The sequence below is a fragment of the Hordeum vulgare genome, chromosome 3H (assembly GCF_904849725.1).
Source record: "Hordeum vulgare subsp. vulgare chromosome 3H, MorexV3_pseudomolecules_assembly, whole genome shotgun sequence".
Lineage (NCBI taxonomy): Eukaryota > Viridiplantae > Streptophyta > Magnoliopsida > Poales > Poaceae > Hordeum > Hordeum vulgare.
The window spans coordinates 91,342,464-91,414,552 of NC_058520.1; positions in this window are offsets into that span (position 1 = coordinate 91,342,464).

The window sequence follows — 72,089 nt, forward strand, 5'->3', positions numbered from 1 at the left end:
TTTGTTAGTTTGGGTACGATGACCTGCGTGTTGGGGAACGATGCATGTGAAACAAAAAAATCCCTACGCACATGAAGACCTATCATGGTGATGTCCATCTACGAGAGGAGATTAGATCTATGTACCCTTGTAGATCGCTAAGCGGGAAGCATTAAGAAACGCGGTTGATCTAGTGTGATACGTCTCCAATGTATCTATAATTTTTGATGGCTTCATGCTATTATCTTGTCAAACTTTGGATGTTTTGTATGCCTTTTATATATTTTTTGGGACTAACTTATTAACTTAGTGCCAAGTGCCAGTTCCTGTTTTTTCCGTGTTTTTGACCCTTTTTAGAGGAGGATTTTAAACGGAGTCCAAACAGAACGAAACTTCCAAAAAGATTTTTTTTCCCGAAACAGAAGACGATCGGGGAACTTGAGAACCAAGGCAGGGGGCACCAGGGACCCCACAAGCCCCCTAGCTGCGGCCAGGGAGGGCGCGCCTCCCAGGCTCCTGGGCTCCCTGGGCCTCCTCTTCCCTAGGTCTTTCGCCTATATATTCCCAAAAATTACATAAAAAATCAGGAGATCATCGAAAGTACTTTTCCGTCGCCGCAAGCTTCTGTCTCCCCAGGATCCCATCTGGGGCACGTTCTGGTGCCCTGTCGGAGGGAGGATTCGGATACGGAGGGCTTCTTCATTAACACCATGACCTCTCCGATGATGCGTGAGTAGTTCACTATAGACCTATGGGTCCGTAGCTAGTATCTATATGGCTTCTTCTCTCTCCTGGATCTTCAATACAAAGTTCTCCATGATCTTCATGGTGATCTATCCGATGTAATCTTCTTTTGCAGTGTGTTTGTCGAGATCCGATAAATTGTCGATTTATGATCAGATTATCTATGAATCTTATTTGGGTTTGTTCTGATCTCGTATATGCATGATTTCATATCCTTGTAATTCTCTCCGAGTTGTGGGTTTTGTTTCGCCAACTTGATCTATGATTCTTGCAATGGGAGAAGTGCTTGGTTTTGGGTTTATACCGTGCGGTGACCTCACCCAGTGACAGAAGAGGTAGCGAGGCACGCATCCTGTTGTTGTCATCAAGGGTAAAAAGATGGGGTTTTCATCATTGGTTTGAGTTTATCCCTCTACATCATGTGATCTTGCTTAAGGCGTTACTCTGTTCGTCATGAACTCAATACACTAGATGCATGCTAGATAGCGGTCGATGTGTGGAGTAATAGTAGTAGATGCAGAAAGTATCGATCTACTTGTCTCGGACGTGATGCCTAGATGTATGATCATTGCCTTAGATATCGTCATGACTTTGCGCGGTTCTATCCATTGCTCGACTGTAATTTGTTCACCCACCGTAATATTTGCTATTTTGAGAGAAGCCTCTAGTCAACACTATGGCCCCCGGGTCTACTTCACACCATATTTTCATCCTTACTCTTTTTGTTCGTTGCACTTGCCGCCTTCAGATCTCACTTTGCAATCAACATTGAAGGGATTGACAACCCCTTTATAGCGTTGGGTGCAAGCTCTTTTGCCCAGGTACTCTAGACTTGACGAGATTCTCCTACTAGATTGATCGCTTGGTTCTCAAACTGAGGGAAATACTTACTGCTCCTGTGCTGCATCACCCTTTCCTCTTCAAGGGAAAAACCAACGCAAGCAAGTCTCTGTCAACGTGTCAATTTCTGGCGCTGTTCTTTGAGAAGTAGCAGAAGGATTTCTGGCGCCGTTGCGGGGGATGATCAAGTCAAGAACTCATCCAAGTAAGTGTCGCAACTCATCTCTTGCATTTACTTTTTTGCCTCTCGTTTTCCTCTCCCCCACTTCTGAAAAACAAAAATTTACAAAAATATTTGCCTTTTTCTTTTGCCTTTTCTTCGTTTGCCTTTTTCGTTTTCCCTTTTCTCTCGCTTGCTCTTTGTTTGCTTGTGTGCTGGCTTGCTTGCTGAAGTCACCATGACTGAAAACACCAAACTTTGTGACTTCTCGAATACTATTAATAATGATTTTATTAGTACTCTGATTGCTCCCGCCACTAGTGCGGAGTCATACGAAATCAATGCCGCTTTGCTGAATCTTGTTATGAAAGAGCAATTCTCCGGCCTTCCTAGTGAAGATGCCGCATCCCATCTTAATACATTCATTGAGCTTTGCGATATGCAAAATAAGAAAGATGTGGATAATGATGTGATTAAATTGAAGCTTTTTCCTTTCTCATTGCGAGATCGAGCAAAAACTTGGTTTTCGTCTTTGCCCAACAATAGTATTGATTCTTGGAACAAGTGCAAAGATGCTTATATATCCAAGTGTTTTTCCGCCGGATAAGATTACCTCTCTCCGTAATGATATCATGAATTTTAAGCAACTTGATCATGAACATGTTGCACAATCTTGGGAGAGAATGAAATTGATGATTAAAAATTGTCCCGCTCATGGCTTGAGTCTTTGGATTATTATACAAATCTTCTACGTTGGCTTGAATTTTGCTTCTAGAAATATCTTGGACTCCGCCTCAGGTGGAACGTTCATGGAAATCATGTTAGGAGAAGCCACAAAACTCCTAGACAATATCATGACGAACTATTCTCAGTGGCACATTGAAAGGTCACCTACTAATAAGAAGGTACACGCTATAGAAGAAATTAACTCGTTAAGTATTAAGATGGATGAGTTAGTGAATTTGTTTCCTAGTACAAGTGCTCCTTTAGACCCTAATGATATGCCCTTGTCGTCCTTGATTGAGACTAGCAACGCTAGCTTGGACGTTAATTTTGTTGGTAGGAATAATTTTGGCAACAACAATGCTTTTAGAGGAAACTATGTTCCTAGGCCTTTTCCTAGTAACTCCTCTAATAACTTTGGCAACTCCTACAACAATACTCATGGAAATTACAATAGATTACCCTCTGATCTAGAGAGTAATATCAAAGAGTTTATCAACTCGCAAAAGATTTTCCATGCATCCATAGAGGAAAAACTGCTCAAAATTGTCGATTTGGCTAGGAACGTTGATAGAATGTCTAGTGATATTGATGCTTTTAAAGTTAGATGTGCTCCTCCCAAGATCAATATGGATGAAACTTTGAAAGATATGCGTGTTTCCATGAGTGAGACCAAAGAAAGAACCGCCCAAATTCATGCTAGACATGAATGGCTTAAAAAGACGTGTTCTCGTGATAAAAATCACGAAGATCTTAAAGTGCTTGGTGTGACTCCCATTGAATCTTTGTTTTCTTGTGTCAAACCCAATGATGATGGGGCTGGATATGAATCCACTTTGGTTGGAAAACGCCCCAATGATTCGGAGTCCATCTATCTTGATGCTAAAAGCATTGAAATTGGAGTAGAAGATATTAAAATCTTGACTAGTAATGAAACTACTACTTTGGATTTCAAGGAATTCAATTATGATAGTTGCTCCTTGATTGAATGCGTTTCCTTGATGCAATCCATGCTAAACTCTCCACACGCTTATAGCCAAAACAAGGCCTTTACCGATCATATCGTCGAAGCTATGATAAAATCTCTTGAAGAGAAACTTGAATTGGAAGTCTCTATCCCTAGAAAGCTTCATGATCAGTGGGAACCTACTATCAAAATTGAAATTGAAAACTATGAATGCAATGCTTTGCGTGATTTGGGTGCTAGTGTTTCTGCGATTCCAAAGTCTTTATGTGATGTTCTGGGTTTTAATGAGATTGAGGAGTGTTCTCTTAATTTGCATCTTGCGGATTCTACTATCAAGAAACCCATGGGAAGGATCAATGATGTTCTTATTATTGCAAATAGGAACTATGTACCCGTGGATTTCATTGTGCTTGACATTGATTGCAATCCTACATGCCCTATCATTCTTGGTAGACCTTTCCTAAGGACTATCGGTGCTATCATCGATATGAAGGAAGGGAATATTAGATTTAAATTTCCTTTAAAGAAGGGCATGGAGCACTTTCCTAGAAAGAAAATAAGTTTTCCTTATGAATCCATGATGAGGGCTACTTATGGTTTGAGCACCAAAGACAACGATACGTGATTCTATCGCTCTATGCCTAGCTAAGGGCGTTAAACAATAGCGCTTGTTGGGAGGCAACCCAATGAATTTATCTTTTTATTTCTGTTTTGTTGCGTCCACACCATCATAATTCTGTTATGGTAGTGTCTTTTGCGTTTCTTTTTGTGTTTGAGCCAAGTACAACCTTTATGACTAGTCTTAGTGATGGTTATTTGATCCTGCTGGAAAAAGAAAGAAAATTTTCGCTCACGAGATTATTTTTCGTTTTTATTCAAAAAGATCTTTTGAGTTGATTCTTTTTGTTTATGGTTGATATGCCTTTTACCTAGGCAGTCGTAATTGTTCAGAATTTTTGAGGTACCATAAGTATACGAAGTATACAGATTGCTACGGACTGGTCTGTTTTTGAGATATTCTATTTTTGTTGAGTTGGTTGCTTGTTTTGATGAAACTATGGATAGTATCGGGGGGTACTAGCCATGGAAAAGTGAGAATACAGTAATATAACACCAATATAAATAGAAATCAAGATTGCTACCGTACCTAAAGAGGTGGTAGTTTGTTTTCTTGTGCTCATGTTATCATGAGTTTCTGTTTAAGTTTTGTGTTGTAAAGTTTTCGAGTTTTGGGTGATGTTCTCATGGACAATGAGATAAGGAGTGGAAAGAGCTCAAGCTTGGGGATGCCCAAGGAATCCCTAGCCAAATTCAAGGACACCAAAAAGCCTAAGCTTGTGGATGCCCCGGGAAGGCATCCCCTCTTTCGTCTTCAATCCATCGGTAACATTACTTGGAGCTATATTTTTATTCACCACATGATATGTGTTTTGCTTGGAGTGTCTTGTATCGTAGGAGTCTTTTCTTTCTGTTGTATCACAATTATCCTTGCTGCACACCTTTTGAGAGAGACATGCACTCATCGTGATTTTGCTAGAATGCTCATCGTGCTTCACTTATATCTTTTGAGCTAGATAATTTTGCTCTATGTGCTTCACTTAGATCTTTTAGAGCACGGCGGTGTATGACTTGGTAGTTGGATTGTGCTATGAAAGTAGTCCCAAAGGTGATAGGTACCCAAAGAGGATACAAAAACCTCCATCTTCATGTGCATTGAGTACAAAGAGAAGTTTTGATTCCTCTCAATTAGTTTTGGGACGTGGATTTGGTAATATTAAGAGTTATGTTAGTAGGGTGTTGTGAACCTAGAAATACTTGTGTTGAAGTTAGTGATTCCCGTAGCATGCACGTATGGTGAACCGCTATGTTAGGAAGTCGGAGCATATTGATCTATTGATTGTCATCCTTTGTGTTGAGGTCGGGATCGCGCGATGGTTAACACCTACCAACCCTTCCCCTAGGAGTATGCGTTTAGCACTTTGTTTCGATTACTAATAAAAACTTTTGCGACAAGTATGTGAGTTCTTCATGACTAATGTGAGTACATGGTATAGATGCACTTTCACCTTCCACCATTGCTAGCCTCTTGATTACCGCGCAACTTTTGCCAGTACACAAACCCACCATATGCCTTCCTCAAAATAGCCACCATACCTACCTACTATGGCGTTTTCATAGCCATTCCGAGATATATTGCCATGCAACTCCCATCGTTCCGTCTCATGACTTGTGCCGTCACTCTCATATTGCCATTGCATGATCGTAAGATAGCTAGCGAGATGTTTCAACGTCATACGCCATGCTAGATCGTTGCACATCCCGGTACACTGCCGGAGGCATTTCCTATAGAGTCATCATCATTCTGAGCTTTGAGTTGTGAGTAAATAAAAGTGTGATGATCATCATTATTAGAGCATTGTCCCATGTTAGGAAATAAAAAAAGGCCAAATAACCCAAATAAAAAAAGAAAAAAAAGAGGCCCAAGATCCCAAATAAAAAAGAGAGAAAAAGAGAGAAGGGAGAATACTACTATGATTTTCCACACTTGTGCATCATAATAGCACCATGTTCTTCATGATCCTCTCGTTTCGTCGCCACCATATGCTAGTGGGAATCTTTATTATATAACTTGGCTTGTATATTCCAATGATGGGCTTCCTCAAATTGCTCTAGGTCTTCGTGAGCAACCAAGTTGGATGCACACCCACTAGTTCTCCTTTTGAGCTTTCACATACTTATAGCTCTAGTGCATCCTTTGTCTGGCAACCCCTACTCATTCACAATGATATCTATTAATGGGCATCTCCATAGCCCTTTGATACGCCGAGTCAATGTGACCATCTCCTCCTTTTTTGTCTCACAACCACCACCACACTTTATTCCACCTACAGTGCTATATCCATGGCTCACGCTCATGTATTGCGTGATAGTTATAAAAAGTTTGAGAAAGTAAGAGTAAGAAAACAATTACTTGGCTAATACCGGGGTTGTGCATGATTTAAATTAGTTGTGTGAGGATGCTGGAGCATAGCCAAACTATATGATTTTGTAGGGATAACTTTCCTTGGCCTTGTTATTTAGAAAGTTCATGATTACCTTGCTAGTTTGCTTGAAGTATTATTGTTTTGAATCTTAACGATCTGAACATTCATGTCACATGAAAGAAGTTACAAAGGACAACTTTGCTAGGTAGCATTCCACATCAACAATTCAGTCTTTATCACTTCCCTACTCGAGGACGAGCAAGAGTTAAGCTTGGGGATGCTTGATACGTCTCCAACGTATCTATAATTTTTGATGGTTTCATGATATTATCTTGTCAAACTTTGGATGTTTTGTATGCCTCTTATATATTTTTTGGGACTAACTTATTTACTCAATGCCAAGTGTCAGTTCCTATTTTTTCCGTGTTTTTGACCCTTTTCACACGAGGATTTTAAACGGAGTCCAAACGGAACGAAACTTCCAAAAAGATTTTTTCTGAAATAGAGGACGATCAGGGAACTTGAGAACCAAGGCAGGGGCCACCAGGGACCCCACAGACCGCCTAGCCGCGGCGAGGGGGGCTGTGCCTCCTAGGCTTGTGGGCTCCCTGGGCCTCCTCTGTCCTAGGTCTTTTGCCTATATATTCCCAAAAATTCTAGAAAAAATCAGGAGATCATCGAATGTACTTTTCCGCCGCTCCAAGCTTTTGACTCCGCAAGATCCCATCTGGGGCACGTTCTGGTGCCCTGCCAGAGGGGGGGTTCGGATACGGAGGGCTTCTTCATCAACACCATGACCTCTCCGATGATGTGTGAGTAGTTCACCATAGACCTACGGGTCCATAGCTAGTAGCTAGATGGCTTCTTCTCTCTCTTGGATCTTCAATACAAAGTTCTCCATGATCTTCATGGAGATCTATCCGATGTAATCTTCTTTTGCGGTGTGTTTGTCGAGATCCTATGAATTGTGGATTTATGATCAGATTATCTATGAATCTTATTTGGATTTCTTCTGATCTCTTATATGCATGATTTCATATCCTTGTAATTCTCTTCGAGTTGTGGGTTTTGTTTGGTCGAATTGATGTATGATTCTTGCAATGGGGGAAGTGCTTGGTTTTGGGTTCATACCGTGCGGTGACCTCACCCAGTGACAGAAGGGGTAGCGAGGCACGCATCGTGTTGTTGCCATCAAGGGTAAAAAGATGGGGTTTTCATCATTAGTTTGAGTTTATCCCTCTACATCATGTCATCTTGCTTAAGGCGTTACTCTGTTCATCATGAACTCAATACACAAGATGCATGCTGGATAGCGGTCGATGTGTGGAGTAATAGTAGTAGATGCAGAAACTATCGGTCTACTTGTCTCGGACGTGATGCCTATATGTATGATCATTGCCTTAGATATCTTCATGACTTTGCGCGGTTCTATCAATTGCTCGACAGTAGTTTGTTCACCCACCGTAATATTTTCTATTTTGAGAGAAGCCTCTAGTGAACACTATGCCCCCCGGGTCTACTTCATACCATATTTTCAGCCTTACTCTTTTTCTTCGTTGCACTTTCCGCCTTCAGATCTCACTTTGCAATCAATCTTGAAGGGATTGGCAACCCCTTTATAGCGTTGGGTGCAAGCTCTTTTGTGTTTGCGGAGGTACTCTGGACTTGACGAGATTCTCCTACTCGATTGATACATTGGTTCTCAAACGGAGGGAAATACTTACTGCTCCTGTGCTGCATCGCCCTTTCCTCTTCAAGGGAAAAACCAACGCAAGCAAGTCTCCGCCAACGTGTCAATTTCTGGCGTTGTTGTTTGACAAGTAGCATAGTGGGATAGCTTCACGATTCAAATCACCGTCGTCCCACGACCCGTGCCGATCTAGCGCTGAACGGACGGCACCTCCGTGTTCGGCACACGTACAGCTCAATGATGATCTCGGCCTTCTTGATCCAGCAAGAGGGATGGAGAAGTAGATGAGTTCTCCGGCAGCATGACGGCGTGCCGGTGTTGGTGATGATCTATTCCTGCACGGATCCGCCCGAGCTCCGCAGAAATCTAATCTAGGGGAAGAACTACAAGGTGTAGGTTTGAGTTGAACGTGGCAAAAGTTGTGTCTCAACAGTCCTAAACCTCTAGTATATATAGGAGGAGGGGAGAGGCCTCCTTGGGCAGCCTTGGTGCACCAAGGAAACCCTCCTTGGGTCGGCCGAAGTGGGAGGGAGGAGTCCTTCTCCAATCCCACTTGGATTAGGACTCCTTCCTTATTTTGCCACCTCTTTTGGATTTTCCACTTTTTCCTCATGGGCTTTACTTGGATGTCTTTGTCAGCGCATTATACCTTATTGTACATCCAATAAACCCATGGGAACCCCTTGGGGCGTGGTGGGCCCACCCAGTGGGCCCCCGGAACCCATTCGTCACTCCCGGTACACTGTCAGTAATGCCCGAAAACTTTCCGGGATCCAAACACCAACTTCCTATATATCAATCTTTGTTTCTCGATGATTCCGGAAACCCTCGTAACGTATGTGATCTCATCCGGGACTCCAAACAACCTTCGGTCACCAACACATATAACTCAACCAAACTAAAACGTCACCGAACCATAAGTGTGCAGACCCTGCGGGTTCGAGAACTATGTAGACATGACCCGAGACACTCCTGGGTCAATATCCAATAGCGGGACCTGGATGCCCATATTGGATCCTACATATTCTACGAAAATCTTATCGGTTGAACCTCTGTGCCAAGAATTCATATATTCCCGTATATCATTCCCTTTGTCCTTCGGTATGTTACTTGCCTGAGATTTGATCGTCGGTATCCCTATACCTATTTCAATCTTGTTACCGGCAAGTCTCTTTACTCGTTCTGTAATACAAGATCCCGTGACTCACACTTGAGTCACTTTGCTTGCAAGGCTTGTGTGTGATGTTGTATTAACAAGTGGGCCCCGAGATACCTCTCGGTCACACGGAGTGACAAATCCCAGTCTTGATCCATGCTAACTCAACGGACACCTTCGGAGATACCCGTAGAGCACCTTTGTAGTCACCCAGTAACGTTGTGACATTTGGTGCACACAAGGTATTCCTCCGGTATGAGTGAGTTACATGACCTCATCATCATAGGAATAAATACTTGACACGCAGAAAAGAATAGCAACAAAATGACACGATCACATGCTATGTTCTTAGTTTGGGTCTAGTCCATCACATGATTCTCCTAATGATGTGATCCCGTTATCAAGCGACAACACTTGTCTATGGTCAGGAAACCTTGACCATCTTTGATCAACGAGCTACTCAACTAGAGGCTTACTAGGGAAACTGTTTTGTCTATGTATCCACACATGTATTTAAGTTTCCAATCAATACAATTATAGCATGTATAGTAAACGATTATCACGAACAAATAAATATAATAATAACTAATTTATTATTGCCTCTAGGGCATATTTCCAACAGTCTCCCACTTGCACTAGAGTCAATAATCTAGTTCACATCACCATGTGATTTTAACGAATCCAACACCCATACAATTCTGGGGTTTGATCACGTCTTGCTCATGAGAGATGTTTTAGTCAACGTTCTAAATCTTTCATATCCGTGTGTGCTTTACAAATCTTTATGTCATCTTTATAGATGCTGCTACTACGTGCTATTCGGAAATACTCCAAATATCTACTCTACTATACGAATCCGTTTTACTACTCAGAGTTATTCGTACTAGTGTCAAAGCTTGCATCGACGTAACCCTTTATGATGAACTCTTTAATCACCTCCATAATCGAGAAAAATTCCTTAGTCCACTAGTTACGAAGGATAACTTTGACCGTTGTTTTAGTGATTCAATCCTGGATCACCTTTTGTACCCCTTGACAGACTCATGGCAAGGCACACATCAGGTGTGGTACACAGCTTGGCATACTTTAGAGCCTACGGCTAAGGCAAAGGGGACGACCTTCGTCCTTTCTCTTTCTTCTGTCGTGGTCGGGCTTTGAGTCTTACTCAAATTCACACCTTACAACATAACCAAGAACTCCTTCTTTGCTGATCTATTTTGAACTCCTTCAAAAACTTGTCAAGGCATGCATTTCAGTGAAAGTTCTATTAAGCGTTTCGATCTATCTCTATAGATCTTGATGCTCAACGTTCAAGTAGCTCTATCCAGGTTTTCCTTTGAAAAAGTCCTTTCAAACAACACTTTATGCTTCATAGAAATTCTACATTAGTGCCGATCTACAATATGTCAACCACATATACTTATCAGAAATTCTATAGTGCTCCCACTCACTTCTTTGGAAATACAAGTTTCCCATAAACCTTGTACAAACCAAAAAGCTTTGATCATCAAAGCGTATATTCCAACTCTGAGATGCTTGCACCAGTCCATAGAAGGATCGCTGGAGCTTGCATACTTGTTAGTATCCTTAGGATCGACAAAGCCTTCTGGTTGTATCACATGCAACCTTTCCTCAAGGAAATCGTCGAGGAAACAATGTTTTGACATCCTATGTGAAATATTTCATAAATAATGCAGCAACTCCTAACATAATTCCAACAGACTTTTAGCAACGCTACGAGTGAGAAAGTTTCATCATAGTCAACTCTTTGATCTTGTCGGAAACATCTTTGCGACAAGTCAATCTTTTCTTAATGGTGACTTTTCACCATCATCGTCTTTCTTCCTTTTAAAGAGCCATCTTTACTTAATAGTCCTACGACCATCAAGTAGTTCTTCCAAAGTCTACACTTTGTTTTCATTCATGGATCCTCTCTCGGATTTCATGGCCTCCAGCCATTTTGTCGGAATCCGGGCCCACCATCACTTCTCCATAGCTCGTAGGTTCATCGTTGTTCAACAACATGACCTCCAAGATAGGGTTACCGTACCACCCTGTAGTAGTACGCGACCTTGTCGACCTACGAGGTTTGTAGTAACTTGATCTGAAGCTCAATGATCACCATCATCAGTTTCCACTTCAATTGGTGTAGGCGCCACAGGAACAACTTCCTGCGCCCTGCTACACACTGGTTGAAGTGATGGTTCACTAACCTCCTCAGGTTCCACCACCCTCCCACTGAATTCTTTTGAGAGAAACCTTTCCTCGAGAAAGACCCGTTTCTAGAAACAAACACTTTGCTTCCGGATCTGAGATAGGAGATGTACCCAACTGTTTTGGATATCCTATGAACATGCATTTATCCACTTTGGGTTTGAGCTTATCAAACTGAAAGTTTTTCACATAAGCGTCGTAGCCCCAAACTTTCAAGAAATGACAACTCAGGTTTCTCCAAACCATATTTCATACTGTGTCATCTCAACGGAAATACGCGGTGCCCTATTTTAAAGTGAATGTGGTTGTCTCTAATGCATAATCCATAAACGATAGTGGTAATACGATAAGAGACATCATAGTATGCACCATATCAAATAGGGTGCGGCTATGACATTCGGACACACCATCACACTATGATGTTCTAGGTGGCATGAATTGCGAAACAATTTCCACATTGTCTTAATTGTGTACCAAAACTCGCAACTCAGATATTCATCTGTGTGATCATATCGTAGACAGATTATCGTGTTGGTGATGATCTATTCCTGCAGGGCTCCGCCCGAGCTCCGCAGAAATCTAATCTAGATGAAGAACTATGAGGTGTAGGTTTGAGTTGCACCTGGCAAAAGTTGTGTCTCAAAAGCCCTAAACCTCTAGTATATATAGGAGGAGGGGAGAGGCAGCCTTGGGCAGCCTTGGCGCACCAAGGAAACCCTCCTTGGGTCGGCCGAAGTGGGAGGGAGGAGTCCTTCTCCAATCCCACTTGGATTAGGACTCCTTCCTTATTTTCCCACCTCTTTTGGATTTTCCACTTTTTCCTCATGGGCTTTCCTTGGATGACTTTTTCAGCCCATTATACCTTATTGTACATCCAATAACCCATGTGGATCCCTTGGGGCGTGGTGGGCCGACCCAGTGGGCCCCCGGAACCCATTCGTCACTCCCGGTACACTGTCGGTAATGCCCGAAAACTTTCTGGAATCCAAGCACCAACTTCCTATATATCAATCTTCGTTTGCGTACCATTCCGGAAACCCTCATGACGTCCGTGATCTCATCCGGGACTCCGAACAACCTTTGATCACCCAGACATATAACTCAATTAAACTAAAACGTCACCGAACCTTAAGTGTGCAGACCCTGCGGGTTCGAGAACTATGTAGACATGACCCGAGACACTCCTCGGTCAATATCCAATAGCGGGACCTGGATGCCCATATTGGATCCTACATATTCTACGAAGATCTTATTGGTTGAACCTCTGTGCCAAGGATGCATATAATCCCGTATATCATTCCCTTTGTCCTTCGGTATGTTACTTTCCCGAGATTTGACCGTCGTTATCCCCATACCTATTTCAATCTCATTACCGGCAAGTCTCTTTACTCGTTCTGTAATACAAGATCCCGTGACTCACACTTGAGTCACATTGCTTGCAAGGATTGTGTGTGATGTTGTATTACCGAGTGGGCCCCGAGATACCTCTCCGTCACATGGAGTGACAAATCCCAGTCTTGATCCATGCTAACTCAACGGACACCTTCGGAGATACCTGTAGAGCACCTTTATAGTAACCCAGTAACGTTGTGACGTTTGGTACACACAAGGTATTCCTCCGGTGTCACTGAGTTACATGATCTCATGGTCATAGGAATAAATACTTGACACGCAGAAAACAATAGCAACAAAATGACACGATCACATGCTACGTTCATAGTTTGGGTCTAGTCCATCACATGATTCTCCTAATGATGTGATCCCGTTATCAAGCGACAACACTTGTCTATGGTCAGGAAACCTTGACCATTTTTTATCAACGAGCTAGTCAATTAGAGGCTTACTAGGGACAGTGTTTTGTCTATGTATCCACACATGTATTTGAGTTTCCAATCAATGCAATTATAGCATGGATAATAAACGATTATCACGAACAAAGAAATATAATAATAACTAATTTATTATTGCCTCTAAGGCATATTTCCAATACTGCGTCCCACTAGTTAATTAGTTTGCGTACGATGAAACTATGTTGATTATTTATATGTTTACTATATGTTGCATCTAGTTGCTAATCATTTCTTTTCCGTGTTGCTCAAGTATATTTTGCTGCATATGATTGTACATTCTCTTGATGAAGATGCATCTCTAACAGGTACCTAGATTCTTGATGGCGAAGAAGTGTTATGTTGTGTACAAAGGGAAGGTTCCGGGAGGGTACGACGAGTGGCCTGAGTGTCAGGCGCAAGTGGAGGGGGTCTCGGGCGCCAGCCATAAAGTCTTAAAAAGCACACAAGAAGCAGAAACTAATTACTTGAGGTTCACGATAGCGCGAGAGAGGACTCATACCGCCGCCTCATGTACTGCATAGTTCCGCTCTCACTCATAGTGATAGCTCTTCTCGCGTATATCATTGTTTAGATGGATGACGATGTAGTTGCAAGTATTCAAGACTTGTATCACTATTTTCGAGATGATGACGAGAGATCACTTTGTGTTGGATGATGATTATGATGATGACATGATTTGATGAGGCTTTTGTACGTATATGCTATGATTACATTTGTATGTGTATGATGATGACATTTGTATGTGCTAAATATTATTGCATAAAGCATGTTCAAATACAAAACAAATATGCAGAAAAAAAATCAGAAACTAATAAAACCAGCAGTAGCGATGGGAGAAAAGTTACCAGCAACGCGCCCTTACCAGTAGCGCGGCTTAATTCAAAGCGCTGCAGCTATTAGCAGTAGCGTGTTGATGTATAGCAGTAGCACGGGCTAACACGCGCTACTGTTAAAGGTTAGCTATAGCGCCGTATCAGTAGCGCGGCTGCCCGCGCTACTGATACACCTAAAAACCGCGCTACTGCTAGGCTTTTCCCTAATATTGGAAGGCCGAGGTCATGAGGCGTGTCATGGAGGACTCCACGAATACCCACAACGAGCGCCAATGGATGGGCCTAGAGACGGCGTTGGCCCTCTCTGCGGCCAGCGTCGTGACCATCTCGGAGCTGGAGATGGCCACAGTCGTCAAGGAGGATGTGCATGAGTAGGTGGTGGAGGAGTCGCCCCTTTGTTGCATGGAACCCACAGTTGTTGGGCCAGCAATGGAGTTGGTCGTCGACGGCGTCGGAGATGGCCGACTTGCTTGCTTTCACCCCCATGATCGCTCACGCCACCGCAGTCACCGGTGCAAGACAGGAGCCACGGGAGGAGGTGGTGCATGCACCGCAAGCGCCTCCGGTCTGGCAGAGGCCTTCATCCCACCTTTGGCAGCCACCTTCATACGTTGACCTGAGCGCGTCGACGATGACTCGGATGATGGATCGTGAAGACGGCCACGACCTCACCGGTAACGGGCTATTCTAATTTATGTCTTTTAAGTTCTATGTTTAATTAAAAACTGTGTTGAACTTGGCTAGTGTGAACGTGTGAAAGTGTGAACATTTTAATGTTTATATTTATGTTTTTATTGTTTTCAATGTTTAGTTAGATTATTTTGAGGCCAAAATCGAAGTTCAAAAATCAAACATTTTAGGGTAAGCCAGACTGATGACTGATTGAACGCACTACGACCACACAACTTTAAACGGACGGATGAGTATGTTTATAATTTTGAACGGATCAAAAACGAAATGATTGTTTGGGTCGTGTATTGGAGTTTGGCCTTACTTACGGACTACCACCGGAGCGCATGTGGAGCTGAGTGGCTTGGAGTTTCTGGGCGTGGAGTAAAGTTTTTGGCGCCTTTTGGTCGATCGATTGGATCAAGTTCACGCCGTGATGGAGTAGCGGAGATAATTATATATTTTCCTCTAGCTCAGAGATCGATATGCTGACAGATAAGCGAAATTAACGGACGTATATTGACGTGCCAAACGTTAGCACGCGTGTAACTTTTGTCGGCAATGGCCTGTCACAGACGCTAGCTCTATGTTCTTATCTGAACTTAGTGTGTGTGGTCAAGGTCAGGACTCGGGACTGTGTGGTCAAACAAACTTTTCTTGGTAGTATTTTTTGACATTAACTTTTGTTGATAGCTTAGCAAGGTGACCGTTTGGTGACTGTGTGGTCAATCAAAACAACGAAGACTATAGGCTAGGTGACGATGCGGTGCGACGCGAGCGGAACGTACAATCTAGTCATGGATAGGGTTTCATGGGTCATGTCCAAAGGTCGCCAATCTACTCATGGGCTACAAAATGTAGCCCAGTTGCTTCAAATTCTGGCAAGCTAATCTGCATCGAAATTACTAATTGAAAATATTCCTTTCAAAATCACTCACACCCCCTCAGATTACGGAAAATGACGCACTGTATCATTTATCGTAACATGTGAGTTTTTCCTTTGTTTTCATAGATTCGTATTTTAAAATATTTTATCTCTTAAACTGTGGATCTAAATTTGAACCATATTTATCATTGAATTTCATACGTCGAGATCTTTAAACTAGATCCCATATAGATAGGTATTATTTAAAGAACGGATGAAAAAACCGTGCCTCTTATAGGAAAAAAGATAATGTGTTTTTTTCAAAAGGCACGGTCGTTCCTCTCGCGGAAGTAAACATGTGCCTCTTGCAGAAGAAAAACCGTGCCTCTCATGAAAGAAAACAAAAAACATTTTTTTGTGTTTCGAGACACAATCGTGCCTCCCGTGAAAGAAAATATGTGCCTCTCGCACATCATGCCCCTCTCGAAATAATAAAAAACATCAAACACTTTTTTCCGTTTTCGAGAGGCATGATGTGGCCTCTCAAGAATGCAAATTCGTGCCTTTCGCGGAAGAAAAAACCGTGCCTCTCTCAGAAAAAATGCACTTACTTCAGTTTTCGAGAGGCGTCTTTCGCAAAAGCAAAATTGTGTCTCTTGACAAGCAAAAACCATGCCTCTCGAGGAAAAACAATTTTTTTCTTTTTGAGAGGCACGGCTCGCGGAAGAAAATCTATGCCTTTTGTGTAAGAAAAACTATGCATTTTACATAAGAAAAAACATGTTTTTCACGTATTGTTTTTGAATTTTGTTTCATGAAAAAACTAAGAAAGTCCAGTGAAAAACCGGAACACTAAAAACCACTGGAAAATCCATTAAAATACCGAACACTACTAGAAAAACGGCTATATCTAATGTGAACATTAATGGCGCACCATGTATGTGGTGCGTCACTGCTATATGGCGCACCAGATACAGGTGCGCCATTATTGGCCATATGGCGCACCTGGTGTGCGATGCGCCATCACTAGTTTTTGTCCTGGCCCCACACCCTTTCCAGACTTAGAAGTGGCGCACCAGGGAAAAGTGCGCCATTACTAGTTTTAACTACTAATGACGCACCACACCTACAGTGCGCCAGTATTAACAAATTTTTTTTAAAACTAGTAATGGCGCACCACACACCAGGTACGCCATTAGTAACCCTGGTTACCAATGGCGCATTCTTAGGTGGTGCGTCATTGCTAACCCTCCCCCCACTATAACCCCTTCCCTTCCCTGTCTCCTTCCCCGAAGGCCGGCCCTAACCACCTCCCGCCGCCGCCCGGTCCTCCCCCGCCGATTGACCGAGCGCGCTAGGGTTCCTCCCCCGCCGCCCGGTCCTCCACTCCTCCCTTCGACCCGCGCCGGCCACCGCGCGCGGGCCGACCCCCGATGATGGGCGACGACAAGGCCGCCTCGTCCCCATCCGCCTCCGCCGCGCTCTCCTCCTCCGGCCGCGAGGTTCGCCCCTCTCGCTCCCCCTACCTCCCTTCACGCCTCCTTCGTTCCCTTCACAAAAATGAAATTGGTACGCTGTTGAAGAGGCAACGCATACCACACATCTAACTTCATATCAATCCAGTACATACTACACTTATAAATGTGTATGAATCATGGAAATGTAAATGCTAGCACAAATTGCAGTACTCAATGGAGTTCCCAACAGAAATGGTGCTAGCATTTTTCTGTTCTGTTTCACGCCGTACAAAAAATATATTCATTGATTGTTGGTCTGTAAAAAGTTTTCATGTGATGGATGGGATGTTTTTCATGTCTGTGTCTTGGTTCTTGAGATAGAGACTAAGCATGATTGATCCGCTGGTGTGTATGTAGTATTAACGGTTTCTTTCTAGTCAGTGCACAGATTGACCGACACGAATTGATTAATTTCGTTCTGAGACTGCTGCTGTTGGACTATGTATGTATTCATTTTGGGGAAGTAGACAGCAAACAAAGACATGGCCCTGATGATAATAAACAATAAAAAGAAAGAGTTTGCTCTGGCAGCAGTATGCATTTGTTTCTTTTTTGTTCAGCTGAGGAAAGGATTAAGCAACACACTTTTTTGTTGACTTGGTTTTTGCCTCTAACCTTGATATTACTCCTGTCTCACAATATAAGAACGTTTTTTACACTAGAGTTTATCTTTATGTGTTTTTGATACACATGGATGGTAGTTACGTTGAATATAGAAGGACATCATTTACGATGAATTATCTTGCTAAAAGGGACTATCTATCAACATGTTGCTTTTGTAAAGAGGAGGCGACCATCTAGGCATTCTTTAGAACTCATGATCATGTTATAGTGATCTAGTGACAAGCTAAACCGTAACTCCCTGGACGCGGGGGTCTGGAACCATCGGATATATGACCACAAATGCGCCCTGGTTCCTTGTGGACACAACGTTAGTGGTTTGGTCGCCGATTAACCTTTGTTGGTGGTGGCCTGGAATCATCGTTAAACCTTTTTGGTTGTTGAAAAGGTCTAGGACCTCATTGCTCCAATTGAAACACCTTGTAATAGACCTTGTGAAAGTAGAGTTGTTTCATTTGCCGCCATGCTAAAATTCTACATCTTCACCTTAAAAAGACTGGAGCATAGTGACAATGGTGGACTATCAACTTTCCACCATTCAGGAGATGATGATACCCTTATGGCAATTCATCAAAGAGAATCAATACGGAGAGGGGAAAAGGAACAAACTCGCATCTCGCCATGCGTCTCGTCCCGTGACTTCATCCGTTTGGTAACGTATTGACCAGTCTCGCGACCGTCTCGATGTGCCCTTCTCACATGCCCCATCTTTACCTTCACTGTTGATTGTTCGGTTTTGACCGTTGCATCCCTCCCGCTGGACCTTCATAATTTATTTTGTATTAAGTGATTTTAAAACTTGTGTGTTTTTGTATCGTTGACTCTAATTACCAATTTACCATGGTTCCTTGATATTAACTCTAGCTAAAAAGCCCAATGACAAGGTGGAGCACTTCTTCCGAGCGTTGGACATGACGAGCGAGAGATGGCGACGATGTGGAATCAGGGAGGCAATTATGAAGAATACTTGAAAACGAGACGAGTAGATTGGGAAAAGAATGAGCATGAGTTTAAGCAAAAATATAGAATACACTAGTGGGGACGGGGCCTTTAGCCCCGGCCCGTAAGGGGCTTTAGTCCCGGTTCACCAACCGGGACTAAAGGCCTAACCTTTCGTCCCGGCCCTCTTACAAGCCGGGACTAAAGGTGCTCCACGTGGGCGCCTCGTAGCGCCCTAGGGGCAGGCCCTTTAGTCCTGGTTCGTTACACGGACCGGGACTAAAGATTTTCAGCTTTTGCTGGTTTTTGGGTTTTTTTGAATGAAATTATTTTTGGGATTTAGGGTTTTAGGTTTTAGGTGTTTGGGAGATTAACGTGATGCCTCGTTTGGTGTTCGGGAATTAGTTTTCATATAATTCAAATAGAAATAATTATGCATATATATATATAAGATTAACTTATCTTACAAGCGATCATATATATACAATTATATGGAGATATGAATTATCGGGACTAGAGCCCGTCTATTCGATTACATGGACGAACATCAGTAATGGCCCTTAGCTACAGTAAATCGTCCTTTGTCTTCTATAGCTTCCGTCCTCAGAAATCCCGCAAGCTCCTCTACAACAGCAATCGCGCGTTGCTCTGGTAGGACCTTCGTCCTCATGGCGTGTGCTATATAAGAAGAGGAGATGAATATGAATATCAATCATGATAACAAAGAATGACAGGTAAAAATAGAGGTGTGAATGTCCATTGCTTATGTCGAATCTGTGATCCTTGAACTCAGAGGTAAACGTGCGAATGGTCTCGCAAACATAGTATCCGCATAGATGTGTTCCCCGTGGCTGTTGGTCGCACTTTACGAGAATAGAATATATATAATCAAAATAATAATTTAGCATCATAAATGTATTGAAAATTAATAGAAGTATATCATACTACTACTTACCTGAGCCGCTATAAAGGTCAGCTTCTCAGGAAAGTTCCGGGAGTCACGCACTTGAACCGCTTACAAACCCTGCCCGACAAGGATAACGATTTGCTAAGTTTTTCATTAATTGATATATCAGAAAATCATCGAAAGAGACCGATAGAGCGCAAGAATGATTAAAATTACCCTTGGAGCATGTCCTGCAGGCTTTGGAACTGTTCCAAGGGTCTCGATAATGGGTCGAAGGCATCAACTCTTCCCTTATCAATTTGAATGTCCAACAGAATCCAATGGAAGCTGCACATATATATATATATATATATATATATATATATATATATATATATATATATATATATATATATATGTGTGTGTGTGTGTGTGTGTGTGTGTGTGTGTGTGTGTGTGTGTGAGTAACTTATCAATTACACTTATAAGTGAATGGACACAACAGATAAAGACCCTCACCTGAAGTTGTATGGAAACAGTATGTGGTCACAGAAATTTTGATCTATTAGAAACCTTAGAAGGTTTTCCTCCGTCTACTTGGGTTTGTCAGTTTGCGTCGCTATATGTATTTTATCTGGGTAAATAAACCCAATATTTAGGATGCTCTTACTTTTATAATCCAGAATTTTCATTCTGCATAATAGAGTACAAGTTATATATAGACAATGAATTGAAATAACTAAACAAGTTATATGTAGACAAAGAATGGAAAAACTTACAGACAATAGCAATTCATAAGCGATTTGTCGAGGGCGTCGCCATTGTACATCTGGAAGAGTTCATCAAAGTCGATATGGATTTCTTCGGAGCGGCTGTAGTACTCCCGTGGGACACTCAGCACGATCATCGTTCTCCCATTCTTTGATTCACTTAAGTACCATTTATGCAAGTAACGCATATTTGTTGGGAGATCATCTTTGCTGACCAAAGTCTCTCCCATGACAAACTGTGGCTTAGGGGCTACCACAGCCTTGGGTATCCTGTCGTCTTGGGAAACCAGCAAATCTTCAACCGAGATACCACATTCAGCCGCCAACTCCTTTGCTCTTTCAAAAGCTTGCCCCTGCACCGGAGGGGGAACATTCTCGGTTAACACCTTGAGGGGTGGGATCGACTGTTTGGCCTGTTGTCCAAGCTGAGGAACGTCTGATTTTTTTCTTGCTTGTAGTTGAACTTGATTTGCTCCCACTTGCACTTGCACGTGAGCTACTCTTTTTCACTTCCTTCCGCAATGTGCGTGTATAGTCATCAGGCTTATAGTGTAAGTCATACTGTGATGGAAGGGTTATGAAGTCTTTCGCCCATGCTATTTGCTTCTCGGTGTATTCCGGGCGGGGCTCGGGTTCCTTCTTTTTCATCTGCGCATCATGTTGTTCCTTTGCTATCCTGGCGTTTTCCTCGGGAGTACGATCATAAGGTCTGATAGGAAGATTAGCATGAGGTACCTTTGGGAGGGGCGACAGTTTGCGCTTTGGGGAGCTCTGTCGCTTAGAAATCATCGACGGAGCGTTCTTGCTGGCACGCTTCCGCTTAGTATCATGTGCGGGCGGCGGCGGAGACGAACGAACCAAGTCCGGCGGTGGTGATCGAGATGGACTCGTGTTGTGCTGGCCGACGTCATGTGGAGGGCTTGGAGCTAATTGTGACAGCCCGATGTCGACGTTCCAGAAGATTCCCCCTTCTTTCCGTTTTCGTCGTGTGGGTATTTTCATTTGTCGCATCATCATCGCATTATGCGCATCATCAGCATTGCATCGGCATCCCGTTGCCGCCCGTTTTTAGAACTTGCATCCGTTGTTAGTTGCCGGTTCGCGTCGTCGTCCGTTCTAAGCCCGACCGCACACGCACGAGCCCGCGGTATCGTCAAAACCCTGTTTTAAAAGTGTGTTGAAAACTTTCTCTGATCGAGGTGAAACTTGGCATGCGGTCGTGATTAGTTATAGCTAGGCAGCGTGTCGAATTTCGTCGCGATCGGAGTCCGTCTGGTACCCGAACGGTCGACCGTAGCGGCACCGTATTCGGTCTATCGTCGGATGTTTTCCGGTATTTTTAAATCTCATTGCCGGGCTGCCCGTTTTCCCTCTCATCTCCGCCTAGCCCCTCTGCACAGTGCACCGACCCTACACGCAACCTAGTCCGAAAACCTCCCGGCACCCGAAACACACGGTCGTAACCATTGGGTCCGGATCAACCCCGTTTTACCGCGAATCGTCATCGGTTTGTCCTTTGGACTCTCTAACCTATATTTCTCGACAGTCCGATCGAATCGGAGGGTCCAGATCAGCCCTATCCAAACCCACCTATCTATTTAAGCAGTCAACCCTAGATCCTAGGCCGGATGTCCCATCCATCCGTTGTCCGCCGCCACTGTCTTCATCGGGATCCACTCCCGATCCAATCCCCCAACCATTGAGCCCCTCCTGATCCACTTGCAGCAGCCCTATGCCGACCTCCCGCGCATGAGCACGAGCTCTTCCCCGAGCTCCTCCCTGACTCCCTCCCCTAGCTGCTGGAGCTAGCCGCCGTGGATGCCCGTGCAAGCGCCGGACCGTCGCCGGCGAGCATCGCTGCCGAGCCTCGTCCGTCCAGCACGGGCGCGTCATGCCCTACCATCTCTCTATCTTTCTTCTTCCCTACCCTCTCTTTCCTTCTTATCTGAAACCTTCTCTGTGTCTTGTTTCCTTTTGGCAACAGCAACAGTCAGGGACGTCAACTCCGGCAGCCTCCCGTCCGCTCCGCCTCATGCCGAACCACGCCGGTGAGATCGAGTTCCCGCGCCTGCTCCTCCCTTGCGACCTCTCCTTCCCTCTCCTTCCTCCTCTAATCCCTCTCCCTCTTGCTCGTTTCTTTTTCTGTCACAAGCAGAACGGAAACCCTCCGTCGCCTCCCATGGAGCTCGCCGTCCGCGCCACCCAGAAGACCGTCGTCGTCGGGAATGGAACCCCCGGTGTCGGACCTATGGAACCCAGCAAGTTCCCAGCGCCACCCTCCTACCCGGTCTCCCTCGCTCGCCTCTGAATCCGATGGCCGCTGGACTCTAAACCTAGATGTGAGCAACCCCCGTATCTGAACTATGTTGTTGTTTTTCTTAGATCCGTTCGGGTAAGTATAGGTTGTTTATGGTGGGAGCTGCTTCTGTTAACGAGCGGCGTGCTAGGTGGGTTGGCTAGCGGAGCCAACCCTTATGAAAGGGCTCTTGGGATCGAATCCCAGCTTTGCCCCATATTTCTTTTCCCCTGTCTATTTTTTCTTGCTGCACTAACATTTTTGCGAATTTTAGAAAAAACATCGATTTTCAAACACCAGTAGCTTTTAGACCGTGGATCGGATCGAAATAAGTTAGATATGTAACTTCACTAGAATTTCGCGTAGATTAACAATTTGCAACTCTCATGCATGTTTATGTCTGTTTAGTGTGCTGTTTGCATCAGTTTGCGTGTCGACGTGTTGAAACGGTTTAGGTCATAACTATTTAACCGTAGCTCCGTTGGAGATGTGCCATATATGTAAATGGGCAAGTGCGACGAGTAGAACCACGTGAACCACTTTGTTTTGCTTTTTAACAAACCTAAAATGTGATTAGGTCAAATCTGGACAGAATTAAGTTTTAACACATGGGGTCATTTCCGAGATGCTATATGTCGTTTTCGGTCCCATTTAAAATGCCAAGCTAGGTAGATTAATTTGTGCTTCACCCTCGTGCCATGTTTAACAACATTTAATGTATCTGTGTACCTGAACGGGAGTGAACTAAATAATTAAACGTGGAGCTTCGTCGATATACAACTCGTTGCATATCGAGCTTCACTTAATGTGTAGTGTTTGATTGTTGTGATTGTCATGCCGTGCATTAGACCGTTCATGCATCATGTGTGTCTTGCATCATGTGGTGTATATCGTGTGTTGATGTCTTTTTCGGTTTACTCCGTCTCGATAGAGTTCCGCAAGCGTGTCGGAATGTGAGGACCCGTTCGACTACGTTGGTTCGTCTGCTTCACGGAGTCATTCTTCTTCCAAGCGGGATCTCAGGCAAGATGATCATTTCCCCAGATACCATTACTATCATTGCCATGCTAGTTTTATCGCTTCTATCGTTTATGTCTCGTTGCCTACCACATGTTAAATATCAGCCTCTCAACAATGCCATGATTACCTTCAACCTGTTCGACGTAGCAAACCACTGATTGGCTATGTTACCGCTTGCTTAACGCTGTGTTAGCGTTGCTAGTTGCAGGTGTAGTTGCTTCCATGTGATAACATGGGTTCCTTGTTATATCACCCTACTAAATGCTATTTAACTTAATGCACCTATATACTTGGTAAAAGGTGGAAGGCTCGGCCTTTCTAGCCTGGTGTTTTGTTCCACCTTTGCCCCCTTAGTTTTCGGCTACCGGTGTTATGTTCCATAAACGAGCGCTCCTAACACGATCGGGGTTGTTATGGGGACCCCCTTGATAATTCGTTTGAGATTAAAGCTGGTCCGGCAAGGCCCAACATTGGTTCTACATTTGCACAACATAATAATTTTGTTAATATTGAAATGCATAGGGCGTCATGAACCCGAGGAGTAATTTTACATAAACAGGGGGGGCCAATGCTGATGGTGTTGGTCCCAAACGGTCTGCCTGTGGGGCCACCACGGGGAAACTCGGGGTTTGGCACCCGTAGCTAGTTCCATCCGTCGTGTCCTGAGTACGAGAGACGCGGCTCCTATCGGGATCGTCGACACGCCGGGCGGCCTTGCTGGATTAGGTTTACCTTTGACGAGATATCTTGTGCATCGGGATTCCGGTGATGCTTTGGGTAATCTCAGAGTTGCGGTTTTCCACTAGGGAATCCGACGAGATCGCGAGCTTCGTGATTGAGGATTTCTATGCGGCTTGTGGTAATTTGTGATGGACTAGTTGGAGCACCCCTGTAGGGTTAAATATTTTCGGAAAGCCGTTCCCGCGGTTATGTGGCAACGTGGAAACTTTGTTTAACACTGGTTCTAGATAACTTGAAGTTAACTTAATTAAAACTTGCCAACTGTGTGCGTAACCGTGACTGTCTCTTTCGTGAACCCCTGCTCCGATCGAGGACATGGTGGGGTTATGTCTGACGTAGGTAGGTGTTCAGGATCATTCTTTTGATCATCAGTAGTTCACGTCCGTTATGCGTAGATCTTCCGACTCTTATTTTCTTGTACTCGTAAGTTTAGCCACCAAATATATGCTTAGCCGCTGCTGCAACCTCACCACTTAACCATACCTCACCCATTAAGCTTTGCTAGTCTTGATACCTTTGGAAATGAGATTGCTGAGTCCCCTGTGGCTCACAGATTACTACAACACCAGTTGCAGGTACAGGTAAATATTACTTGACGCGAGCGCGTTGATTGTTCATTTGGAGTTGCTTCTTCTTCTTCTTCTTCATCGATCTAGGATGGGCTCCAGGCCGGCAGCCTGGGATAGCAAGGATGGACGTCGTTCTTCTTTTTATCATTTGTTTTCGTCCGTAGTCGGACCCTGCTCTTACTCTTGATGATTATGTAATGTACTACTATGACTCTGATGTAGCTTGTGGCGAGTGTAAGCCAATTCTATAATATATCTCTTCTTTTCAGTACATGTACTTGTAACGATATCCATTCTTGCGACACGACGAGATGCGCTTCTATCCCTGACAAGGCCCCCGTGCCAAATTGAGGATAGGGTCGCATCTTGGGCGTGACAATAATGGAGGTGTAGGTGACCTACGACGACTCGGAGGCGGTGTTGTCCTTGGGGCCGAGCCTGGAAGCTTGATGTAGTTCTTGTCCCATAGGATGACTCCAACCAGTACTTCTCCGAGTGTCCTCTCATCTTCGGGTCCAGCTATGTCGAGCTCCATATCATTAAACCCCGTCATGATTTCATCCACCCCGACTTTAGCAAAGCCAGCTGGAATCTCACGGCCATGCCAGCGTGCATCAGGCCCAGAAGGTAAAGCTTGTCCGACGGCCACCTTCATGGATATGTTCTTGAATTTCTGATGGAGTTCACATGATGTTGACTCCTTGATTCCATCCACGGGGTAGCCGGGACCGCCCTCTATCATTCTTCGTTCATCGTCGGGCGGGGCCTCAGATTCAGCCACGCTGCTTTTCCGCTTAGATGGGGCGCCGGTAATATCAAGTGCAGGATCTTCCTGGCGCGGTACTCCTCTAAGCTCATCAATCTGCTTCTGTTGCTCGTTAATCCTGGCAAGCAACTGGTTGAACTTGTCATTCTCCTCATCCTGCTGCCGCTTCTTTGCTCTCTCTCGGCTTCTGTAAGTGTCTTGGTCTCTGGCAAACCCAAGCCACCACGGGTAAGAAGGACCGAAGCCTCGCGTTCGTCCTCCATGTTCGTCATTGCCGAGGACCAGTGTGAGAAAATCTTTATCTCTATCTGCAGTGAACTTTCTTTGTCCCTCCTTAATTTCTTTCACTATCCTTTTCCAATTCTCCCTGGGTATCCTAAGATCGTCATTACAGATGAGGTCCCCTGTTGTTTCGTCGTACGACCCACCATGCGCAAGGAACCAATTTCTTGCTCTCAATTCCCACTCATCACGGAGTGGTTCAGGTACGATGCCTTTATCTATCAGATATTGCTCTTTCTTATCCCACTTTGGGATGGCAGTCTCATAGCCCCCTGGCCCCAGCTTGTGGTGATATTTCTTCTTGTCGGCATTTACCTTGTTCTTTTCTGATAATGCCTGGGCATCTTCTGACTCCTTGTACTCTTGAAATGCCTTCCAGTGATTCGCCTGCTTGGCTAGATACCCCTCGAATACTGGCACTTTCTTTGTCTTCAGATAGTTTTTCCATAGCTTCTTCTTCCAGCTACGGAACAGTTCGGCCATCTTCTTCAGAGTCCACTGCTTGACTTTGGCCCTCAGTTTGTCTGCGGCGTCTTCATTCTCACATTCTGGCAGGTTGAAATGTGACATGAGATCATTCCAAAGATTATCTTTGTACCTTTCGGCGACATAGTCACTATCGGCTGCCCCTTTGCGCTTGTTCCACTCCCAAACGCTGATCGGGACGTGATCCCTAACGAGAACTCCGCATTGCTTCTTGAATGTATCAGCAACATTCTTAGGAAGCTTGGGTTCGCCCGTAGGAAATATCACCTCAAATGTGTAATGCGTCCGTGCATCCAACTTTCTAGTCGGGCCTCGTTTCGTAGTTTTGCTCGATGTGGAGGCCTAAGGGGGAGAAACATTCGTCAAATTAATGTATATGTATACAATATAGAGCTATATCCAATATTTTTCACATATTACAAGTGATTGTCGAACTTCATATGTATACCTCACCGGACTTCTCCTCTTCACCGGCTTGTCCATCAGTGAAGCTATCACCTTCTCCGTCATTGGACCTATCTCCTGCCCCATCGGCTTCATCTTCGTTTCGCTCGACCTCCATTCCAACGTCCTGGTTTAGATATGACGACGGAGATTCAGCTGGTTCAACGTCGGGGTCGTCTTTGATTATATCTTCGAGAAGTTCTTCCTCTTCGAGGTTCCTGATATGTGGATCCATAGTTCTGCAAAAAACGGATTCTCTTAACCTTTGTACCAAAAAAGAATTATTCTATCAGGAACTCCATTCCAAAACAACTTAAGTCCCGGGTCGTGGCTCCACCCGGGACTCCTAGATTTCTGCATAGTATTCAAAGTAGGAGTACTTTTACAATTTGAGCATTCAATAAGCAAAACCAAATCGTAAAATAAAGTAGTATTCAAATTAGCATGCATTCAATTATAAGCTAATACATCATCACTTTTGGCCGTACATCGTCGAATATTATCACTAATACTCCTCGAATACTATCATGCATATAGCATCACTAATACATCTAGAACCGTAGCGCCCGACGGGTATTGGCGCGGGTGGTGGACACCCAAAGAGAAGGAACCATCAGAGGATCATAGCTCCAGTGAGATCCCCGAAGAACCTGCCAGGTATGCTCGAACCTGCCCTCCAACGCAACCATGTAGCGACGGACGTGCTCATCCTCCTCGCTGACACGGTGACGTACCACCTCCGCGGTGTCCGGAAGCCTCGGCACCCTCACTGGCCCACGCGACCGCCACCAAACAAGGACCGGGTCAACGACGGGCTGGCTCCTCACCAACCTACGCCCCCCGGAAGGTAGCACCTCCAAATACCAGCCGGGCGGAGCCCAGTCCCGGACAGGGCCCCTGTGATCAAGCAGGTGTCGTCCGCCGAGTCGACGACGAGGATGCGGGATAGGCATCGTAAAATGAACTAAAAAAATAAACTAGTTCTATTAATTTTCTTGCTAAAAATAAACTATTAACACTTAAGCATATACAATAGCAAAATTAAACTATTAACACTTAAGCATATACACTAGCAAAATTAAGCAATATCTAAGAAACACTATTAACACTTAAGCATATACACTATACAATAGCAAAATTAAATGACAAAAAAATATTTCTTCGTCTTGTAACCCTAAACTAATTTTTCCTCTTCTTCTATTTCTTCTCTTCTTCTACTTCTTCTTCTACTTCTACTTCTCCTCTTCTTGTAGTACTTCTCCTCTTCTCTTCTTCTACTTCTCCTCTCCTCCTCTTCTAATTTTTTCTCTTCTTCTACTTCTCCTCTTCTTCTATTTTTCCTCTTCTTCTCCTCTCCTCCTCTTCTTATTCTCCTTCTTCTTCTTTTCTTCTCCTCCTCTTCTTATTTTCATTTTTCCTAATCTTCTTTTCTTATTTTTTTCATATTTCTTCTTCTTGTAACCCTAACCTAATTCTAAATATTACTAACCCTAATAATCTAGCACAAACCTAATAACAATAGGAATTAAATGACAAAAAAATCTTTTTCTTTTTCTTCTTTTCTTCTCCTTTTTCTTCTTTTCTTCTCCTTTTTCTTACTTTCTTCTCCTTTTTCTTCTTCTCTTCTCCTTTTTCTTCTTTTCTTCTACTGGCCGGAGTGTTGGGGAGGAGGGGGCGGGGGGCTTACCGGCCGGAGGTGTCGACGGCGCGCGGCGAGGAGGATGGCGCGGCGAGGAGGGCGGCGTGCGGCGAGGAGGACGACGGCGACGGCGAGGAGGACGGCAGGCGGCGGCGAGCAGGACGTCGGACAGCCTGACGGCGTCGTCGAGTTCGTCGCTGTGCCGCGCCGGGCAGGAGAACGAGAGGAAGAAGAAGAGAAATGGACGATTTGGGTTGGAATTTTTCGAAGTCTCGCTTATATAGGTGGATCTTTAGTCCCGGTGCGTGGCTCGAACCGGGACTAAAGACCCCCTTTAGTCCCGGTTGGAGCCACGGCCCGGGACTAAAGCCCCTCGTTTCCCGCCACCTCGCCTGCCGAAAAGGGGTCTTTAGTCCCGGGGCATGGCTCCAACCGGGACTAAAGGGGGTCTGTAGTCCCGGGGCGTGGCTCCACCCGGGACTAAAGCCCCTCCTCGGTTGTACGATATTGTTAGTCCCACCTCGCCCAGCGAGGGGGACTAACACTTGTTCATAAGCCCCGTCGCACCTTCTCCATCGAGCTCCTCTCTAAAGCAGGCTTACGGGCCTAAACTCATTGAAATTGTAAGTATATTAGAAATTATAGTGAAAATTCAATCTAAATTCAAATGAGAATTTAGATTGAATTTTCTCTATGATTTCGAATATAGTTTCAATTTTTTCTATTTTCATAATTAATAATTTTGAGTATCCAAACAATTATCTATTTTGTTATTTTCAATTAAAAACTATGTTTATTAAAAATTCTTTTTGCATATTTGAGAATTTGACAAAACTATGATAATGAAAAGTGTTTCAAATTGAATAAATAATGAAAAACTATTTTTTATTTTCATAATTAATAATTTTGACTATCCAAACTATTATCTATTTTGTTATTTTCAATTAAAAACTATGTTTATTAAAAAAAATTGCATATTTGAGAATTTGACAAAACTATGATAATGAAAAGTGTTTCAGATTGAATAAATAATGCAAAAATATTTTTTATTTTCATAATTAATAATTTTGACTATCCAAACTATTATCTATTTTGTTATTTTCAATTAAAAACTATGTTTATAAAAAATTCTTTTTGCATATTTGAGAATTTGACAAAACTATGATAATGAAAAGTGTTTCAAATTGAATAAATAATGCAAAACTATTTTTTATTTTCATAATTAATAATTTTGACTATCCAAACTATTATCTATTTTGTTATTTTCAATTAAATGTTTATTAAAAATTCTTTTTGCATATTTGAGAATTTGACAAAACTATGATAATGAAAAGTGTTTCAAATTGAATGATAATGAAAAGCACTACAAATGAACTCTGAAAATGTTGAAAGTTGGCATGCTATCATCAGTTCACCCACATAGCATGTGTTAAAAAGTTGAGAGGGCTACGACAAAAACTGGATGCAGTTCGTGTACAAAACGGACAATCTCTCTCGAAGTAGCAGGGTTTCGAACGAGAACTCATCTCTTACAAAGGGATTTCATTTTTTTGAACTTATTTGAACTCCATACTTTTTGTGTGTTCAAAATGCACCATTCTAAGGCACATCACAAAATTTCAACAATTTCTAACTTCATTTGGTATTCTTCGTGCATTTACTTTTTTTTTGAGCTAGTTGACCCTGAAATTGAAAAGCACTACAAATGAACTCTGAAAATGTTGAAAGTTGGCATGCTATCATCATTTCACTCACATAGCATGTGTTAAAAAGTTGAGAGGGCTACGACAAAAACTGGATGCAGTTCGTGTACAAAACGGATAATCTCTCTCGAAGTAGCAGGGTTTCGAACGAGAATTCATCTCTTACAAAGGGATTTCAATTTTTTGAACTTATTTGAACTCCATACTTTTTGTGTGTTCAAAATGCACCATTCAAAGGCACAACACAAAATTTCAACAATTTCTGACTTCATTTGGTATTCTTCGTGCATTTACTTATTTTTTTTGAGCTAGTTGACCCTGAAATTGAAAGGCACTACAAATGAACTCTGAAAATGTTGAAAGTTGGCATGCTATCATCATTTCACCCACATAGCATGTGTTAAAAATTTTAGAGGGCTACGACAAAAACTAGATGCACTTCGTGTACAAAACGGACAATCTCTCTCGAAGTAGCAGGGTTTCGAACGAGAACTCATCTCTTACAAAGGGATTTCATTTTTTTGAACTTATTTTAACTCCATACTTTTTTTGTGTTCAAAATGCACCATTCAAAGGCACATCACAAAATTTCAACAATTTCTTACTTCATTTGGTATTCTTCGTGCATTTGCTTTTTTTTTTTGAGCTAGTTGACCCTGAAATTGAAAAGCACTACAAATGAACTCTAAAAATGTTGAAAGTTGGCATGCAATCATCATTTCACCCACATAGCATGTGTTAAAAAGTCCAGAGGGCGACGACAAAAACTGGATGCACTTCGTGTACAAAACGGACAATCTTTCTCGAAGTAGCAGGGTTTCGAACGAGAACTCATCTCTTACAAAGGGATTTCATTTTTTTGAACTTATTTGAACTCCATACTTTTTCTGTGTTCAAAATGCACCATTCAAAGGCACATCACAAAATGGACAATCTCTCTCGAAGTAGAAGCGACCCCCACAATAAGAGACGACATTCTTCTTCTCTCATATATGGTGGACACTAGCTCACCTGATTTTTCAACCGTCGATGATGGTCGCTACTCCTACTTCCCCTAGTGCATAACCAATATCTAGCACAAGGAGAAGAAGGAGAAGCGACCCCCACAACAAAAGTGGTTCCGCGGCACGCCACGTGGTTCCGCTGCACACCACGTGGGACTAATGGTCTTTCATTTTTAAATGACCGTTTTAATCAAAAACAGATCTGTTACAAAAGGGATTTCATTTTTTGAACTTATTTGAACTGAAGACTTTTTGTATATATATGTGGTCGAAATGCATGATACCATGAAGTTAGAAAGGGCTAAACCATTCAAAAGTAGCAAATGAAGTTAGAAAGGGCTAAACCATTCAAATTTGGAAACTATAATGGCACAAACAGAAACTAGACATATATAAATTGGTCCAAGAAGTACATGATACTAGTCCAAACAGTAAATAATAATAGCTACCATATATATATACAAGTGTTCGATGTTCAGAACACTACTCGTCTGAATCATCTAAATCAGAATGTCCACCTTCCTCGAGGTGACGCTGGCCATAGTGGACGACTCGAATCTTGCGGTACAACTCGTATGAAACGTATGCATCTTTTGCTGCATACTCAATGTTGATATCATCAAGTGGGCCCTTCTCCCAAAGTTTGTGCTGAGACTTTGGGAAACTGGTGTTCATATCAGCATATGAATCGTCGATCAAGGCAACTGCCATATGAGCCATCGAAGTCCTGTCATGTCGAAGCCTGAATATCGTTTGGAGATCAACGAGGCAACCAGCTGGTATCTCAATACCGAAGCTGTGCCTCATCTTCAGCTTGTCGTTCCTTATGTCAACGGAAGAAAAAGTGATGCTGCTGCGAAGGAAGTCCATGAGTTCTGGACAATGCTTGTCACTCCTGCAACAGAAACAAATTAAAATGGAACAAATGTTACATACTGCTGCAATAAGGAAACATGTTTCACTACAACTAAAGAGAAAATTATCTTTAGGATTCAAATAGAACATATGCAATGGAACCTAGAGAGATCACTATAGCTATCCAATGGAACCTAGAGAGATCGCTAGCTATATGCAATTTTCATGACTATGACATATCATATTGCTATCCAATGGAACCTAGAGAGATCACTAGCTATATTCAATTTTCATAACCTTGGATCAAAGAACACCGCATAAAATTGTATCACTACAACTATGATTTCAATGGAACATATTGAACCAATCAGATTTTTCAGATTGTGGAACACTATTCCAATCAGATTGTGTTCCCTTCAACTAATCAAAAAAATTTCACTACAACTATTTGAAGCGAACCAACTATGATTCCAATGGAACATATTAAACACTAGTTGATTCTAATACGATTTTTCAGATTACGGAACACTATTCCAATCAGATTGTGTTCCCCTTCAACTAATCAAAATTGTTTCACTACAACTATTTGAAGGGAACCAACTATGATTCCAATGGAACATATTAAACACTAGTTGATTCTAATACGATTTTTCAGATTATGGAACACTATTCCAATTAGATTGTGCTCCCCTTCAACTAATCAAAATTGTTTCACTACAACTTTTTGAAGGGAACCAACTATGATTGAAACAAATAAACTTACAATGTCATTATCTTGGATCAAAGAAAGCCTCAAAACTTACCTCGCCCATTGGAAGATCAAGACATGGCGTGCGAAGCATAGTTGGATGACGGCAACACCGCGTTGATCGGCCGCGTACTCCAGATCAAGCCCCAAGAACTTCTCATGATCCACTGCGTTGTCAAACCATCGTTCCTTCAACTGTTGAAAAAAAACGGCACCTCCCTGCTCAGGTTCGTGTACACGACATGGAGCTTGGTCGTGCCATGTGCGAGCACCTCATGAAAGCTAGTTGTCATGGTGGAAGAAGAGAAGGGAAGAAGAGAGGAGAAGAACAGAGAGGGAGAGCGAGAGAGAAGAAGAAACAGAGAAATGGTGACTGTACGCTTCGGTTCGTGCTTTTCATCGCCCGAAACGACGCGGCATGCAAACCGTTTGGGTCTTTAGTCCCGGGTTGAGCCACCAACCGGGACTAAAGAGGTATACCAATGGTCGCCACCACTACGGCAGGCCACGTGTTAGTCCTTTAGTCCCGGGTTGAGCCACCAACCGGGACTAAAGGGGGATACGAACGGTTGCCACCACCACTGCCCACCGCGTAGCCCTTTAGTCCCGGTTTGGGACACGAACCGGGACTAAAGGCTCCTTACGGACCGGGTCGCCACCACTACGGCAGGCCACATGTTAGTCCTTTAGTCCCGGGTTGAGCCACCAACCGGGACTAAAGGGGGATATGCACGGTTGCCACCACCACTGCCCACCGCGTAGCCCTTTAGTCCCGGTTTGGGACACGAACCGGGACTAAAGGCTCCTTACGGGCCGGTACTAAAGCCTCGAGGGAGGCATTGAGAATTGGGGCGACGTGGCCGGGCCTTTAGTCCCGGTCCAGAGGCAGGCCGTGACTAAATGGTCCCGGCCAAAGGCCCGTTTTCCACTAGTGATAAGATTAGAAAAGGAAACTATGAGGTGAGCTCACATACGAACATATCTAGTGGCACCGTCACCTTAGACCCTTTGGCATGTTCTTGTGTTTGGTGGCCAGATATTTGTGTAAAATGGTGTTGCACGGTAAGATTTTCTACTATTACGATATCCATGCATCTTTTGCATAAATACTTGTAAAACTAAACTACATTGCTAGCTACAAAGCTAATACTATGCTTTTCAACAGAAAATCCCGGAAGATTGTGTGCCTCATCTGATGCTACCAAGAGGTCGCATTGATGCTATGATGATACGACCAGCACGGCCAGGTCATCCTAGGTATCTGATTTACTCATGTCCATACCGGATTTATAAAACCGATGAAGCCATGACAATCAAAGATTGGAAAAAATGTATGGTCTATCCAAGAGAGCTACTTGGAAGTAACATTGTGCGTAGGCTAGGAATTGGAGACAAGATGATCTCCATTCTCCATAATGGAGAGTCAGAGCCTATCTTGTTTTGTGATATTCTACCTAAGAAGAGGAGTAGGTCCTAGGTACAATGTGTTATTATGTGCTACAATGTGATGATGTGCTACAATGTTTTAATGTGATGGTGTGCTACAACGTATTAAATAGTATTGGTGGTAACGACTATGATGATTATTACCTATTTCCGAAATGATGTGATGATGTGCTACAATGTGTTAGAGTTGACGATGATGATGAGGAGTTGTGATTATGACTAGTGACCAACCTTTCTTATATGATGTCTCATTGACTATGATGATTACTTCTACATCACTATATAGATGATGTGATGATATTTTATGAAACTATTGTATAGAATATGTATCACTTACTTCTACATCACTTATATATGTATCACTATGATGAATTGTATTCGGAGACTAATCTCTATTGTATTCGATAAATCTGCTGTTTATATGTTGTGTTGTTTATATTCCGTGTTGTAATGTATTTTGTAACATGTGCAAATATCAGAAAAGCAAAAAATAATAATTCCTAATATTCATAGTAATGGCGCACCATCTAAAACTGTGTCATTAGTAACCCACAACAGTGACGCACTTCTGGACCTAGTAATGACGCACCAGGTGGTGCGCCACCGTTATGTAAATTAACAGTGGCGCACCAGGAGTGCGTCATTACTATTTATTAGTAGTGACGTGATAATAGTGGTGCACCTACGGTGCGTCATTAATAGACAAAATATATACGCCACTAATAACATTTTTCTAATAGTGGAAAATGCGTGCGTAATAAATAAATTAATTAAATTGAAAGAAAATGCTCAGAACGCGACACATGATGACGACTGAGAACGCGTCAAATAACGTCGCATGGGACTGATAGTTGAGAGATTTTTAAAAAAGCGCTCGCCAATTAGTTGCTCTCAAATCCATACCTTGGGGCAAAATTAAGATATGAAATGGTAGGCTGAATTGGAACGCCCCGACTCAATAATCTCCACAACATATTTCATCACACCTTTTCGTACACCGTCAAATCATATTAATTTACTTACTATGCATAACACAGGCTACCAGGGACGATTCTACGGGGAACGAGGGGGACCCCCCTAATAAATTGATTTTTCTGTTACGATAGTGGTTGTTGTGACTAAAAAATTTCACTTTATATGAACTTTACCCCCTCTATGAACAAACTTGCCTTCCTTATGCTTGTATGCTTGCTCCGTCCCTGCAGGCTATCAAACTATTAAAATTAAAAATATTATTTTTGAGGACAAGATAAAAATATTTCATTCCGTAGCAACGCACGGCAACATATCGAGTTTAAATTAAATGGATGATGATTATGCTGCATAAACAATCATGGAACGGATGATAACCCAAAGAAAAGTCACTTTGGATGACGCATAATAAAATGATAGTAGAGAAGATCCTTTCAAGAAAGGCATCTGACTTGTTTTTAAATATTTTTGCTTTTCTACAACACTAACACCCGCTCTCAAGACAGTGTGATTGCGACCGGCTCAGACTCATGATGAATGTGCTTCTCACTACATCGCGCCGTCTATCATCTTCGTAGTGTTGCTTGGCGGCTGCTACTAGGTGGCTTTATTTTCTAGTTCTTTTATGATTACTTTGGATAAGATTGTGTTGTTGCCTCAGCGATGGTTGTTGATATGATGTTTGGAGGAATATAGTATGAATCGTTATTTTATTTTAAAAACAAGGCGAAAGCCTCTTTCCAGATTAAAAAAAAGTGGACACAAGATTATTCAAAACAAACTAACTTGAGAACATTCCCCTAAAGTTTAAAGAAAAAAGATACGGAAAGCTCGGGCCGGCTGAATCGGCCGGCCGGTCGCGGGCCCACGCTGCTGGCTTGTTAGTGCATGCAACATTTTTTATTCGGATTTGCTACAACCGCGGGTAAATTTGCTACAAGCGTTTTCTATTTTGCTATAATTTGTTCATTAAAAAATCTACATCTACATTTGGTTGCAGCTCGAGTTTGTAGGATTTTTTTGTTACAACCGTGTTAATTTTTGCTACAACAGTATTATTTTTTGCTGCAACTATTCACTAAAAAAGTTGAATACACGTTCATCGGAGTTGCAATCCGAGTTCACCGGATTGTTTTGCTACAAACCTTATTTTGTTTTGCTACAACGCATCATCAGCTTCGTTGTTTTGCTACGATCACGTAGATTTTTTTTGCTACAACTATATTTTTGTTGCAACCATTGAAAAAAAATTGTTGCATCGTTGACGAAATTTGTTGCATCGAGAAAAAAATTGCTGCATGGATAGATCTAACGGTGCAGCCCGTAGATCTGACGGCCGCACTGCGACCGGCGTGAGCGTTTGCACCGGCGCGCCGACGTCCAGTACTGCCAAAAAGATACACGCCTCTACGGAATCTAACTTAAAAATAGCAGCTAGTTCACCATTGATCAACCTGATCATAATTAAGTTCATCCACGCCGTCGGACCTCCCACCGCGTTGCCCTTAGGCATATTCCAATGCCGATCTTTAAATTGCCGTGTATACTTTGGAAGTGTGGATCACAGAAAATATCTAACACGGATTTGCATTGACATGTTTTCCCGGTAAATCAAAGACAAATGTGCGTATCAGGAAAAGGGGAGGGGGCTTCGCGGTCGCCCGGAAAGCACCCTTGCCTATTCTGACCGTCTTGGAGTTGGGGAACGTTGCATGGAAAATAAAAAATTTCTACGCACACGAAGACCTATCATAATGCTGATCATCTATGAGAGGGAGATCGGATCCACGTACCCTTGTAGATCGCTAAGCGGGAAGCGTTAAGAAACGCGGTTGATGTAGTGGAACGTCTTCGCGATCCAAATCGCCGCCGTCCCACGATCCGTCCCGATCTAGCGCCGAACGAACGACACCTCCGCGCTCAGCACACGTACAACTCAATGACGATCTCCGCCTTATTAATCCAGCAAGAGAGACGAAGAGGTAGCTGAATTCTCCGACAGCACGACGGCGTGACAGTGATGATGGTGAAGCTACTACGGCAGGGCTTCGCCGTGCCGTATCGATCTACCTATGAGCTGTCAAGAAGTAGTGGCGGGAGAGAGGGCTGCAAAAAGTCTTGAGGTGCAAAAGCCTCTCAAACCTCTAGTATATATAGGAGGAACCAAGGGGAGGGTGGCTTGCCTCCTACTCCAAGGAGGAGGCTTCGGCCGAGGCAAGGAGGGAGGAGTCCTTCTCCAATTCAGTTTTGTGGAGGACTCCTTCCCATCTTGTCCACCTCCTTCCTTCTCTTTTTTTTCTTTTTCCTCTTTATTTTTGCCTTGGCCGAAATAGGCTTATTGGGCTGGCCTCACCAGCCCACTAAAGTCTGGTGCGCCACACATGGGCCCATCTGGTCCTCTCTCGGGTGGGTGGCCCCTCCCGGTAAAACCCCGAAACCCATTCATCACTCCCGGTACTTTACCCGTAGTGCCCAAAATCTTTCCGGACACCAAATGCAAAAATCCTATATATCAATCTTCGTTTTCGGACCATTTCGGAGACACTCGTGACGTCCAGGATCTCATCCGGTATTCCGGACAACATTCGGTTATCAACATCAATAATTGGACTATACCGAAAATGTCACCGAAGCTTAAGTGTTGAGACCCTGCGGGTTCGAGAACTATGTAGACATGACCGTGTCTCCGCTAAATATCCAATAGCGAGACCTGGACGTACATATTGGATCCTGCATATTCTACGAATATCTTATTAGTTGAACCTCTATGTCAAGGATTCACACAATCCCGTACATCATTCCCTTTGTCCTTCGGTATGTTACTTGTCCGAGATTCGATCGTCTGTATCGCCATACCTATTTCAATCTCGTTACCGGCAAGTCTCTTTACTCGTTTCGTAATACAAGATCTCGTGGCTAACTCTTTAGTAACATTGCTTGCAAGGCTTGTTTGTGATGTTGTATTATCGAGTGGGCCCCGAGATACCTCTCCGTCACACGGAGTGACAAATCTCAGTCTTTATCCATGCTACCTCAACGGACACCTTCGGAGATGCCTGTAGAGTACCTTTATAGTCACCCAGTAACATTGTGACGTTTGACACACACAAGGCATTCCTCCGGTGTCACTGAGTTACATGATCTCATGGTCATAGGAATGTATACTTGACATGCAGAAAACAATACCAACAAAATGACACGATCATATGCTACGTTTATAGTTTGGGTCTTGTCCATCACATCATTCTCCTAAAGATGTAATCCCATCATCAAGTGACAACACTTGTCTATGGCTAGGAAACCTTAACCATCCTTGACCAACAGGCTAGTAAACTAGAGGCTTACTAGGGACATTGTTTTGTCTATATATCCACACATGCATTTATGTTTCCATTCAATACAATTATAGCATGGATAATAAACGATTATGTTGAAACAGGAAATATAATAATAACTACTTTATTATTGCCTCTAGGGCATATTTCCAACAATTTCCCACTTGCACTAGAGTCAATAATCTAGCTTCACATCTCTATGTGATTTACAATGTAATGAATCTAACACCCATACAGTTCTAGTGTTGATCATGCTTTGCTCGTGGAAGAGGTTTAGTTAGCGGATCTGCAACATTCAAATCCGTGTGCACTTTGCAAATATTGATGTCCTCCTCCTTGATGTAATCACGGATGGCATTGAAGCGCCACTTTATGTATCTGGTCCTCTTGTGAAACCTTGGTTCCTTGGCCAGAGCAATGGCACCAGTGTTGTCATAGAACAGATTGATTTGGTCCAGTGCACTTGGCACTACTCCAAGATCTGACATGAACTGCTTCATCCAGACACCCTCCTTAGCCGCCTCTGAGGAAGCTATGTACTCCGCTTCACATGTAGAATCAGCTACGACGCTTTGCTTAGAACTGCACCAGCTTACCGCACCTCCGTTAAGAATAAATACGTATCCGGTTTGAGACATAGAATTATCCCGATCAGTGTCAAAGCTTGCATCGACGCAACCCTTTACGACGAGCTCTTCATCACCTCCATAAGTGAGAAACATTTTCTTAGTCCTTTTCAGGTACATCAGAATATTCTTGACCGCCGCCCAGTGTTTCACTCCTGGATCACTTTGAAACCTTCCTGCCATACTTATGGCCAGGCCGACATCCGGTCTTGTGCACAACATTCCATACATGATAGACCCTATGACTGAGGCATAGGGGACGACACTCATCTTTTATCTATCTTCTGAAGTTACTCGAGATTGAGTCTTACTCAAATTTATACCTTGTAACACAAGCAAGAACCCCTTCTTCGATTGTTCCATTTTGAACTTCTTCAAAACTTATCAAGGTATGTGCTTTGTGAAAGAACTATTAGGCGCCTTGACCTATCTCTATAGATCTTTATGCCCAATATATAAGCAGCTTCTCCTAGGACCTTCAGTGAAAAACTTTTATTCAAGTAATCCTTTACGCTTTCCAAAAACTCTACATTGTTTCCAATCAACAATATGTCATCCACATATAATATTAGAAATGCTATAGAGCTCCCACTCACTTTCTTGTAAATACAAGCTTATCTGGAAAGTTGTATAAACCCAAATGCCTTGATCACCTCATAAAAGCGCTGATTCCAACTCCGAGATGCTTGCACCAGTCCATAAACGGATCGCTGGAGCTTGCATACTTTGTCAGCATTCTATGGATCGACAAAACCTTCGGGTTGCATCATATACAACTGTTCCTTAAGAAACCCGCTAAGGAACGCCATTTTGACATCCATCTGCCAGATTTCATAATCGAAAAATGCAGCTATTGCTAACATGATTCGGACGGACTTAAGCATAGCTACAGGTGAGAATGTCTAATCGTAGTCAACTCCTTGAACTTGTGAAAAAACCCTTTGCCACAAGTCGAGCTTTATAAACGGTCACGTTACCGTTTGCGTCTGTCTTCTTCTTAAAGATCCATTTGTTCTGAATAGCCTTTCGACCTTCAGGTAACACTTCCAAAGTCCATACTTTGTTTTCATACATAGATCCTATCTCGGATTTCATGGCTTCTAACCATCTATTCGAATCTGGGCCCACCATTGCTTCTCCATAATTCCCAGGCTCATTGTTGTCCAATAAAATGATTGACAAGACATGATTCCCGTACCACTCACGAGTAGTACGTGCTCTTGTCAACCTGCGAGGTCCAACAGTAACTTGATCTGAAGCTTCATGATCACCATCATTAGCTTCCTCTTCAACTGGTGTTGCCTCGATAGAAATTTCTTTCTGCCCTGCGCCACAATCTTGTTGAAGCAAGGGTTCCGCAACCTCATCAAGTTCTATCTTCCTCCCACTCAATTCTTTCGAGAGAAACTCTTTCTCAAGAAAAGCTCCGTTCTTAGCGACAAACACTTTGCGCTCGGATCTGAGATAGAAGGTATACCCAACTGTCTCTTTTGGGTAACCTATGAAGACGCACTTTTTCGCTTTGGGTTCTAACTTTTCAGGCTGAAGCTTTTTTACATAAGCATCACAGCCCCAAACTTTCAGAAACGACAACTTTGGCTTCTTGCCATACCATAGCTCATACGGTGCCGTCTCAACGGATTTTAATGGTGCCCTATTTAAAGTGAATACAGTTGTCTCCAATGCATAGCCCCAAAATGATAATGGCAAATCGATATGAGACATCATAGAACACACCTTACCTAATAAAGTACGATTACAACATTCGGACACACCATTACGTTGTGGTGTTCCACGCGGTATCAACAGTGAAACAATTCCACATTGTCTTAAGTGAGCACAAAACTCGTAACTCAGATATTCACCTCCTCGATCAGATCGTAGGAACTTGATCTTCTTGCTATGATGATTTTCAACTTCACTCTGAAATTGTTTGAAATTTTCAAACGTTTCAAACTTGTGCATCATCAAGTAGATATAGCCATACCTACTCAAATCGTGAGTGAAGGTGAGAAAATAATGATATCCGTCGCGCGCCTCTATGCTCATCGGTCCGCATACATCAGTATGTATGATCTCCAACAAGTCACTTGCATGCTCCATTGTTCTAGAGAACGGAGTCTTAGTCATCTTGCCCATGAGACATGGTTCGCATGTGTCGAGTGAGTCAAAATCAAGTGACTCCAAAATTCCATCAGCATGGAATTTGTTCATGCGCTTAACACCAATATGACCTAAGGGACAGTGCCACAAGAAAGTGGCGCTATCATTGTTTACTCTACATCTTTTCGTCTCAATGTTATGGACATGAGTGCCATCACAATCGAGATTCAATATGAACAAACACCTCACATTGGGTGCATGACCATAAAAGATATTACTCATATAAATAGAGCAACCATTATTCTCTGACTTAAATGAGTAACCGACTCGCAAGAAACAAGATCCAGATATAATGTTCATGCTCAACGCATGCACTAAATAACAATTATTTAAGTTCATCACCAATCCCGATGGTAACTGAAGTGATGTCACGCTGACGGCGATCATATCAACCTTGGAACCATTTCCCACGTGCATCCTCACTTCATCCTTTGCCAGCCTTCGTTTATTCCGCAGTTCCTGCTTTAAGTTGCAAATGTGAGCAACAGAACCGATATCAAATACCCACGCACTACTACGAGAGCTGGTGAGGTACACATCAACAACATGTATATAAAATATACCTTGTTTGGCGTTGGACGCCTTCGTATCGGCCAGATACTTGGGGTAGTTGCATTTCCAGTGACCAGTCCCCTTGCAATAATAGCACTTAGTTTCCGGCTTCGGTCCAGGCTTGGGTTTCTTCGTCAGAGGGGCAACAGCTTTGCCACTCTTCTTGGAGTTACTCTTCTTGCCTTTGTCGTTTTTCTTGAAACTAGTGGTCCTATTGACCATCGACACGTGATGTTCTTTCTGGATTTCTGAATCAGCGACTTTCAGCATCGCAAATAACTCACTGGGTGACTTATTCATCCCTTGCATGTTATAGTTCAACATGAAGCTCTTATAGCTAGGTGGCAGTGGCTGAAGAATTCTGTCGGTGATAGCTTCTTGCGGGATTTCAATCCCTAGCTCAGCTAGACGGTTGGAGTACCGAGACATTACCAGCATGTGTTCACTTATAGATGAATTCTCCTCCATTTTGCAAGCATGGAACTTATCAAAGGTCTCATACCTCTCGATCCGGGCATTCTTCTCAAAGATAGACTTCAACTCCTGGAACATCTCATATGCTCCATGACATTCAAAACGTCTTTGAAGTCCTGGTTCTAAGCCATAATAAACTGCACATTGAACTAGTGAGTAGTCATCCTTACGCGCTTGCCAAGCGTTCAAAACATCTTGGGTTGACGTAGCGGGTGGTGCATGACCTAGCGCAGCATCAAGCACATATTGCTTTTGGCCAGCTTGGAGGATAACCCTCAGATTTCGAGCCCAGTCAACAAAGTTGCTTCCATCATCTTTCAGCTTAGCTTTCTCTAGGAACGTATTAAAATTCAGGGTTGCTACTGCGCATGCCATTGATCTACAACATAAAATTTTGCAAAGATTACTTAGACTATGTTCAAGACAATTGAATTTAGCAAATCATATTACTAATAAACTCCCACTCAAATATACATCCCTCTAGTCATTCGAGTGTCGCATGATCCAAATTCACTAACCCAAGTCTGATCATCACTTGAGTTGAGTATAGTTTCAGTGGTGAACATCTCCTTTCGGTCTCTTGTGTTCCGAGGCCTTGTTTGTACATGCTAGGCTCGTCAAGTTTAACCCAGCTGTTCCGCGTGTGCAACTATTTTGCACCCGTTGTATGTGAATGTTGAGTCTATCATACCCGACCATCACGTGGTGTCTCGAAACGACGAACTATCGCAACGGTGCACAGTCGGCGAGAACACAATTTTATCTTGAAATTTTAGTGAGGGATCACCTTATAATGCTACCGTCATTCTAAGCAAAATAAGGTGCATAAAAGGATAAACATCACATGCAAATCATAAGTGACATGATATGGCCATGAACTTGTGCTTCTTGATCTTCATCACCAAAGCACTGGCATGATCACCATCGTCACCGGCGCCACACCATGATCTCCATCACTGTGCTTCCATTGAGGTTGTCGCTCTATCTATGCTGTTACTACTAAAGCTACTACCTAGCGATATAGCAAGAGCATCTAAAAGGGAAAAATAATTTTAAAGACGCCCCTATGGATACTTTTAGTTGCCGTAGCATCGACGTGCAAGTCGATATTTAACTATTACAACATGATCATCACATACATCCAATATATCGTATCATGTCTTTGGCCATATCACATCACAAGCATACCCTACAAAAACAAGTTAGACGTCCTCTACTTTGTTGTTGCATGTTTTACATGGCTGCTATGGGTATCTAGTATGATCGCATCTTACTTACGTAAAGCCACAATGGTGATATGCAAATTGCTATTTAACCTTCTCCAAGGACCGCCTCGGTCAAAAGTGATTCAACTAAAGTTGAAGAAACAGACACCCCCACTCATCTTTATGCAACAAGTTGCATGTCAGTCGATGAAACCGGTCTCTTGTAAGCGTACGAGTAAAGTTGGTTCGGGCCGCTTCAATCCAACAATGCCGTTGAATCAAGAAAAGACTAAGGAGGGCAGCAAATTGAACATCAACGCCCACAAACTCTTTTGTATTCTACTCGAGATATCGTCTACGCATGGACCTAGCTCTGATACCGCTGTTGGGGAACATTGCATGGGAAACAAAATTTTCCCACGCACACGAAAACCTATCATGGTGATGACCATCTACGAGAGGGAGATTGGATCCACATACCCTTGTATATCGCTAAGCGGGGGGCGTTAACAAACGCGGTTGCTGTAGTGGAACGTCTTCGCGATACAAATCGCTGCCGTCCCACGATCCGCTCCGATCTAGCGCCGAACGGATGGCACCTCCGCGTTCAGCACACATACAGCTCAATGAAGATCTCCGCCTTCTTGATCCAGCAAGAGAGATGAAGAGGTAGCTGAATTCTCTGGCAGCACGACGGCGTGGTGGTGATGATGGTGAAGCTACTCCGGCAGGGCTTCGTCGTGTCGTACCGATCTAGCTACGAGGTGTCACGAAGTAGTGGAGGGAGAGAGGGATGCACAAAGGCTTGAGGCGCAAAAACCCTCTCAAACCTCCACTATATATACGAGGAACCAAGGGGAGGGTGGCTTGCCTCCTACTCCAAGGAGGAGGCTTTGGCCGAGGCAAGGAGGGAGGAGTCCTCCTCCAATTTGGTTTGGTGGAGGACTCCTTCCCATCTTGTCCACCTCCTTCCTTCTTTTTTTTCTTTTTCCTCTTTATTGTTGCTTTGGCTGAAATAGGCTTATTGGGATGGCCTCACTAGCCCACTAAAGGCTGGTGCACCACCCATGGGCCCATTAGGTCCTCTCCTGGGTGGGTGGCCCCTCCCGGTAAAACCCTCGAACCCATTCGTCACTCCCGGTACTTTACCTGTAATGCCCGAAATCTTTCCGGAAGCCAAATGCAACAATCCTTTATATCAATCTTCGTTTCTGTATCATTCCGGAGTGACTCGTGACATTCAGGATCTCATCCGGGACTCCGAACAACATTCGGTTAGCAACATCAATAATTCAACTATACTGAAAACGTCACTGAACCTTAAGTGTGTAGACCCTGCGGGTTCGAGAACTATGTAGACATGACCGAGACACTCTCCGGTGAATATCCAATAGTGGGACCTGGACGTCCATATTGGATCCTACATATTCTACGAAGATATTATCAGTTGAACCTCTATGTCAAGGATTCAGACAATCCCGTACATCATTCCCTTTGTCATTCGGTATGTTACTTGCCTGATATTCCATCATCGGTATCGCCATACCTATTTCAGTCGGCAATTCTCTGTACTCGTTCCATAATACAAGATCCCGTGGCTAACTCTTTAGTCACATTTCTTGCAAGGCTTGTTTGTGAGGTTGCATTACCGAGTGGGTCCTGAGATACCTCTCTGTCACACGGAGTGACAAATCCCAGTCTTGATCCATGCTAACTCCACGGACACCTTTCGAGATGCTTGTAGAGTACCTTTATAGTCACCGAGTAACGTTGCGACATTGAAACACACAAGGAATTCCTCCAGTGTCTGTGAGTTACATGATCTCATGGTAATAGGAATGTATACTTGACATGCAGAAAACAATAGCAACAAAATGACACGATCATATGCTACGTTTGTAGTTTGGGTCTTGTCCATCACATCATTCTCCTAATGATGTGATCCCGTCATCAAGTGACAACACTTGTCTATGGCTAGGAAACCTTAACCATCCTTGACCAATAGGCTAGTCAACTAGACGCTCACTAGGGACATTGTTTTGTCTATATATCCATACATGCATTTATTTTTCCATTCAATACAATTATAGCATGGATAATAAACGATTATCTTGAAACCGTAAATATAATAATAACTATTTTATTATTTCCTCTAGGGCATATTTCCAACACTTGGACCACTGAAAATCCCCCCCCCCTCATTCGCGCGCGTTCCCGCCCGACGCTGGCTGCTTGCATTCACGTCGTTGTGGAACGAGAGCTCCGCAATAAAGCCGATGTTGAGCAGACATGGCTTATCACTCACTCCGGCAATGAAATGTCGCGTCGGTCGAGGGTGCCACCTGTTGCACGCCCCACTGAACATGTCTCCTCACCATACTTCAAATGCTTCCATTAAACCTACGTCTGTGCCAATAAACCTACTTCGACCACACGTTGTTGGTGAGCAGGTCGGCGTTAAACACAACGCCAGACATGGTATTCATGCCCGCTTGCTATTTAAAGAATGCCAAACTGTTGGGGAACGTTGCATGTGAAACAAAAAAATTCCTACGCACACATAAGACCTATCCATGGTGATGATCATCTATGAGAGGGGAGATCGGATCCACATACCCTTGTAGATCGCTAAGCTGGAAGAGTTAGGAAACGCGATTGATGTAGTCGAACATCTTCGCGATCCAAATCGCAAGCCATCCCACAAACTCCGTCCTAATCTAGCGCCAAACGAACGACACCTCCGCGTTCAGCACACGTACAGCTCGATGACGATTTCCGCCTTCTTGATCCAGCAAGACGGGCAGAGAGGTAGATGAGTTCTCCGACAGCACGACGGCGTGGTGGTGGTGGTGAACCAATCCAGCAGGGCTTCGCTAAGCTATGCCAAACTAATCTAGACGAGGGAGACGATCTATGGAGGAGAGGGGAGCATGTGGCTTTTCTGGTGTAGTTTGCCCTCAAAACCTCCACTATATATAGGAGGAATAATAGGGAGGGCTGCCTAGCCTCCTACTCCAAGGAGGAGGGCTAGGCCGAGACAAGGGGGGAGAGTCCTCCTCCAATTCAGTTTGGTGGAGGACGCCCTTCCTACTTCGCCACCTCCTTCCTTTTTTCTATTTTCCTTTTACTTTTGCACCCTGCCGAAAATAGGTTATTGGGCTGCCCGCACCAGCCCACTAGGGCTGGTGTTCCACCTCTAAGCCTGTTAGGTCCTCTCCTGGGTGGGTCGCCCCTCCCGGTAAAACCCCGGAACCCATTTGTCATTCCCGGTACTTTACCGGTAATGCCCAAAATCTTTCTCGAAGCCGAATGCAATTTTCCTGTATATCAATCTTTACCTCCCGACCATTCCGTAGCTCCTTATGACGTCCGGAATCTCATCCGGGACTCCGGACAACTTTCGGTCACCAACACACATAACTCAGTAATACCCTAACATCACCGAACCTTAAGTGTGCACACCCTGCGGGTTCGAGAACTATGCAAACTTGCCTGAGACAATCTCCTCCAATAACCAATACCGGGATATGGATGTCCATATTGGCTCCTACATATTGTACGAAGATCTTTATCGGTTGAACCTCTATGTCAAGGATTCAGTTAATCCCGTATAACATTCCCTTTGTCCTGCGGTATGTTACTTGCCCGAGATTCGATCGTCGGTATCTCTATACCTATTTGAATCTCGTCACTTGCAAGTCTCTTTACTTGTTCCGTAATACAAAATCCCGTGGCTAACTTTTTAGTCAAATTGCCTGCACGACTTGTCTGTGATGTTTTATTATCGAGTGTCCCCCGAGATACCTCTCCGTCATAAAGAGTGACAAATCCGAGTCTTGATCCATGCTAACTCAACGGACACCTTCGGAGATACGTGTAGAGCACATTTATAGTCACCTAGTTAAGTTGCGATGTTTGATACACACAAGGCATTCCTCCGGTGTCAGTGAGTTACATGATCTCATGGTCATAGGAATGTATACTCAACATGCAGAAAATAGTAGTATGGATAATAAACGATTATCTTGAAACAGGAAATATAATAATAACTATTTTATTATTGCCTCTAGGGAATATTTCCAACAGTCTCCCACTTGCACTAGAGTCGATAATCCAGCTTCACATCACTATGTGATTTACAATGTCATGAATCTAACACCCATACAGTTCTGGTGTTGATCATGTTTTGCTCATGGAAGAGGTTTAGTCAACGGGTCTGTAACATTTAGATACATGTGCACATTGAAAATATTTATGCCCCCCCTTGATGTAATCGCGCATGGCATTGAAGCGTCTCTTTATGTGTCTGGCCCTCTTGTGAAACATTGGTTCCTTGGCTAGAGCAATGGCACAAGTGTTGTCACATAACAGATTTATTGGATCTAGTGCACTGGGCACAACTCCAATATCTGTCATGAACTGCTTCACCCAAACACCATCTTTAGCCGCCTCCGAGGCAGCTATGTACTCCTCTTCGCATGTAGAATCAACCACGACGCTCTGGTTGGAACTGCACCATCTTACCGCACCCCATTAAAAATAAACATGTATCCGGTCGAAGCGTGCATCGACGTAACCCTTTACGACGAGCTCTTCGTCACATCCATAAACGAGAAACATTTCCTTAGTCCTTTTTAGGAACATTAGAATCTTCTTGACCACTATGAAGTGTTCCATTCCTGGATTACTTTGAAACCTTCCCGCCATACTTATGGCAAGGCTAACATCAGGTCTTGTGCACAACATTGCATACATGATATACCCTATGGATGAAGCATAGGGGACGACACTCATCTTTTCTCTATCGTCTACAGTCATTGGGCATTGAGTCTTACTCATCTTTGTACCTTGTAACAAAGGAAAGAACCTTTTCTTGGATTGTGCCATTTTGAACTTCTTCAAAATCTTATCAAGGTATGTGCTTTGTGAAAGTCCTATCAGGCGTCTTGATCTATCTCTATAGATCTTGATGCCTAATATGTAAGCAGCTTCTCCCAAGTCCTTCATTGAAAAACTTTTATTAAAGTAATCCTTTATGCTTCCTGAAAGTTATATATTGTTTCCAATCAGCAATATGTCATCCACATATAATATTAGAAACGCTATAGAGCTCCCACTCACTTTCTAGTAAATACAAGCTTCTCCAAAAACTTGTATAAACCCAACTGCCTTGATCACCTCATCAAAGTGTTGATTCCAACTCCGAGATGCTTGCACCAATCCATAAATCGATCATTGAAGTTTGCATACTTTGTCAGCATTCTCTGGATTGACAAAATTTTTCGGTTGCATCATATACGACTCTTCCTTAAGAAACCCGTTAAGGAACGCTGTTTTGACATCCATGTGCCAAATTTCGTAATAAAAAAATGCAGCTATTGCTAACATGATTCTGATGGATTTAACCATCGCTACGGGTGATAAAGTCTCATCATAGTCAACTCCTTGAACTTGTGAAAAACGCTTTGCCACAAGTCGAGCTTTATAGATGGTCACATTACCGTCCATGTCCGTCTTCTTCTTAAAAATCCATTTGTTCTGAATGGCCTTTCTCCCTTCAGGTAATACTTCCAAAGTCCATACTTTGTTTTCATACATAGATCCTATCTCGGATTTCATGGCCCCAAACCATTTGTTGGAATCTAGGCCCACCATTGCTTCTCCATAGATCATAGGTTCATTGTTGTCCAACAACATGATGGATAAGATAGGGTTCCTGTACCACTCACGAGCAGAACGTGCCCTTTTTGACTTACAAGGTCCGATAGAAACTTTATCTGAAGTTTCATGATCATCATCATTAGCTTCCTCTTCAAGCGGTGTAGCTTCGATAGAAACTTCTTTCTGTCCTGCGCTAACATCTGGTTGAAGCAAAGGTTCTACAACCTCATCAAGTTCTATCTTCCTCCCACTCAATTCTTTCGACAGAAACTCTTTCTCAAGAAATGCTCCATTTTTAGCGACAAACACTTTGCCTTCGGATCTGAGATAGAAGGTGTACCCAATTGTATCTTTTGGGTATCCTAAGAAGACAGGCTTTTCCGCTTTGGGTTCCAGCTTTTCAGGTTGAAGCTTTTTTACATAAGCATCACATCCCCAAACTTTAAGAAACGACAACTTTGGCTTCTTGTCGTACGACGGTTCATATGGTGTCATCTCAATCGATTTTGATGGTGCCCTATTTAAAGTGAATGCAGCTGTCTCCAAGGCATAGCCCCAAAATGATAATGGCAAATCTGTAAGAGACATCATAGAACATACCATATCTAATAAAGTATGATTACGACATTCATACACACCATTATGATGTGGTGTTCCAGGTGGTGTCAACTGCAAAAAAATCCACATTGTCTTAAGTGAGCACCAAACTCGTAACTCAGATACTCACCTCCTCGATCATATCGTAGGAATTTGATCTTCTTGTTATGATGATTTTCAACTTCACTCTAAAATTTCTTGAAATTTTCAAACGTTTCAGACTTGTGCTTCATCAAGTAAATATAACCATATCTGCTGAAATCATGAGTGAAGGTGAGAAAATAACAATATCCACCGCGCGCCTCTATGCTCATTGGTCTAAACACATTAGTATGTATGATCTCCAACAAGTCACTTGCATGCTCCATTGTTCCGGAGAACAGAGTCTGAGTCATCTTTCCCATGAGGCATGGTTCACATGTGTCAAGTGATTCAAAATCAAGTGACTCCAAAAGTCCACCAGCATGGAGTTTCTTCATGCGTCTTATACCAATATGACCTAAGCGGCAGTGCGAGTTCCACAAGTGGCGCTATCATTATTAACTCTACAGCTTTTGGCCTCAATGAGTGTCATCAATATCGAGATTCAACATGAACAAACCCCTCACATTGGGTTCATGACCATAAAAGATATTACTCATATAAATAGAACAACCATGATTCTCTCACTTAAATGAGTAACCATCTTGCAATAAACAAGATCCAGATATAATGTTCATGCTTAACGCATGCACTAAATAACACTTATTTAGGTTCACCACTAATCCTGACGGTAATTAAAGTGAGAGTATGTCGACGGCGATCGCATCAACCTTGGAACCATTTCCCACGCGCATCGTCACTTCGTCCTTTGCCAGCATTCGTTTATTCTGCAGTTCCTATTTTGAGTTGCAAATGTGAGCAACAGAACCGGTATCAAATACCCAGACACTACTATGGGGGCTGGTGAGGTACACATCAATAACATGTATATCAAATATACCTTGATTGGCATTGGTCGCCTTCTTATCAGCCAGATACTAGGGGCAATTCCGCTTGCAGTGACCAGTCCCCTTCCAATGATAACACTCACTCTTCGGCTTGGGTCCACACTTGAGTTTCTTCGTCGGAGGGGCAACAGCTTTGCCACACTTCTTGGAGTTACCCTTCTTTCCTTTGTCGTTTTTTCTTGAAACTAGTGGTCTTATTGACCATGAACACTTGATGTTCTTTCTGGATTTCTCACTCAACGACTTTCAGCATCGCAAACAGGTCAGCGAGTGACTTATTCATCCCTTGTAGGTTATAGTTCAATACAAAGGCTTTGTAGCTAGGTGGCAATGATTGAAGAACTCTGTCTGTGATAGCCTCTAGCGGGAGAACAATTCCGATCTCAGCGAGACGGTTAGAGAATCGAGACATTCTGAGCACATGTTCACTGACAGACCCGTTCTCGTCCATTTTGCAAGCATACAACTTATCGGGGGTCTCATATCTCTCGATCCGGGCATTCTTCTCAAAGATAAACTTCAACTCCTGGAACATCTCATATGGTCCATGATATTCAAAACATCTTTGAAGTCCCGGTTCTAAGCCATACAAAACTTCTTATTTAACTAATGAGTAGTCATCCTTGTGCGTCTGCGAGATGTTCATAACTTCTGGCAACGCCGGTTGGGGAGGTTCATCACCTAGTGGTGCATCAAGGACATATTGCTTTTGGGCAGCCGTGAGGATAAGCCTCAGATTATGGGCCCAGTCAACAAAGTTGGCTCCATCATCTTTCAGCTTAGCTTTCTCTAGGAACACATTAAAATTTAGGGTTGCTACTGCGCGAGCCATTGATCTACAACATAAAATTTTGCAAAGATTACTTAGACTATGATCAAGATAATTGAGTTTAGTTAATCATATTACTAATAAACTCCCACTCAAATTTACATCCCTCTAGTCATTCGAGTGTCACATGATCCAAATTCACTAACTCAAGTCTGATCATCCCGTGAGTTGAGTTAGTTTCAATGGTGAACATCTCTATGTTGATCATATCCACTATATGACTCGAGTTCGACCTTTTCGTCTCTGGTGTTCCGAGGCCATGTCTGTACATTCTAGGATCATCAAGTTTAACCCGATTGTTCCACGTGTGCAACTGTTTGGCACCCTTTGTATGTGAACATAGAGTCTATCACACCCGATCATCACGTGGTGTCTCAAAACGATGAACTGTCGCAACGGTGCACACTCGGGGAGAACACAATTTTATCTTGAAGTTTTAGTGAGGGATCACCTTATAATGCTACCGTCGTCCTAAGCAAAATAAATTGCATAAAAGGTTAGACATCACATGCAAATCAAAAGTGACATGATATGGCCATGAACTTGTGCTTCTTGATCTCCATCACCAAAGCACCGACATGATCTGCATCATCATTGGCGCCACGCCATGATCTCCATCATTGTGCTTCCATCGAGGTTGCCACGCTAACTATGTTGTTACTACTAAAGCTACTGACTAGCGATAAAGCAAATCATCACCAAGTGCGAAATAGTTAAAGACAACCCTATGGCTCTTGCCGGCTGCCGTAGCATCGACGTGTAAGTCGATATTCAACTATTGCAACATTATCATCTCATACATCAAATATATCATATCATGTCTTTAGCCATATCACATCACAACATATCCTGCAAAAACAAGTTAGATGTCCTCTAATTTGTTGTTGCAAATTTTACGTGGTTGTTATGGGTATCTAGTATGATCGCATCTTACTTACGCAAGGCCATGATTCCATGACAACCGACATTCCCCTGCAACGGCACCAGAAGAATGCTACTAGCACTCCCCGGCAATGAAACTAGAAGAATGTTGTTGACGGCCCACCAGCGCGTGGGATCGCAGCAGTTTTCGAGGGTAGAGTATTCAACCCAAATTTGTTGATCGCCAAACAGGAGGTGAGAGGATACTCTCAAGTATTAGCAGCTGAATGTGTCAGATTCAACCACACCTGAAAGATTAGTATCTGCAAGCAAAGAGTCAGCAACAAAGTAGTATGATAACAACGGTGTCAGAAACGATCTATTGACGGCAGACTATTCCTAACGATTGTATCAATGGCGCCAGAAGTTGCCCCGTTGACGGAAATTGTCTGTTCCCGTCAACGACCAGCGGATCAAAATTGTAGCAGGTAGCAGCAGTGTAACGAGTAATAGCAGTGGAAAGGAACAACAGTAGTGACAGCAGTAGCAAGTAGCAACAGCAGCAAGCGACAGTAGTAGCAACAGTAGCAGCAGAGCAAGACAAGTAACAGCAGCAGTAGGACAAACTCGTAGGCAATGGGTCGGTGATTTGTTTGGATGCTATTCATCATGCAACAGCTATAACACGGACAGATATGTGGCTAGCTCTCGTTCGTCAATGTGATGTAGGCATGCAATCCGTGTGTCGTCATACATGCTAAGGGAAAAGAACTTGCATGACATCTATTGTCCATCCCTCCCGTGGCAGCGGGGTCCAAAAGGAAACTACGGGATATTAAGGTTCTCCTTTTAATAAAGAACCGGACCAACGCATTAGCACTTGGTGAACACATGAACTCCTCAAACTATGGTCATCATCGGGAGTGGTTCCGGTTATTGTAACTCCGGGGTTGTCGGATCATAACACATAGTAGGTAACTACAACTTGCAAGATCGGATCTAAAACACACATATATTGGTGACAACATAATAATTTCAGATCTTAAATCATGGCACTCGGGCCCTAGTGACAAGCATTAAGCATGGCAAAGTAGTAGCAACATCAATCTCAGAACATAGTGGATACTAGGGATCAATCCCCGTCAAAACTAACTCGATTACATGATAGATCTCATCCTACTCATCACCGCCCAGCGAGCCTACAAATAGATTACTCACGAATGACGAAGAGCTTCATGGAATTGGAGAGGGAAGAAGGTTGATGATGACGATGGCGACGATTTCCCCTCTCCGGAGCCCAAAACGGACTCCAGATCTGCCATCCAGATGTACAACAGGTTGTGGCGGCGCCTCTGTATCGTAAACGCGACGAAATCTTCTCTCTTGATTTTTTCTGGGACGAAAGTGAACTTATAGAGCTGAGATTGGGGGCGCCAGAGCCATGTGGGCCCCACAAGCTTGCCATCCGCCACCAGGGGGTGGCGGCTACATGGCTTGTGGCCCACTGGCCCACCTCCTCCGGTGGATCTTTGCGCAGGTATTTTTCATATTTTCCAAAAATATTCTTCGTAAATTTTCAGGACGTTCTGAGAACTTTCATTTCTGCACAAAAATAACGCCAAGGCAATTCTGCTGAAAACAACGTCAGTCTAGGTTAGTTCCATTCAAATCATGCATATTAGAGTCCAAAACAAGGGCAAAAGAATTTGGAAAAGTAGATACGATGGAGACGTATCAGGCCACAATGGTGATATGCAAGTTGCTATTTAACCTTCTCCAAGGACCGCCTTGGTCAAATCCGATTCAACTAAAGTTAAGAAACACACACCCGCCAGTCATCTTTATGCAACAAGTTGCATGTCAGTCGATGAAACCGGTCTCTCGTAAGCGTACGAGTAATGTTGGTCTGGGTCGCTTCACCCCCCAATACCGCTGAATCAAGAAAAGACTAAGGAGGGCAGAAAATTGAACATCAACACCCACAAACTCCTTTGTGTTCTACTCGAGATATCATCTACACATAGACCTAGCTCATGATGCCAATGTTGGGGAACGTTGCATGGGAAACAAAAAATTTCCTACGCACACGCAAGACCTATCCATGGTGATGATCATCTACGAGAGGGGAGATCGGATCCACATACCCTTGTAGATCGCTAAGCGGGAAGCATGAAGAAACACAGTTGATGTACTCAAGCGTCCTCACGATCCAAATCGCAAGCCGTCCCATGAACTCTGTCCTGATCTAGTGCCAAACGGATGGCACCTCCGCGTTCAGCACTCGTACAGCTCGACAACGATCTCCGCCTTGTCGATACAACAAGAGGGACGGAGAGGTAGATGAGTTCTCCAGCAGCATAACAGTGTGGCGGTGGTGGTGGTGGTGAACTAATCCAGCAGGGCTTCTCCAAGCTATGCCGGACTAATCTAGACGAGGGAGACGATCTATGGAAGAGAGGGCATCACGTGGCTTTTCTGAGGTAGTTTGCCCTCAAAACCTCCACTATATGTAGGAGGAATAGGAGGGAGTGTTGCCTTGCCTTGAACTCCAAGGAGGAGGGCTCGGCCTAGCCAAGGGAGGAGAGTCCTCCTCCAATTCGGTTGGTGGAGGACTCCCTTCCTATTTGGCCACCTCCTTCCTTTATTTTTCTCTTTTCCTTTTCCTTTTGCACCTTGGCCGAAAATGGGTTATTGGGCTGGCCGCACCAGCCCACTAGGGGCTGGTGTGCCACCTCTAGGCCTATTAGGTCCTCTTCCGGGTAGATGGCCCCTCCCGGTAAAACTCCAGAACCCATTCGTCACTCCTCGTACTTTACCGGTAATGCCCGAAATCTTTCCGAAAGACAAATGCAACTTTTCTATATATCAACCTTTACCTCCGGACCATTCTGGAGCTGCTCGTGATGTTCGGGATCTCATCCGGGACTTCAAGAAACTTTCGGTCACCAACACAAATAACTCAATAATACCGTAACGTCACCGAACCTTAAGTGTGCAGACCGTGCAGGTTCGAGAACTATGCACACATGACGTAAGAAAATCTCCGGTCAATAACCAATAGCGGGATCTGGATGTCCATATTGGCTGCTACATATTCTACGAAGATCTTTATTGGTTGAACCTCTATGTCAAGGATTCAGTTAATCCCGTATAACATTCCCTTTGTCCTTGGGTATGTTACTTGCCCGAGATTCGACCGTCGGTATCTCTATACCTTTTTGAATCTCATTGCCGTCAAGTCTCTTTACTCGTTCCATAATACAAAATCTCGTGGCTAATCTTTAGTCACATTGCTAGCAAGGCTTGTTTGTGATGTTGTATTACCGAGTGGGCCCCGAGATACTTCTCCGTCATACGGAGTGAAAAAATCCAGTCTTGATCCATGCTAACTCAACGGACAACTTTGGATATACCTGTATAGCATCTTTATAGTCACCCGGTTACGTTGCGACCTTTGATACACACAAGGCATTCCTCTGGTATCAGTGAGTTACATGATCTCATGGTCATAGGAATGTATACTTGACATGCAGAAAACAGTAGCAATAAAATAACACGATCACATGCTACGTTCATAGTTTGGGTCTTGTCCATCACATCATTCTCCTAATGAGGTGATCCCGTTATCAAGTGGCAACACTTTTCTATGGCTTAGAAACCTTATCCATCTTTGATCAACGAGCTATTCAACTAGAGGCTTACTAGGGACAGTGTTTTTGTCTATGTATCCACACATGTATTTGTGTTTTCATTCAATACAATTCTAGCATGGATAATAAACGATTATCTTGAAATAGGAAATATGATAATAACTATTTTATTATTGCCTTTAGGGCATATTTCCAACACAAACGAAGGACAAGAATCAAATCACTCCTCCGCTGCCCCATATCCATCTTTCACCGGTTTGTTCATCTTTCTGATGGCATCCGACGAACAGGAGGAGCAGTTTTCTGGTATAAAGGCCAGTCGGCTGGATGGCCCACCGAACCCGTCGGATATGAGCGATCAAACTCGTAGCTCCACCTCCCTTGTAACCTGACGGAGCAAGTTACCGCTTCATGCCGACACATGGTTCAATAACTTGCGACTCTAGAGCTAGCTCGCGCAGGAGTGGTGAGTTGCTCCACCCAGGCACGCGGGGGAGCACGACGGAGCAGGCATCGTGGCTAGCATGGACAAGGCCTAGTCGATGGAGAAAGAAGATGTCTACACGGAGCTCGAAGTCGGTGGCCAGTGCATCAGCGTCCTCCGCCAACACTCAGGAAAAGTAGAACATGGAAGGCCGCTGGCGCTTTGGCCCAGGAAGGCCACCGCAGGCGAGTCACCGACGTCCATAGCCGGTGTCTCTTCCTCTGTCGCTGGCCACCTTCGTCCCCTTCCCCAAAACCAGCACGGATCCGCACTTCACGGAAGGAGATGCAACCCTTCCCCTCCGGCTGAAGCTGCCTTTGACACTCCCACGTGCGGCGTAGCCGGACATATGGAAGATAAGGGGGAGAGATATACCTTCGGTGCTCCTAGTAGTCTGATGACACTAGTAGAAAAGAGACCTTTTGTTCGGAGCATTAGTCCCGGCCTGGTTTGGGCCCGGAACTAAGTGATCATTAGTCCCGGTCCCAAAGGCTAGGAGCTGACGAGAGCACGACCACCATTAGCCCGGTTCATTTGTGACCTTTAGTCCCGGTTGATAATAAAAAGCAGGGCTAAAAGGGTGGTGGCAGGCTGGCATCAGGCTTGGCCCCCAGCGAACCCATTTCGTCCCGGTTGGTATTACCAACCGGGACTAGAGGTGGACCTTTAGTCCCGGTTTGTTTCAACAACCGAGACTAAAGATGTCCCTATATAATCCCCTTCGTCCAGCCCGAGCTCGAGCATCCCCTCTGTTTTCTCCTCTCTGTTTTCCCCATAGCTCGAGCTTTCGTCCTTTTTTGCCAACATTTGTCAAGATTTGAGGCACCCCATCTATCCAAGGGTTGTAAAAGGTTAGCAACTTCATGCTTTCAACTCTCATTACTAGTTTAGCTTGTTTCATGCTCTATAAGTATAGTGAGTTGTGGGTCTTAGTTTGGAAGTAATTATGTGGGAGTTTATTTGATTAACATGCAATTTGAGGTCAAATTAACTTATGAGTTTGCATATGTGCAGGTGTGGTGTACTTAGTGCCTTCCCGTCCCCGTCTTCACCGCCATCGATCATCTGCGCCGGCCCGTCGCCGGCACCACCTTGATGAGGCTCTTGTTCTTATCCTTTTTTTGAATAAAAATCTTATTTGTATCATTTAGTTAGTTGCTTGTATAATTTTGTTACTTGTATGATTGCTTTGTATACCGTGGCGAATCGATACTAAAGGAAGGGAGCTTTAGTCTCTATTTATTAGTCCCGGTTGATGAACCGGGACTAAAGGTCTTTTCCAACCGGGACTATAGCCCGTTTCTCCACTAATGTGAGCGGGCTGCCGAACATGGTGAAGACAAAAGGATCCATCGTGACCGTCCGTATACCAGTGTAGCGTATCAACATCGCGGGAATGAAGCTCCACGCGGCCGGACCTACACATAGTTTGACACTGTTTTCTTAAAATATGTCAAAAAGGTAAACGTTTTCGTTCGGTTTATATAAAATTTATCATGTTTGCACCAATTTCATTTGATTATTTCAAATAGTCTTTGAAATGTATGTGGACAGTGTTGGATGGCGACCTCCGACATCAACGCCTGTCCATGGACGATGCGGGAGGAAATTTGCGGATACGATGGAGATTCCCTTAGTGATTAACAAAAACATACTACCACCAGCAAAAAAGATTGCCACCTTTGTGAGGAAAAACGCCTTCCTCTGTCTTAAAATTCTTGTCTTATATTTATCTAGAAATTGATGTATCTAAATATTAAAACATGACTAGATATATTCATATGTAGACAAATTTAAGACAGAAATTATGTGACTGGGAGAGTATTACTTAGTTAGGAATGCTACGACCAGTTTAACAATCTCACCCGGGCGACGGGGCCTGAACCTAAGCCACACCACAGTTCGACCAGTCGCAATGGTTTACATTGTTTTGAGTTCGTTTTACGTGAGAAATACAAGAACTTCGCTGAGATGAGTTACTTAATTAGTCTCATCGATACAGATTATTTACCTGATAAAGGTGTGTGACATTCTTGATCCGTCAGACTCCATATAAGAGCCATCCGTTGTGATATCGTACAATCATACCGGCACCTGCAGCTCCATCAGACTCCATATAAGAGCCATCTGTGTTCAGCTTCACCGAATCTACATTTGGTCTCTCCCATTGTAAGCTCCATCAGACTCCAAGAGCCATCTTTGTTCAGCTTCACCGAATCTACATTTGGTCGTTTTTGTGCAACTGAAACCACACTCAGGCAAAACAACTTCACCTTTGACTGGATCTGCATTCAATGAGTGCGAAAGCAATAGAAAGGACTGGACATAGCTGCTCAAAAAATGCTTCGACACTTCAATAGGGGATGCACGTTTCGAATGAACAACCTCATTCCGCACGTACCAGGTTCGCCACAGCAACATCAGGAAGGCAAGCAACTTTTTTTTGAACCGTACTAATCCCATTTTCGTTAAAAGATAACGGAAGTACACGTAGCTCAAACATTCGCAAAGGAGAAGAAAAACAAAGGGAAAGGGAAAGGGAAAAAGCGAGTTCAGACATACCAGGGAAACCCTTTGAAAGTGGTTCTCAATCGTAACCACTGCCCTGGGGTGAAAACCCCGGTACACCATCACAACGCCCAAAATAGGTCTATCAAACAACACATCCAAAAGGGCAGAAAGTAAACTCCAGCCTACGCAGAGGCATAACAGATAAACAGCAAACCATTGCCAAAGGAAAGAGAGAAGCTAAAGTAGGAACGTCTAGCTATCCGGCACCCCATCGTCCACCCAGGATCGGCTGATGTACATTTTAGGGCCCCGTCACTTGATTAATATGAGCTGACGTACGGATCCATCATACTCCTTGCGTTCTCCTGCAGAAGAGAAGCGTCATTCTTCAGTAGCAGACGATCTTCCTTCTTGAGCAGACCTGCCCAATAATTAAGGTGGACGCAAGCTGTAAAGACAATCTTAAAAGAAGATGACAGTTTCTTGAATTCAAAGTCGTACGTTTTCTGCAATTCCAGATAGCCCAACAGATTGCCGCCAAACCCACAGTAAAAAAAATGCTATCCATCAGGGAGAAACGCGTAACACCAAGAGTAAAATTAAGGGATATTGTTAGGGCAAAGATCAGTCCCCAGCATAGATCCTACGGTACGCCAAGGTACTCTGGTCACCGGACATTGAAAAAACAGATGGAGATATGATTCTCTACTGGTGCAAAAGGAACAGCGGGGGTTGCCAGTCCATTTTCTGCAATGCATCACATCAGCATCTTGAAACATTTGCCGCAAAAAGATTTGGTTCTTAAGAGGATGCTTAGCACTCCATATCCACTTGAAGTCATCCCCTGCCAAATTCTTTTCAAGGAAAGAATACATGGCCTTAGTAGTATACTTGCCTTTTGGACCAAGTGACCACTCCACCTTGCCCCGCTCATCCCCGACATTCAGGAGATTCACAGCTGCATTGGAAACACAAGCACTGGTCGGCAGACATATTACATGGAACTTGGAGGATCCAGTCAGGTCCAGTATTCGTCAATCCATTCAGATTTGGCAGATCCCAACACATAGACGCAGTGCGCCATAAATCCCTGTTCAAAGTGCAGCGCCAGAGAGCATGGATAATATCTTCAGTTTCAGTGCCACAAATCGGACATACAACAGAAATTTCACGCGTCCGAGATAGTTTCCGTCCCATGTAGGCAGAGAATTTTTTGGAGCTCGCTAGGCCAAAATGCGTAGTTCGGAAAGTGCAGTACTTTTCCAGACCGCCGACCACATCCAGGTTGGGGCAACTCATCAAAGGCAAGCTTATAGTTACTGTGCACTGGAAAAACACCCGATTTTTCACGGATCCACGCTAGAAAATCGTACGGGTAGCATTTTTAATGTTTATGATGGATGACGCATCAATTGGAAGACTGTTGGATCAAGTTAACATCCCAATTACCGTGAACATCAGACAGTTCAGAGACCCACCTCAATCGGCATCGGCCTCCAGGAGATACTACCATGTAATCAGCTTTTGGTACCCATCTGTCACGCCAAATACGAACTTGCGTGCAATTACCAATCCTCTATATGAAACCCTTTTTCAGTACTTGTCGACCATGAGGTAATACATCCAAACCACATTAAACTGTACACATTGATTTGCATTTTATATATAAATCGGGACGAAAGACTGTCTCGTGGATTTTAATAGACACCTTTTTTCCCGAACTATTGTTGTATTTCTGTCATGGTATGTGATGAAGAGGGATTAACCTGGTTTAGAAAAGCAGCTAATTGTCCATCATATCGGTGGCACGTAATGCATTTCTTTAGTTCGAACGATTACTGTAGTTTATCGTGCCAGCATGAACAACCGGTCTCTGTCACGCCACCTCTACCTCGTCATTAATACATTTTTGTGAAAAATAAAACCATGGTCTAATACTCGCAGGCATCAAGGTACCACATGCCACATTGCCACATCTGGTTCCAACTATACGTACACGGTACTGCAACGATACACCGGCACGCGTGCACGCCCTAGCCGATAAATGCGTCATTAGCAGGAGATCGCATGCACACACGCACGCACCACAAATTAATTCCTGGCCGCGATCGCGCCATGCAGGCAGCATGCTGTCAGGTGGACGTATACATGCGGGCCAAGCCGAGCGTTGGCTCGATCGAGACGCAGCGTTCTCCGCTTGCCGGTGCGGCAGCGTGCCACGGCGCGCGTTGCGTCGGGCGGGGCGACGTGCATGCCATCTCCGTCACCACTTGCGCCCGGTTGATTACGGTTTTTCATTCCCAAATGGAATGAATGGGAACGGCTACGGTCTGTGATCTTTCATTGCCGTGCGTACGTACTCTCTCTGTCGCGCATCTTTCGTACAAGTACCACGTATGCATGGATGAGCAAAATCTGAACCCAGCGGCTCAGCGCAGCGCTGCTGTTTTGGTTGCTCGTTGTCGGCTTGTGGACGTCAATTAATGCAGCAGCTAGTACGTGTCGTTCAGTTCAGGCGCTGCTGCGCGTCACAGGCAGTGCGTGCACTCAGCCTGCTACAAGTACGGGCTCCGAGCATCTCCGATAGATCCCATATAAGAGCTCCGAGGAACGTCGCTGCAGAATTAGATGCAGTTATTTCTGTGAGAACTGACAGTATAATCTTTAGTACTATTCGGATTAGCAACGGAGAACCAAACACCCGGTACAGTGCTAAATAGTGTTCACATCGCTACAGTACAAAGTGATATATCTTCACGACCCAGGCCATGGCCCTGGATGCCTTGGTCTTGTCTATGGATGCCACTATTGCATGTAGAGAGAATTAATTGCGAGGTGGCAATGATGACTTGATAACTTCTCTTGCATGTTAAGATAATTAAGTTAGTGAGGATCAACTATTTAGAGGGTGTTTGAATACGTTTTAGTCTCATGACTAAAAGTAATGAGACTAAAACTTACTAGTCTCACTCATGCTTGGATCCAAGTACTAAAGAGACTAAAATCAAGTTAATGAGCATTTATTATCCTCCAAACCCTGCAATCCAGAACTTGCATGAGGAGTTAAATGAGGAGAGAGAGGACTAATGCACATTTTAGTAAGGATACTCCTGACTAAAAGATTTTAGCCTCAAGACTAGTTTTAGCCTCTCTTTAGTGAGGGGTGCTTGGAACTTTAGCCTCTTAAATAGACTAGTTTTACTCTCTTGGATCCATGCACCCTCTTAGAGGATGCTTGGATCCAAGGGACTAAAACTAGTCTGACTAAAACTAGTCTCTTTAAGATGCTAAAGTTCCAAGCACCCCTGACTAAAGAGAGGCTAAAATAGTCTTGAGGCTAAAATCTTTTAGTCAGGGTACCCTTACTAAAATATGCATTAGTCATCTCTCTCCTCATTTAACTCCTAAGACGAGTTCTGGATTGGAGGGTTTGCAGGATAATAAATGCTCATTAACTTGATTTTAGTCTTTTTAGTATTTGGATCCAAACATGGGTGAGGCTAGCAAGTTTTAGTCTCACTACTTTTAGTCATGGGACTAAAACTTATCCAAGCACCCTCTTAGTCATATTAGATGACACCCCACGCTTTGTGGTGCAAATTTATAGAAAGTAACTATAATGCGCAAAAAAAAAAACTTAAGCAGAAACAGAAAAATTGGGTCCAGGGGTCACAAACATTATTAGTACCTCAAAATGCATGCCTTGTTATTTTTACTGATATCGGGCTCAGTACACAACGACCTACTTTTCAATTTAACAACTAGAATCTACGAACTACATAAGCACCGGTAGCAATCCATGCATGAAAAACACAAATCAGATGCCACAGTTCTTTCATAGCAGTTGTGTTTAGCTCACAAACAGGGACGTAACCAAGGGGGGCGAGGGCCCCAAACGATCTGTTTTCTCCACGATTAAGATTAGGCAAGTACTAGTCTCGTATCCATCGTGTCTACACCCCCCCCCCCCCCCCCCCACCCCCCTCCCGGGGGTCTGTAACGCAACATAAAGCTCATTCATGGAAGATTTAGCAGGCTAAAATCCAGCAATAACAGGTACATAAAGCCCATCTATTGGCACTAGATTTTCGCATGGAATAAATCATGATTAAGATGGCTTCAAATAAAAAAGTGTTCCACATGAAAAAGTTTGGTGATGTTAACATGAATATTTTTTAAGTTTGAACCATCGTCATCCGAGCTCATCGCGAAGGTCGAAATTGTGCTCAAAGTACTACGATTTCATATGCAAAGTACTGTCCGGACGATTAAGCCTCCAAGATGGCCTCCAAAAAAAAACTCAACATGAAAAAGTTCTGAATCGTCGAGGCGATCGATTTTGGTATAAAGATTGTCGCAATCGGAGGTCGTATGTAACCTATGGAGCCAAAACAAGATCAACAACACAAGCTACACAGTCATTTCCGATTCACCGAGTTTTTTGACTCGGTGACACCGAGTTGACTCGGTAATTCCGAGAAAAATCACTCGGAAATTTCGAGTGAGATGCAGAAGATTACAGAAAGTTGGCCACGTTAAATCGGTGGGACCGAGAAAAATCACTTGGTGGCTTCGAGTTGGTCCGAAAAATTGCTAAAGTTTCCTATCCTAGTTAGGTTAGGTTTTTGACGTTTTGGACATAATTTTTAGTACTTTTCTTGTACGGGAAGTCCAGCCGCATCATATATATGATAGATGTGATGGCGAACAACACACACTCGCAAAAACACATCTACTACATTTCATCTACAGTTTATCTCTCCCTCGTTGTTGCTTCATCGTTCTTCGTCATTCTTTGTATTGGAGAGTTGCGAATCCCGAGGCTATAGGGGCGATCGAATCGACCTAGGGCAGCCCATTGCCACCGCACTCCCTGACGGGGTCCTTCCCGGGCGTGCGGGGTTTCGGGTCCTCAAAAGCTCTCGCTGGTCGTCTTGCGAGTCGCCCTTCCGGTGAGACTCCTTCGACATGAGCTGCGGTGCATCACCCTCGGCATCGAGGGTACACGTGGCGTGTTCGTGTGCGAACATACTTTTTGGCGACTCCGCTGGGGAATAAAGATCAATCATTATCATCAACCATCATGTCCGATCTTCCCAACCCATATGAGTAGACACCGATAACATCACTAAGCCCTAGTTTGATGAACTATTAGCCGATCATCACCAAGCTTATGAGGAGTACAAGAAGGCGCATGAAGAGAAGGAGTTGCAGGAGTTCCTTGGAAACTTCAAGACGGACCACCAAGGCAATATTACTCCGATTGGAGGAATGAAGTTCCCTCTTCTTCAAGCCGAGCAGATTAAACCCCTTGTGAGTACTACCTTATCTCCTGAGAAGTGGGCTGAGACTGAGAGTCGTATTGCTGATGGTCACAATCTGGTCTATCAATCCTTTTTAGAGAATACCAATGCTCAGAAAAATATGCCTCAATCAAACAAATCAGATTGTGGCTGCACCCATTAGTCCTATCATGAGCATGGCAAGTTCGGTCGCAACGCCGAACCAAGCATTACCTGTAGGTGCAAACGCTGTTAGGCCACTGCTGAACTATGGTTCAACATACATGCAACAATTCCTACCTGCAGCTACTAATCCCACTCCTTCTATGCGACTGCAGCAAACTTCATTGTCTATTACGGACGATGATCTAGCTAATTTTAGAGAAGAGATGACTAAGATGCTTCGGGAAAATTTTAGTTTTGAGTTACCTAGGAATCGGATTTACCAAAAATCATATCCTGAATGCTTTGATGCAATCCATTGCCCTCCGGGATATAAAATTCCAAATTTTGTTAAATTCAATGGAGAGGGCACAAAAACCACATGGGAGCATGTTAGTCAATACTTAGCTCAATTAGGTGAAGCGGGCTCATTAAATGAATTGGAAGTGCGTTTATTTCCTTTGTCCTTAACTGGCACCAAATTTTCATGGTTTTCTTCTTTACCACATGGTTATATTCGTGTTTAGTCGCGGCTATAACAAAAATTTCATGATCACTTTTATAGCGGCGACAATGAACTTAAGTTGTCACATCTTACATTGGTTAAGCAGAAGCATGATGAATCAGTCTCCGATTACTTCAAGATATTTAGAGATACAAAAAACCGATGTAATAATTTGGTCGTAACCGAAAGAGACTTGGCAGATCTTGTGCTTAATGGTTTGAAAACTCACATAATAGAAAGGTTAAAAGACTATGAGTTTTTAAGTATCAATCAAGTCTTGCAAAAAGCTTTCGCTCAAGAAAGCCAAAGCAAAGATCTTCAAGAAGTGCATAGATATAAAACTGATCGTCCAAAGATGAATATGGTTTAATATGATAGTGATCGCTCCGACGATGAGGGTGATATTTATGCTACTAAATTTGTTTGGCCATCTAAGGCCAAACAATTTACTTGCAATTATCTAAAGCCGGTTCATAAGAGTCGTGATGAAGAGATGAAATTTACTCTCAACATTGCTAAGTTTGATAGAATAGTTGATGCTTTGTTGCAAGCCAAGATTATTAGAATATCTCATACTTTTCTGGCGTTTGAAGTGCTAGAACGACGTGCTTATTGTAAGTATCATAATTCTTTTTCTCATGCTACTAATGATTGGATGGTTTTCGACGACAGATACAATCGGCCATTAATGACGAACGATTGAACTTTTCTAAGATGCAAGTTGATAAACAACCGTTTCCTTTGAACACCATGGATATGGAGGGGAAGAAGTTGCTCGTTCAACCGGAGGTGGCTGAATTTTCTAATAAGTCCAATGTTGTCATATGTGAGCCTAGGAAAAGCAAGGAGGGCGACAAGGTCTTGGGAAGACAAGTGGCACTTGACAAACAGCCCAGTGGCAAGGAGATAATTAAGATCACCATCAATAATCCTACACTTGGGGGGCCAACTATAAGTGCATGAGAACACTCATGTCAAGTTTGTTAAGCCCAAGAGTCCATAGGTTGGCAAGTGGAAAATAAATGAGGCTAAAGTGTAGCAGAAGAAAATCAAGCCAACTTTTGATATGTTGATCTGCAAATATGCCAATCAAGCAGTCGGTTGTAGATCTAACCGGTCATCAAATTTGAAGTCCGCAAGGTCACCTCCTCGGCAAGAATTTCAGCATCATGGAAGGCCATATGGGTCGTGGGCACCAGGACCATGGATGGCGCCACCCCCCCAATGCGCCATAATACATGGGAGACTTCAATGGAGGATGTGGGCAGCCCCCAATTGCCCCTTATGCTTTTCAGCCGGGTTGGGAAGAACTAGGAAGACCCGTTCATGAGAGGCTTTCTTACCCCATATGAGGCCATTTGAACAATGGTCTCAATCGGAGAATGCAACATAATCAAAAGAAGGTCAATAATCAAATATGGCGTGCTAAGTCACCTAGTGCCGTAGCAGTCGAGTCAAGAAAGGGCAAGGAAAAAATAAATGCCAACTCACTCATCTTGGGTACCAAAACATTCACCATACAATAGCCGAGTGTGCATAACAACCGACAGAGTCGATACTTGCTATCGCACGAGAGTACTCGACCAATGACCATGAAGGAAGTACTAGCTAAGCAAAGCCACGAGACCCTAAATACACTCAGCCAAAGTGGTGTCCTCCAGGGCTAACAAAGACACAAAAGAGGAAACTACATAGGTTGAGGAATCAAGAGATGGAAGAGCAGGAGGCCGAGAAACAAAGAGATAAATTCTTCAATGACACTCGGCCCATGGTACCTATAAAACAAGTGTGGAAGCCTAAACAAATACAAGATGCAGCGGCTTCTACACCTATCATAGCAATACCTACACCACAAACGAGGGATGATGCGGTCGCTATCACATCGTCGACTTCACCTTTTACTTCTTCTTCACTCGGTGGACATGCTTGAGGATGGACATGATATTATGGATTATGGATCTACACCGGTTCATGTAGTTATGGATATTAATATGGTGTATTAGTTACCCGCTGAATTTCTTGCTATAGACCAAGAAGGGGAAATAGCTCAGCAGGACTTTGGCCCTAAAAATGCTATCTTCGAAAACGAAAAGAGCCGGTGACGCACTTGAAACCATTATACCTCATAGGTCATATTAATGGGTCACCACTTTCTCGGATGTTGGTTGATGGTGGTACTGTCGTGAATCTTATGCCCTATTTGGTCTTCAAGAATTTGGGCTTGCCGGACGAAGAGTTGATAAACACCAATATGGTGCTTAATGGATTTGAAGGCAAAGATAAAACTGAATCTAAAGGTGTGATGTATGTGGAGCTTAAAATTGGAAGCAAAACTTTGGCTACTGCATTCTTTGTTGCCGAAGTGCAAGGTAACTACAATGTGATTTTAGGTCGTGATTGGGTTCATGCAAGCCAGTGTGTGCCATCTACCATGCACCAGTTTTTAATTCAGTGGGGTGATGACAAAGTGGAAGTCATTCATGCGGGTAATTTGGGTTGTGTTGCTTTGGATGATGCATTGGTGGATTGGCACCATCCCAATGCTACTTGCTTGACGGTGCGTGACCTATGAGAGTTTGATTTTATCAGAGCTACAAAAGAATGGTTTTGTGCCAGTTTCTTTAAAGTCAGTTGGTGGAAATCGGCTCCAAAGCACAATGTATTTAAATGGATCCTAATTCCGAGTGGTTACACATGCGACTTAGAGAATATCGCTCCAACACGAACGATATGTATGATTCTATAGAAGAGTTAGATGTATGGATAAACTTGGAAAAGGTTTTACATCGGCGGATCCATTAGAAGAGATAGATATAGGAGATGGTTCAATTCCTTGACCAAGATTAGTAAATGAAAACTTAAGATCTGATCATAAAGCTAAGTTGATCAGCTTGTTGAAAGAATATGTTTGCTGCTTTGCATGGGAATATCATGAGATGACCGGTTTAAGCCGAGCGCTAGTGGAGCATCGTTACCTATAAAGGTTGGTTTTAGACCTTATAAGAAATCGACCAGAAATTTTAATCCAAAAACATATGACCAGATCAAAGAAGATATCAGTCGTTTTCTCAAAGCTAATTTTATTAGACCTTGCACGTATGCCAAGTGGATTTCTAACATTGTACCCATAGAGAAGAAAGGGTCCAGCAAGTTGAGGGTGTGCATTGATTTTAGAGATTTGAATAGAGCTACATCCAAATATGAGCATCCCATGCCCATAGCTCATATGCTTATTAATGATGATTCTGGATATAAGGTCATTAGCTTTCTTGATGTAATACAGGGTATAAGCAGATTTCTATGGATGCACAGGACATGTCCAAAACGGCTTTTTGGTGCCCCGGTTTCATTAGTTTGTTTAAATGCACGGTGATGAGCTTTAGATTAAAAAATTTTGGTGCCACATATCAAAGGGCTACGAATTTGAATTTTCATGATTTACTCGGCATTATACTTGAGGTTTATATTGATGATATTGTTCTCAAATTGGATGCTTTGAATCTCATCTAGTCGATTTGCATTCAGCCTTTGAAAGAATGAAAAAGTATGGTCTTAAGATGAATCCTTTAAAATGTGGATTCGGTGTGTCGGCTAGCAAGTTTTAGGGTTTCATTATTCATGAAAATGGCGTAGAGGTTGATCCTTAAAAGATAGAAGCTATAAAAAAGTGGAAACTCCAACATGCAAGAGAGATACACACAAATTCCTTGGCGAAGTCAATTATTTGAGGAGATTCAGAGCTAACTTGTGAGGGAAAGTTGATGCATTCACTCACATCTTTCGGTTAAACAATGATGCCAATTTCACTTAGAGGGAAAACAACAAGAGGCATTTGATATGATCAAGAGTTATTTATCCATTCCTCTGGTGATAAAAGCACCCAAGCATAGGGAGCCATTTAAGGTTTACATTGCAGTAGAGGAAGGCGTTATTCATGCTTTTTTGACTCAAGAGACCGAAGGAAAAGAGCATGCCATTACGTATTTGAGCCGACAATTATTGGATGCCGAGACAAGGTATAAATTTATTGAAAAAATATGCCCGTGTTTATATTATGCTTGCAAAACACTAAGACATTACCTATTGTCGAGTGCTTGCATAGAAGCTTGTCAAACCGATGTCATTAAGTACATGTTGCATAGACCAATTCTTAGTGGTAGAATTAGTTAATGGGCTTATGCTTTAATAGAATATGATTTGGCCTATGAAACTCTCAAATCTATGAAGGGCCAAATAGTTGCTAATTTTATCGTTGAGCATCGGATTAATGACAAGCACAATGTTGATATAAATATTGTGTCATTGGTACCATGGAGATTATATTTTCATGGTTCAATTTGTAGCAATGGCCAAGGTGTTGGTGTTGTTTATATATCTTCTCATGGTGCTATTTTTGCAGCCTCATGTCGCTTAGAATATTTTTGCACAAATAATCATGCCGCTTAGAAGCATTGTAATTCGGCCTTGAGATATTGATGGCTATAGGTGCTACACATATTGAGGCTTTTGGTGATTCGTTATTAGTGGTACAACAAATATCCAGAGTTTTTCAATGTTTTGACGAATCACTTAATGTTTATCTTGATAAATGTATAGATATAGTTTCTACTTTGGATTATTTTAGCATTGATCATATATCTAGACATGACAATTGGAGAGAAAATGATTTGGCACAACAAGCATCGGGCTATCATGTTGATCATGGTATGTTTCATATTTTCCACAAGCCAGTGTCTAGCTTTGTGAGTATGGGAGAGGCCGAACTGGAACACTCCACTTTGGCTACTAACAAAGAATCTAGTGCAGGTGAAAATCTAGACTGGAGGAAACCCATTATTGGTTACTTGCGTGATCTGAATAAAAGGTGGAAAGGGTTGTTCGACGCATGCCTTTCAAATATACGATGAGAGATGATGACCTTTATAGCCGAACAGTTGATGATCTTCTTCTAAAGTGTGTGGATGAAGACCAAGCTAGAGTTGCTGTGGGAGAGGTGCATGAAAGTATTTGTGGAACCCATTAGTCGGCTCCCAAGATGAAGTGGTTATTGCGACATGCCGGGTTTTATTGGCCGACGATGATTAATGTTTGTTCCAAAAATTATAAAGGATGTTAAGCTTGTCAAAATTTTGGTGATATTCAATTGGCTCCTGCTGCCATGTTACATCCTATTACCAAACCGTGGCCTTTTAAAGGGTGGGTTTAGACTTCGTTGGAGAAATTCACGTGTCTTCCTGAAAGGGGTAGTGGTTTGTATTGGTGGCAATAGATTATTTCATTAAATGGTCTGAAGAAGTACCTCTCAAGAACATGAGACATGTGGAGGTAATTCAATTCATAACTGTGCATATTATTCATAGATTCCACATTCCTCAAACCTTAACAACAGATCAAGGTTCATCTTTCATGTCACATCAAGTTAGAGAATTTGCTGAATCTTATAAGATAAAGTTGCTCAATTCATCTCCGTATTATATCCAAGCTAATGGACAAGCTGAGTCTAGCAATAAAATATTAATCAAGCTCATCAAGAAGAAGAGTTAGGATAATCCAAGAAAATGTTATCTGCTGTTGTCTGAAGCTTTGTGGGAACATAGAATCTCAAAACACGGTGCTACAAAGGTAACCCCTTATGAGCTAGTATATGGTCAAGAGGCCGTTTTGCGAGTGAATTGAGAATAGCTAAACAAAATGATTTATCGGCAATGGTTTTTTATAATTTGATGATGGACAATATTGATGAGGTTGCGATAAACGTTTGGTTGCTTTAAAGGCCATAGAGACAGGCAAGTTGAGAGTGGCAATAGCTTATAATAAGAAAAGTTGAAGAATTTTCAAGTTGGTGATCTCGTGTGGAAGGTAATCCAACCGATCCGTTCGAGAGATAGAAAATTTGGGAAGCGGTCTCCAAACTGGGAAGGTCCTTATATAATTAGAAGAGAAGTTCCCGAAAACTCATATTTGGTAGAGTCCATTCAAGTGACAGTGTTATCTCGAGCTCTCAGTGACAAATATCTGAAAACATACCACCCTAGTGTGTAGCAAGAAGCCTAAGTGAGTAATGGACGATATACGATTATCGCCCTTAGTACAAACATGGCGGATACATTATTATCGCCCTCAGAAGTATAAATAGCCTATGGTTGACAACGTCCTTAGAACAAATACATTGCAGATTATTTTTTGGCATACAAACTTTGTCAAAAACATTGGGGCATGTGTTCACACTAGATTTTGGCTTGGAATAAATCATGATTAATATGGCTTCAAATAAAGAAGTGCTCCACATGAAAAAGTTAGATGGTGTTGACATGAACATTTTTTAAGTTTGGACCATCGTCATTCGATCTCATCTCGAAGGCAGAAATTGTGCTCAAAGTACAAAGATTTCATATGCACAATACTGTCCGTCCGATTAAGCCTTCAAGATGTCCTGATATGGAAAAAATTTCAACATGAAAAGTTCGGTATCGTCAAGGCAATTGATTTTGATATAAATATCATCTCAATCGGAGGTCGTATGCAACCTGTAGAGCCAAACAAGATCAGCAACAGAAGCTGCAGAGTCATTTCAGATCCATTGAGTTTTTTGACTCGGTGACACCGAGTTTCCTCAGTAGTTCCGAGAAAAATCACTCATATAATTCTGAATGAGATGCAGAATATTATGGAAAGTTGGCCACATTAACTCGGTCGGACCGAGAAAAATCACTTGGTGGCTTCGAGTTGGTCCGGAAAATTGTTAAAGTTTTCTGTCCGAGTTAGGTTAGGGTTTTTGACGTTTTGGGTGGAATGTTTAGTCCTTTTCTTGTACGGGAAGTCTAG